The following is a 72,089-nucleotide window of genomic DNA, read 5'->3' on the forward strand; positions in this document are numbered from 1 at the left end:
ACTTACATTTAGGTAGTATTTTACTTTAAGGGAAAAGTTATCCACATAATCTTTGGAAAATTATATTATATGTTTAAATAAATCGATATATACAGACATATATAGACAGGGACAGAGATTTATGAATGAAAATAGTCCAGAACATTAGCAGAGTTTAAATCTGTGGTGGGAATGAGAATGTTATTATGGGTGAATTGTGTCTCACCAAAATTCCCGTATTCAAGTTGTAACCCCCAGTACCTAAGAATGTATTTGGAGACAGGGACTGTAAAGAGGTAATTAAGGTTAAATGAGGTCATATGAGTGGGCCCTAATCCATGACTGTATTTGGAGGTGGCCTTTCAAGTAGCGATTAAGTTGAAATAAGGCTGTGAAGGTGAAACCTAATCCAACCTGACTGGTGTCAAGAAGAGAAAAGAAAGAGAAGAAATTTTAGACACAAAATGAAACACCATAGATGTGCATACACAGATGAAATATCTGTGAAGTTCAGTGAGAAGGCAGCCATCCCACCTGTACACCAGAGAGAGAAGACTCAGGAGAAACCAAACCTGCCATCTTAATAGTCTTAATAATTTTATTGTCAAAGTGAATCTTCAAAGTGAATTCCTTGAAACAACAAACCAGGCACTGGGACTTGAAGCCTAGCTCACTTATGCCTGTCTCTCACCCTTCCCAGGAGGGTTTTTCTGCCACAGACTCCCCAACACCCTAGAGCCACATGTTCTGTTCCCAGACTGAACCGAGGGTGGGACTTCTTATTCTGGTGACCCAAAAATGAGATGCAGATGAACTGGGAAAGAAAAGAGTTTATTTCTGTAAGCCGGTACAGGGAGAAGACCAGGAAAATATCACTAGGCCAACTCAAAGTTACAAAGTTTTTCAGAGCTCATATAGCTTTTAAGCTGTATATCTACGTGTAAGTGTGCATTCATCTAAAGATGTAAGTGATTAACTTCTTATCTGTAACTAAGATCTGAGTCCTGAAGACCTTCCAATGGAGTCTTCGTAAATTGACTTAATCTAGATGGGTCCAGGTGCCAGGGGTGATTACCTTTATCTTGTGTCCTGCTAAATTATGGAGGTTTGGGGAGTTCCTTTAGATCCCCAATAAAAATTGTGGAGATCTGGGGAGTTTCTCCAGACCCCCAATAAAACTTGTTTAATTCTAAACAGGTCCTGTTAAGAATTCCTTCATTACCTTGTCATGCTTCAAGGCCAAGGAAAGGCCTGGGCAAAACTCTTGGTGGGCTTTTGTTCCATTCCAGCCTTTGCATATGGGCACTGGCTCTATCAGCTTTTAATGTTTAACTTCACCACTCAGTCAGTGCTGAAATAGTCATGCAGGCCTGCCCGTTCAGCTGTTAGTGAGACCTGGCCTGCCACAGTTCCACATAGCCTTCCCTTTCCCAGCTCAGTCCTCAGCCACCTCATGTTCCCATCCACCCTTGACAACGGTTCTGGGTATAGCTGAGGAGGTATTAGCATCAGGTGCACAGCATTGCATGATGTCGCTGGGCTGTGAGAGGGGTAAATCCCCAGCCCCCCTTCCATTTGGAGTTGAATTTTGCAGGGCTGGCTGAGCTTCTTATTCATCCACATGCAGGTACCAAGTGTGTCCCGCCACAGAGTTTGCTATCCTTTGGGGATTTTTCACCTGCAGTGGGTTGGGACAGCATGATCCACAAAGAGGAGGGTCTTGGCTTAATTTTGGCTCCTCCTAGCAGAAGCATGGTATATCAGTCTACTTGTTGAGTCTTAAAGACTAGCAAGACATTTCAGTTAGCACTACCACTCAGTTTGACCAAAACAACTTACATAGCATGCCTAATTTGAAATAAGGACAGAGAAATGTAAGCCTACTATATTCCTGGGCAAAAAAGAACCCCAGGTGTTTGTTGACCCTGTTACCAGAAAGGGGTCCCGATCCAGACCCCAAGAGAGGGTTGTTGGACTTCTGCAAGAAAGAATTTGGGGCTGGTCCATAAAATGAAAGAAAGTTATTAAGAAAGCAAAGGAATAAAATAATGGCCACTCCATAGGCAGAGCAATAGCATGGGCTGCTCGACCAAATATACTTATAGTTGTTTCTTGATTATATGCTAAACAAGGGGTGGATTATTCATGAGTTTTCCTGGAAAAGACTGGGCAATTCCTGCAACTCAGGGTTCCTCCCCCTTTTAGAACATATAGGGTAACGTCTGGACATTGCCATGGCATCTGTAAGCTGTTGGCGCTGGAGGAAACATCTGTTAGCATGTTACTGCATTATAATTAGTGTATCATGCTCAGGGAGGATGACCAGAGGTCACTTTCATCACCATCTTGGTTTTGGTAGGTTTTGGCTGGCTTCTTCACCACAACCTGTTTTATCAGCAAGGTCTTTCTGACCTGTATCTTGCACTGACCTCCTATCTCATCCTGTGACTAAGAATGCCTAAACTCATGGAAATGCAATCCGGTAGGTCTCATCTTTATTTTTTCCAGCCTCTACTCAAGATGGAGTCACTTTGGTTCCAACACCTCTGACAACACCAGTAAAAAGACAAACAAATTGTGTGGTGGTTATATTTCTTTCTGTGATTAAAGTATGTCATTCAGGTGCATATCCTGCTCTAGCAACCTGTGTAAGCCTGCTTCATATAAATGAGTTTGATTTTAATGCTACCAAGTGTCAGGATTCTAATCTTAGATGACTGAGAAACCCACCTTTATAAATTACTCAAGGTGTTGGTTCTCCAAGTACTGTTTACAAACCCCTAGGTGTCCCTGAAACTCTTTTAGGAGGTCTGCAGCAGGGGGTCAGAGTGATACTAAAACATTATCTGCTTTTTACCCTTTATGATATTTTCTGTAATGGTAAGAAAACAGCCATGGGTAAAACTACTGGTACCTTAACACGAATCAAGGTACTAGTACCAACTGTGGTAGTACCATTATATTCTTCGGCTCTGTACTCTGACAGAAAAAAGCGAGAGCATGATTGTGCCATAATATAAAACATATTTGTTTTTTTGTTGTTGTTGCTAGTTCCTATCACAGAGAACCCAAAACACTTGGAATTTACTGGGTGGTAGGAATGTCTTTTGTTCTTCATAATTAGCCCCTTTTGATCTAAATTTATACTAATGAAGTGACTTAGGATAAAGGCTCCACAAAGCCTCAGGATGGGGCCAGTCATCAGAAAGACCAAGTGATTAGAGAATTGAATGTTTGGAACTTGCTGCCCCACCCACCAACCTCCAGGAAAGGTGGGGTAGGATGCTGGATAATAAGATCTAAAGAACTCCTGAACAATAAGATTTGATGAGCTTCTGGGTTGCTGAACACATGGAGAAGAGGTGCTGGGTTGTGTCACACCCAGAGGGCATGGAAGCTCTGCACCACCCTAGACCTTGCCCCAACCATTTCTGGCTGTTCATCTGTATCCTTTGTAATTTCCCTTATAATAAAATGGTAAACATAAGTGTTTCCCTGAGTTTTGTGAGCCGTTCTAGAGAGCTAATCAAGCCCAAAGAAGGGGGTTACATGAACTCCAGTCTGATAAGTAGAAAGTCTTGAGGTTAGAAGGTGGTATCTGACACTACCTCCAGGTAGATGGTGTCAGAATTGAATTGAATTGAATTATGGGATAGTCTCAGAGCCAGGTAGAGACCTGCTGCAGGTATGGAGACACTGCAGAGAGTCTTCACTAGGGCAATGCCTAGAGGAACCACAGGAGTCAGGCCACTCCTCGGACCCCAGAACTATCGCACCACCAGCATGCAATGCCAGTTTGGGAAAGCTGCAGGCATACAACTTCAATGTGTGAGAGAAAGTGTGGACCACACATAGCAAAACCATGGGGGCAAGGCTGCTCAGGGTCCCAACTCCCACCCCAGTGTGTCTAAGTGGCAAGACATGCAATTAAATATATATATATACACACACACACGTGTGTGTGTATATATATGTATATTATATATATTATATATATAATATATATATGTGTGTGTATATATATATTCTCAAGCCTTAGGATTTAATATTGTTTGCCATGTTGGGTTTTGTACTTACTTGGGACCTGATACTTCTTTCTTTTTTTCCTATTTCTCCCTTTTGGAATGGGAATATCTACCCTAGACCTGTCCCGCAAATGTAGTTTGGAAGTACATAGCTCGTTTAATTTACAGACCACACCTGTGGGAAAATTTGAGCATGAAAAACATTAAGATTTTTGGGGCTACTGGGATAAAATAAAATAGGAGAATGAGAAGAACATGAGTTTTGGGGGCCAAATGGAATGCTATAATCTCAATGTGTCCTCCAAATTTCATTCATCAGAAACTTAATTTCCAATGCCACAGTGTTGGGAGGTGTTTAGGTTGGAAGGGCTTTGCCATCATATGGATTAATGCCTCTATTGAAAGGGCTTTGGGAAGTGGATTCATACTTGCCTGTCCACTTCCTTCCATATGAGGATGCAGAGGGAAAGCCCTCACTAGATGCCAGTGCCATGGATCTTGGACTTCTTAGCCTCCAGAACTGTAAGAAATAAATTTCTGATCTTTGTAAATTACCCAGTCTCAGGTATTCTGTTAGAGCAGCACAAAATGGACTAAAACAGCGTCTGCTAAGGAATTGCTTGGTCTGTGGTGAAAAACCCACACACATCTGGTTACAGAAGAGTTCTGTATTGAGCTTAAGGATAGAGGAAATAATTTTTTTCCTTTCAGAATGATGAAATAGCAACAATTTTTAATTTTATTACTTCTTGACCCTTGAGTACATATCTTTGTAGTATTTATTGTGATACAATAGGAAATATGCAAAACACTTTTATTTCATAATGATTGCTCTCAGGAGAATCACTGCCAATTGTTTGAATTGTAATCTGAAATATTTGCTTTTCTTCACTGAATACAATTTATACTTGAAAAAATGACAGATTGACAGACTGTGTTTATTAAGAATTGCGTATTTGTCAAGCATTTCTTCAAGATTAAATAATGTGAGGCTGTCACTTCATGAAAAACAGGTAACATTGGTTTTTGCTAATAATAAAAGTTGAGCATTCAACTGAAAATTAAAATTTTAGAAAACATGTATCCACTCCCATGAGTTTGAGAGTTTCACTATAAAGACATTTCTGATGAGATTGGATGTGATATTGATAAATATGCTTTTTAAATATTATATAATGAAACGTATAAACATTTGTAATATTTTAATAAGTCGATGAACAAATACATTTCAAATGACCAATAAATGATGTTACAAAATTATGTGAAGGTAAAATGTATTTTCACAGAAAATGTTGAATCCATTTGATTTCAATGCAACACAGTGTAAAGAGTTCATTGATAAAGTTTTGGATTCTACATTGCAACTAAGAAGCCATGCAAAGAAGCCATGATTTGACAAGTTTTGGTGTAGAACAAAAGAGGAGTACAAGTTTCTGAAAAGCAATTAACATACTTCTTTCTCTTAACTACATACTTGCATGAGGCTAAATTGTCTTCACATACTTCAACCAATACACCATATTCACAAAGGTTAAATGCAGAAGTGGATATGAGAATTCAGCTGTTATTTTATTTTATTAAGACAGATGTCAAAGAGAATTAAAAAAAATGCAAGACAATGTCACTCTGTTCACTAATTTATTTTTTATTCTGGAAAATAGTTATTTTTTACAAAAGTATTTATGTTTGCATGCAATAGACTTATTATTTTAACATGAATTAATACATGTGTTTTAGAATTCAGTGGTAATTTCCAATACAGTAAATACTGATATTTATAAACTACATACACCATAGCCACTCGTTTTTTTCAATATTTTCCATGAGTGTAAAGAGGCCCTGAGGCTAAACGTTTGAGAACTGCTGAAGGTAATGTATCCATCGGGAGGCATTTTAGAGAAACCTTGATAACCTTTGATAGTTGAGTATCTCAATATTTTTACTAGCCCTTAGTGTGTTTTACACTGAGAATTTTATTCACAGTCTAACTAGTTGTATTCTCTAATTCATTTCCTCATTCAGCCAACAAATACAGTCACTATTCTAGGTAATGAGAATATAGCAGAGAAAAAAAAGCAAACTAACAGCAGAACAAAATATACCTTGCTTTCACTGAGCCTGTGTCCTAACAGGCTAGACATAAGTATAAAATAAACATGTAGAATAATATATTTTCATATAGATGCACTCCCAAGTCAGTCAAAAGATCTTGAGTTTAAAAGTAATTATTTCATCCAACACACAAATTTTAAGCTACAAGTGGGAGAGTAGACTTTATCAGCTCTTTGTGACTAGTTGACTTCTCATTTGAATCAGTCATCTTGGCCCATTTTTACATGAATATCTGGATGCACACCAGAACTTCCATTGGCCAAAATGGTGCAAAAAAATGTCATTTAAGCTCATGAAATGTATTCCATATGGCCCACTTGGCTATTGAGTCAGCTGGTTTGATTTCATCAGCATTCTGGACTTAGCCACGTTATCACATATCCTGCTTTTTGAATAAGTTATTGCACAATATGGAGAACTTCCATCACAGTCTACTTGGATCACAACCAAACTGTTATATCTTTCAGGCTGAAGGAAGGAAATGAAGTCTCTTCAATGTTATGAACTAAGTAGGGTCACTTTTGCTCCATTTTATCTTCTCTTTTGTGTTTTTTCCTGCTGATCTCCTGAATTGCACTTATTTATTTATTTATTTATTTATGGTTTTGCACGTCACTAGTCTACCTCTAATTTTCACCTCAGAGATTCAAATCTTATGCCTCTACCTCCAGTCTTTGTGAATTTGGGAATATTTCAGTGTCCTCTCATAAAAATGCCAGTACGTACAATTGTCAAGTCAATTATTTTTATAAGTTTGGCAGCAGAATCTGTATATTAAAATCTATTTATGGGAGATTAAGCAATTATTGTTTAGTTGGGAGAAAAAAACAAATATACTCCATAGGTATTAAAAAAAGGACTTATCAAATGAATTAAAAGTGTTAAGACACACACACATACACATAAAAACCCATACACCCCACACACATTGAAAAGTTTGGGGTACAATGATCTGAGCTACTGTCCCCAATGGTTAGGAAATCAAGTAGTACAATAAATATCAAAAACCACTCTGGATAATCTTAGATTTCTATAGCAATAAGTGGGTAATTCTTTGTACAAAGCTCATGAGCTATAGGAAAACCTGTATCTACTATGTGCTAAAGATCATGAGAGACTCATAGCTGCTATTAGAACAATATTAGGCTTTGTTCTTCTTCTGCCTTGAAATTCTCATGTAAACTGGTGGAATTTAACCCATAATTGTGTATTAAAGTGATTCTGCGAAAAACAGTTCTCAGTCTTTCCTACCTGAAGAGCACAGAAGAGTTTGAGAATGAGGTTAGTTACTGGAAAAAAAAAAAAAATACTATCCAGCACGTCAAGATAGTAGATATGCCAAAATCTGAAAATAAAAATTTCATTTCTTATATGACTCCTGGTAATCAAAATGACTAGACACATTATAAAAATGTGTGGTGGCTTAATAAGTCAAATGTCTCAGAGAAAATATAAGATTTTAGTAAGAAAGAGAAAATATTGTCCCAAAAGGATAGCACAAAATATAGATTACCAGAAAGGATAGTAACAGATTAGCAGTTCAAGAAATAATGATTGTGTTGGCATTGTAGTAGGTGCTGTGAGCATATCACTGGAAATACAGCACCCTCCCTGCTCTCAAGGAACTTCCTCTTCAGAGATAGACAACAAGCAAGTCAACAAATAAATAAATAAGATAAATGTTATTTATGAGTAAATAATCAGAGTTATAGGAGAGAGAGTGAGAAGAGAGATGATTTAGACAGAGTGGTAAAGAAAAGGCTGTGTGAACATGTGACATTTGAGCTCATATCTGGAGTTTGAGAGAAAACAGACCACATAATGAGAAAAGGGGGAAGATGGTTTCAGGTAGAGAGATTGGTAAGCACAGGCCCTGAGAGCTGAGAAAATTCTTCACGTCTTCAAGGTATGGAATGGAAACCATTGTGGCTGAAAAATACTGAGTAGAGAACAGAATAAAATGATGTTGAAGAGAAACACAAGAAGTAGATTACATAAGGTCTTGGCATGTGCAGTGGAGTAGAAGAAAGGTTGTTGTGGTTTAGTGAAGTTGGTGAGTGAAGAGAAGAGTGATAGATTATGAGGATAACAGTAGGCAATGACGACCTCACGTAAGCACTCATAGTTCTCTTTAGGAGTTGGATACTTTTTAAAGAAGTATGAGAGGCCATTGAACAATTTTAAGTATTGTTACTAAGACCAATACTATCTAATTGGAAGTCCACTTAAGGTTTGCAGAGAGCAATTTCTGAAATGAAAACAAAAATTTGGTAGATTTTATGGATAAAAGAGTTTAGGAAAAAACATAAAACCATTATCAAAAAATTAAAAACAAGAAAGAAATAGAAAGTTTGTTATTTTATGAGATTTTATCTAAACTTTCAATAAAATAAATGAAAGAAGATGAAGTTTAACTAAAGTCTCACTTGCCCTTTATTAATTTAAAGTGTCACTTCTGATAAATTACTTACCATTGTTTTTGTATTTCCTTTTTGTAATTTTAAACATTGTATTATGTTTTTATGTTTTTTAAATAATTGATTGTACTCCTTCATGTAATCAGTTCTTAAATTCAATTTTCATTGTACCACATAATTTTATTGCTCTGTTTGTTGTCAACCATGTATAATTATTATTATTTTTTGTTCATTGTTTAGGTAATTTTCTCCCATGGAGCATATAAAAGAAAATAAGAAGTAAAGTGTTGAAAATAGCTGTAAACTATAAAGTGTATAAAGAAGAAAGATTTAAGTCAAAAATTTAAAGAGAAAACTCCTAGTATTTACTTAAGGAACATATGGTATGATAGAACCATAAAGTAATTATTTCATGATTTTGTATGCTCACCATAAATGTGATAATTTTCAGTGTTATTATTGTTAATAGTCATCATCACCTTACATTAATTTGGACCTCCTTTGTATAGGTCAATGTGCCAGGTCCAGGAAGAAAAAGTGATATTTCCTCTGAAATCAGGCTTGGAAGAAAATTCTCCTGTGGTGATGTAAGCTACGTTTATTTTGAAGGATGCAAGAATAAATGTCAAGTTTTTCAATTCAAAATATGAAAGGACCAATCTAAATTAAATCTGGATGGAGGACACATATAAACCCATGTTAAAGGAGGCTCAGGGTAGAGATAAATTTTGAGAATATATTAAAAATTTCACAATTGGTATTTGTTTATAACACAGATAAGGAGATGAGAAATCCCTCTTTAAGAAAGTAGTCTCTTATGTTTGCATAGCAGTTCATAGTTTCAAAGTCTTTATGCTTCTAATATTTTTTATGAGTCTCAGAGTAATCCTCTGAGGTGAACAAGACAGCCACTTTCCCCATAGATAATGTAGGGGCCAAAAAATGCAACTTGCTTATATCGTGTATGTGACAGAAATGAGACCAGGCACTCACCTTTGATTCTCTTCAAATACGTTTCTACTATATTATGCAGCCACATTATATTCTGTCTGGAAAAACAAGTGAAAAGTTGAACTATTTTACCTTTTAAGAGAAAGTAAGTGTGAGCCTTACATTTAAATATAAAATAAAACTAACCAGTATGATTTGGTGCTATATCGGTAGAAGAAAAACAAGAAATTCTGTTTTATGAAAACTTTTTAGAAAACATAAAGCATCAGAAGCTATCATTTATTAAGTGCCAACTATGAACCAGTTTCTCAATGTATATTATTTATTCTGTTTTAGAGATGAAGAAATATACTCAATGTTTCTACCGTATCAGTCAGGACTCTTAGTTTTAATCCTTGAAAATTACTCTGGCTAATTTAAAGAGATATTAGCAATTCTCCAACTCTCTGGGAGGGCCAGGGAAACTAGCTTAAAGGCTCAGCAGCCAGGACCTGTACCAGCATGGGAGCACACTTTGGAGACCCCACAGTATGGGATTCAAAGAGAGGCAATTCATATACCCAGGAAGCCACCAATGGGTTCATTGCCATCTGTCTTTCTGCCATATTCTGCCATCTTCACCAGGAAATGAATTATTCATAGTGCCTTCTCTACTCCAAGTCAAAATCTCACAAAGCCACATCTTATTTATTAAGTCTAGGTCACATAACAGACTTCCTTTTCTTTTCTTTTCTTTTCTTTTTTTTTTTTTTTTTTTTTTGGTAAAAGTGGTACTTACAACATGGTAAATTCCCTAAAAAAAAAAAACCCCCTCTGATTAAAAGTGGTTAAGTGCCATAAAGATAATACATGTTCACTATACAACTGTCGGAGATTTCCAAAACAGCTACAAATTCTTCCTTCCTTTACATATACTCGGGCCTTTACAATGTGAATGTTGCAGCTCTTCCCATCAAAATGTAGAGTCTCTCTTCCTGAACCATGAATTTGGCAGATGTTGTGACCTGTTTGAACAACTCAATGAGGTAGAAATGATACTGTGCTGGTTGCCAGCCTGCGCCTCAGAGGCCGTCTGCTCTTCTGCTGTTCCTCTGAGAGCCCTGCTGCACCAGTGAGAACAATTCCAGGCTAACATACTGAAGAATGCAGTTCAAGTGAAGGAGACAGTGTCGTCCCAGCCAAGGCACAAACACAGGGGAGCAAGCAAGACCCCCTCCAGGCAACCTGCAGTTGACCACAGATGCATGAGTAAGCTCCATCAAACATGCAACTGGGCTATGCCAGAAGAACAACTCCACCAACTTGCAAAACTTATCTGCTTAATGTTGTAAGCTACTAAAATGTGGGGTGGTTTGTATGCAGCAAATATCTGACAAATTTACAAAAAAGTCATTCTCACAAGCATTTCTGTGCATAACCAGCTTCACATACATGAAATTCTTTTGGAAGGTAGGTGTGGGTGAGGTGAACTTTTTAGACCACACTACAAGAAATTTGCGTGACTTCAAGTGCTCCAGTGGCACGAGGGGCTTACGGTTCCACTGTGCACATGATTGCCTTGAGGGATAGCCAAAAAGGGATTTTCTTCATATGGCTTCAAGTTACTCTAATGCCAATATAGCTTTTATCACAGCCTGCCAATGTAAATAGATATATTTATTTCCTATTCTCATTTAACTACACATATTGTGAATTGCAGTGTTCTTTTCTTATCTGAATAGCCCCTCAATAGCTGTTTATTATAATATTTGCCATATAGTCACCTCCCTCTGACAGCAGGGTAATACAGCTTAATGAAATATTTGTAAAGCCCAATGAACTGCACAGAAGAAATATGCTTTTAAATTCTAAATTATGTTTCTCACTAACACCATTAATAACATATTCTCCTCATATCTGTGTAGCTTGTGACTTTACTCAACCAACCACACACGTTGTAGTCACACCAAATGAAATGTTAGGTCTGTGAATGATTCTCATGCAGACAAATTGTTGAGGCATGACACGTTGTTGAAGCTGTGCTCAACCAGTTTGGGAATTAATAGAGAGAAGATTGCAAATTGCTGAAACCTTTTCTAGTAATATTTCTTGTCTCTATGATGATCATCATACTTCAACACCTTTTTTTCCCCTGGAAATGTTTAGACATTATTATTTAATTGCATCTCATTAATTAAAGTATCTCTAAATTTTCCTCAGACTCTGTCGTATCTGAGACCATGCTGTGCCAACGAATCACACATTGTTAAAGTTAAAAGGAACTTTTAAGGTAATACATAGGAAATGTTTAATATAATGCCTCATAAGTAGTAATTAGCTAATAAACATTAGTTGTTATTATTGTTGCTTTCTACTATTCATATTAAACCTCTCGATAGAAAAAGGAGAAAAATGAAGTTTCTACTAAAATGTTGCCAGTAACATGTTTAGTAGCTTACAACTTTAAGCCGATCAAACCTTGCCTTTTGTCATTTGAAAAATATGGTCAAGTGCCTCCTATATTTACATATAGGGAATATGGACAAAATCCGAGATGGAGTTCTTGCGCTTCACCTACTGACAGTTTATTGACACCAGCACCTATCCATGTGTAAATGTGTGCTGTGGCCTTCAACTTGCCTTCTCACGTAGATCAGCCCATATATGTCTAGTCTTGGTTATAATCAGTGTTCTGATTAGGAGGCATGGGATATACTAGAAAAGGCAGAAAATGGAAGAACTGAATTACTCTGTAAGATGAAGGAGGAAGGATTTTGAAGTCCCCTGTGGAAAATCTGGGAATAAGAAAGGGGATGAAAGAGGAAGGAAAGAGATCAGGAGAAAAATGAAGGAGACAGGAGGAAGGAAGAGAGGAGGAAGGGAGAAGTTAGTAGTGCTAAGTGCTTTCTGTGATAGGGTTGCTAGGTAAAATATAGGATGTCCAGGTAAATTGGAGTTTCAGATAAAACAATGAATATTTTTATATGTCTCTAATGGTGCATGGGTATCAAACAATCAGTTAATCAATCAATAAATTCCCTGTTTCTCTAAAATCAAATTTAACTGAGCATTCAGTATTTCTATTTGCTAAATCTTGCAGCCTTATATTGGGGATACAGACAGAAAGAAAAAGCATGTATACAAATTAAACCTATATATTATGGGATGTAAGAGGTTAATCTCCCCTTCTTCTCCTCTGCAGAGGTTGTAGATCTCTTCTCTGACTTTTTTGTCTCCTTTAGCTGCTCATCCTTGATTATTCCGTTAGTCTCTACTTGGGTTCCTCAAAGGTACCTTAAGCAGAAGACATCTAAAGCAAAACTCTTCACTTTGCCATTCCAGTCTCTGCTACATCATTCTGGAGAAATCACCTGCCAACCCCCTGCTTAAAATAGCTTCCTTGCCTCCACTGTTCCCTTTGTCATCATGGTGTTTTATTTCCTCTACAAAATGGTATAATCTAAACAATTTATTTGTTTGCATATTTATTTCTGGTCTGAGTGCTCTCACTAAAATGTAAGCTCTATGAAAACAGGGAACTTGAAAATTTGCTTTACTCTACTGTCTTAGTACTTAACACAGCTGTGCTTCACAAATCAAAATTTAGTAAATGTGGAGTAAATTGATGAATAAATAATCTACTCCCTAAACTTATTCTCTGGCACCATTTTATGTCTCAGAGAATGGCATTACCAAGTATCTAATTTTGCAATCGCCGTAAATGTAATAGTCCTTCATGAAATCTTTGAGGCCCCAAGGTCCATATCCAAACAGTCACATTCATTTCTAAATTGTATCTATTACCTTTTATGTGTTTTTAAAATCAGCCAGATTCTTTCTATTTCCACAACAATTACCTTGGCTCAGATACTATCAACTCTACCCAGAACTTTTCTACAGTCTCTTGTGAGTACATATTTGGTGAGTAAATACTTACTTTTGTCTCCTTCTGAAGAGTTTCCACACTACAGTGGAATAATTTTATGGAAAAGCCAACTTGGCCATGTCACTCCCACTCCACCCCATTCCCACCCTTCAATAAAGAGAATTCAAGGTGAATATTTTTAAATAAATAAATAAACAAAGAAACAAAGAAGTAAATAAAGACCTACGTTAGCCATTGAAAATTTGGCCTCAAAAATCCCCAACCTCAACAAGCACCATTTTGCTGCTCCATGTTTTAGTTTTTTCCTCTCTCTCTCTCTCTCTCTGCTCTCTTTTGTTGTTGTTGGATGTTGGATCTTAAATGCATGCAACTGAATTTTTTTATTTGAACTCTGGTTTTTAATACATCATCATTTTTGGTTCATGAGTAGTCCTCTGTTTTTATATTTTTTAATCTTTAACATAGTAAGCTTTTTCTAATCCATTATCTAACTCAGGATTTAGAACACAAATGCATCTTACATCTTAATGAGCTCATTCCCCATCCTGCCATTTATCAACTCCAGCAACCAGAGGTAGCCACTATCATAAAACTTAGTGTGTGTGTGTGTGTGTGTGTGTGTGTGTATGTTGTACTTGCTGGTCAAATCTGGCCTGAGGACTGTCCTTTTATAGCCAGTGAGCTAATCATGATTTTTACACTTTTAATGTGGTGTGAAAAGAAACAAAGAAGAATTTTCTGTATGGGAATAATTGTTTTTAACTAAATAATATATTAATAAAGCCCATTCACATTCCTGCAGATAGCTGTAGATCATTCATTTTGACTGCTGTATAACATTTCATTGAGAATTTATTACACTTTATTCATTTCCATTCACTGTCTTTAAGTCGTCTTTCAGTTTTTCAGTCAAACTATGGATTATTCCAACATATACATCAGCTCTTTCTTAAAATTGTTAAGTTGGACTCATTTCCTTGGATCTTAGCTAAATCTTCACTTCTCAAGGAAGCATTCTTTGCTTCCTCTGACCACATTAATTATCCTCATTGAAAATGTGTGTACTTCTCCATTACAGTAATTTTTTTATGGGTTTAACTTCTTGATTATTCCATTAGTCTTTCTCCTCCATTATAATTTCCATCAGGGCAAAGCTCATGACTTTTTTTGTTTGTTTGTTTTTATCCCCAGCATCTAAAGCAGTGGTTGGCACTTAGTGGATGCCAAGTAAATATTTGTTAACTGAATTAATGCAGTGAATATTGCTCACTAATATATTTTTGCATGTGTGGAGTAAATTATCCAAAGACAATTGAAAGCATTATGGAATGCTGTACCTAAGTAGAAGTGAGAAGAGAAACAGATGGAATAAATGAAAGAGTATGAAAATGAGAAAACAACTGACATCTGAGTTATGTCTAAAGCTAACTACAATACAAGAGACAAGGACCATAAAGCCCAATGGGGTCATAGATGGAACAGCAATTCTCTCTTGTTAGGTTGGCAAATGCTCATACATTTATTTGATCAGTCCAAATGTTGAGACTGAAAAAGTTAAGTAGAATTTACCTCCTCTGAATTTTTTATTTGAAATATGAGAGGACTAGATGAAATTATTTCTAAAGTGGTTTTTGGAGCTTATGTTTTATGCTTTTATGTTTTACACACATGTTAATTTATTTACAATAACACTGATTCTCCATCTTAATCAGTACCTTCTCATGGGTAACACAGTTCTATCAATGAACTTGTATGTGGTATGAGTGTACGCAACACCACCTAGACGCCAGTACCTGCCGTTCTGACTGTTTGCCAGCAGGAAGACGCTAACATAAGGCAATCTTGTTCTTAACAGTGTTTCCTGGCCAGGCGTGGTGGCTCACCCCTGTAATCTCAGCACTTTGGGAGGCCGAGGCAGGTGGATTGTGAGGTCAGGAGGTCCAGACCAGCCTGGCCAACATGGTGAAACTCCATCTCTACCAAAAATACAAAAAAAAAAAAAAAAAAAAATTAGCCGGACATGGTGGCATGCGCCTGTAATCCCAGCCACTCAGGAGGCTGAGGCAGGAGAATTGCTTGAATCCGGGAGGTGGAGGTTGCAGTGAGCCAAGATCACGGCACTGAACTCCAGCCTGGGCTACAGAAGAAGACTCGGTCTCGGAAAAATAAATAAATAAATAAAAATAAAAAGTGTTTCTTGTAGTATTTTATTATCACTGCCATTTCAGATTAATATTGACTTTTTTAATTTTAAGAACACGTATTCTATCTTAATTTTAATTTTTATTTTTAATGAATAGTATCCATAGGCATGTATTATGGAGCATCCTATGACTTCCTACCTGGTTGCATTGGCTAAAGATTCCTCTTAAAAACCACAGAACAATGTTTTCTTGGTTCTTAGTAGCAGAAGTCATTGACTTTGATTAACTGTTTTGCAAGCCAGTTGCGAACCTCTGCTTTGTCTTTGTTTTATTCTGCTTATTTATCACCAATCTATGTTGGGTCCCTTCACGATTTAGCCACAGTTAGAGTGAGATTTCTCTCTTCATCCCCTTCAAGAGAAAGAGACCTCCTGTGTTTAAAAAGAAGCAAACATAAAACAGCTTTATAGACACTCTTATTTCAGAAGATGTTTGAGAATATATATGTATCCTCAAAATACTGATTGTATATATAAAATCAGTATTAAACAAAATCAACTCCATTTATAAAATCCGCTTTGAGCCTCTCACTTATAAGGTTTATCACCATGTCTGCTTTTGTAAGGTACTAAGTTCCTGAAAGGTGTACTGACTGTCAGGCACATTGTCACAAAGGGGATGTGGTGTGAGTGCCTTCATCTGCCACTTACATTATGTTCAGTGAGTTTACATGCAGTTACCTTGTCTTACCACAAGATGGTGGTAAAAACAGTAAGGCATTCAATGTGCACCTGGGTGGGAAACCACAGAAAGAACACAAAGAAGTGAAGTTTAGGGGTTTATTGGACACAACATAATCAGTAAATTAGTAAAACAGGGAAACAGAAAATTCTTGAACTCAAAATTATGAGATATTTTCTCATTTTCATTTGAGTTCCTCTACTGAACGCTATAAATATTCTCACTTTCAAACTTAATTGCCAATTGGGCTTTCAAAAATTATATTGAAATGATACTTAATTTTTCTATTTTCTTGATTTGTATAATTGTATCATTACATCTGAAAAAATATTCTAGAATATAGGCTTTCTGCGTGTATTAGTCTGTTCTCACGCTGCTAATACCTGAGACTGGGTAATTTATAAAGAGTTTTAATTGACTCACACACAGTTCCACATGGCTAGGGAAGTCTCACAATCATGGCAGAAGGCGAATGAGGAGAAAATCAAGTCTTATATGGCAACAGGCGAGAGAGCTTGTGAAGAGGAACTTCCGCTTATAAAACCATCAGATCTCATGAGACTTATTCACTATGATGAGAACAGCGTGGGGAAAGACCCACCCCTGTGATTCAATTGCTTCCCACTAGGTCCCTCCCACGACACATGAGGATTATGGGAACTACAGTTCAACGTGAGATTTGGGTGGGGACACACACAGCCAAACCATATCAGTGGGTTATGTTATTTAATTGCTAATATGTCTGTATCCTATATTCCCAACTTAAAGTTTCCAGAAACTGAATTATTACTTTTTTGTATCCCCCACAAGAACTATTACTCACAGATAAACAGCCAGTGTTGCATAAATGCATAGTGCTCTGAATCTTATTCAAATCTTCAACAAATTATGCAGTCTGCTTTTAACAGGTCATCTGACTCTGAAGCATTTTGACTATTTTTATTCCAGGAAATCTACAGACCAGCACATTTAAGAAAATTAGCAGAACCAAATTTGGGAAGCAAAAACCTTATTGTTTCCTCAAAGACTCTTGAGGCACAGCATACGATAATCTGTTGAGTTTTCCCCTGGAGTATATCAAGGACTCTTCTCTCTTAACTGTTGTTTAACTCTAGGCCTCATTGTTGCTGTGTTTTGCAACTTCCTCACTTTTCAATCGTCAGTTTTGCTTTCTGCGGTGGGTGGTCTTAGCAGAGTATAATAATTATGAATTCCCTCTCACATCGTTTCTTCATGTCTTCTGATATATCTCTACCACAAGTTGTTATGAAAGTAGGAGGTGAGTGGGTGAGTTTATAATGAGTATCATCTGTAGCCCCATACGTTCCTGGATAACATGTAGGACAAAGACAGATCTTCTTTTGAGATTCCAAATAATTAAGAAAATAGCAACTTGCACTGTGATAAGCCACTTTTCACCCAGGATGTTTCAGAAAAAACGTCTTGCTTGTACATTTCCTTTCTTTGGTTAAACCTTCCTCCTTCCCAATTTCATAAAATAGCAGTTAAAACAATGAAATGTAAGCATATGTTTCCTTCATGAGGCTCTAAATCTTTAAAGGCAATTACTTTAAAATTCATATCCCTATTGCCTAGACCAGGAGTTGGCAAATTAAAGCCCCACAGGCCTACTTTCTCCTACTGCCAGTTTTTGTAAATAACACTTTATTGGAACACAGCCATGCCCATTTATTAATTATTGTCTATGATTTTTTTTGCACTACAATGGCAGAAGTGAGTAGTTGTGACAGAAATCATATGGGTTGCAGAGCTTAAATATATTTCTTCTTTAGCCCTTCACAGAAAAAGTTTGCCAATACAGATTTGGTGCTTGAAAAATTTTTGTTGAATAAATGGAATAATGGAGACTATCACCTATACTGATGTCTGACGCTAAATAAAAAAATGCTGTTTGTTAAGATTACATTCTTGCTTAAATTATGAGTCAAGAGATAATGAATGACTTATCTAGTGAGAATACACAATGAAATACTTTACTTGATTTAGTCAGTTTATTGAAACAACTGATTGTAGTACCTTTTTGTTTTTTTGTAGTTTGTTTTGGAAATTGAAATATCCGAGTCTTAATTATCTTATTAAATTATTGGTTCATTTCTGTATTATATGGACTAAGTGGTCCATCATATAGAAATGTGCTACACAGGCTATTAGTTGCAAGAAGAAATAGTAACAATTTCTTGACATAAAAATACCATAATCAAGTGAGATAGTTTTTTTTTAACAAATTTTAATTTTAGAGCATTTTTAAGTTCACAGCAAAATTGAGGGGCAGGCAGTACAGAGAGATCCTTGGTCCCCTGAACACACACAGAGCCTCCCCAACTGTCGACCACCCCCACCAGAGTGGTACAGTTGTCATAATTAATGAACCCAGATGGACACATCATTATCACCCAAAGTCCATAGTTTACATTAGGGTTTACTCTTACTGTACATTCTATGGATTTTGACAAATGTACAATAACATATCTTCACCATTGTAGTAGTATACAGAATAGTTTCACTGCCCCCCAAATCCTCTGCGCACTGCCTATTCATTCTTCTTTCCCTTCCGACCTCTGAAGAGCTCGGAACTTTTTACCATTTCCATAGTTTTGTCTTTCCCAGAATGTCATATATTTGGAATCACACAGTATGCAGACTTTTCAAATTGGTTTCTTTCACTGTGCAATATGCTTTGAAGTTTTCCACCATGTGTCTTTGTGCTTGAAAGCTCATTTCTTTTTGTCACTGAATAATATTTCATTGTCCAGATGTAGCACAGTTTGTCCATTCACCTACTGAAAGACATCTTGGTCGCCTTAAAGTTTTGGCAATTATGAACAAGTTGCTATAAACATCCACATGCAGGATTTTTTATGGACACAAATTTCAACTTATTTTTATAAATACCCAGGAGTGTGATGGCTGGATAGTAGAGTATATTTAATTTCATAAGAAACTGCCAAACCGTCTTCCAAAATGGCTATACTACTTTACATTTCATCCAGCAATGAATGAGCATTCCTGTTGCTCCACGTTATCACCAGCATTTAGTGTTGTCAGTGTTTTGCATTTTCACCATTCTACTAGGTGTGGTTACATTTTTAACCATAAGAATTTGCAATGCTTTCAAAGTTTTAAAAACAGGTTTTAATATTTGGGGATGTGGTAGCATATACAATATTTCTCAAAACAAATTGATCATTGAAACATTTTATTGGGGGAGAGCCTATGAAATAAATATTCCTGCGGAGTTGCTGACGGCATTTTTTTTTTTTTATCTCTGGTACCTAGCCTAGCATAATGCCTGACACACAGCAGCTGTCTGTGGAATAAATGAATGCTTGAGTCTGGAGCTCATAGAGAGATCTGGCTTGGCTGGAACCTGAATGAATTCAGACATAATAGGATAATCTTGGGCCTACTTACAGAAAAAGAAGCCAGCACTCACATGCAAGAAAGCCCCCAGGCTTAAGAAGCTATTATATGAATGTTCTATTTTAATGGGATAGGTTAATTAAATGGTTAATTCTAGCATTAAAATAGAAATAGATACATGAGACCAATTAATTGCTTTTTTATGAGCTTTTAAAATTTTATATATTTGGCCGATACCTCACAATAATTCAGTATTCTTTGGCAGCCAGTAGTTGCTGATGGCAATTTTCTTTGTCAGAACTGTTATCAAACTGTGCTATTAAAAGAGATTGATTTGGTGAGATCTGGGTAGATCTGTAACAAAAAAGCAAGCAGTCCAAGCTGTTGTCTAACATACAGGAATTTGGATAGATTTTTCTGTATCCTCTTGGCTTGAGCTGTGGTTTATCATATTTTAAATGTGGTCCGAGCAAGCTTCTCCAAATGTGTCTCATACAATTATACATTTAAGCCAACATTTTATTTTGAAAAGAATGTTTATATAACTTTGTGTTTGGCTTCATATATTTACTTAATATACAATTTCTGTTGACATTTTCTCAGTTCTTATTCTAAATAGCAAATTTATGTTATTCCATTTTACAAATGAAGAATCTAAATTCTGGAGCAGTTTTCAATGCAGTTTTAACAATAATAGTATGAAGTAGAATAGCATTTAAGAACTTGAATACTAACCTTTCATTTAGGTCAAATTTGTTTGATGATTCAATTTATTTTAAAAAGTTTGTATGTAGCTTTTTATACTTTATGATAAACATTATGATAATTTCCCTTTTTCGATGTTTAAACATTCTGAAATGATTTAGGCTTTTTTTCTTGCTCAGGTTAAGAGGGTTATGAAAGCACTTATTTCTACTTAAAAAAGTTCATAAATATGCCAAACATGGTAAAGAGTAAGCAAATTTTTGAAATTTAGCAACTGCTGCTGAAATGTAAATTTCTATGAATTCAATTTTAATTATCATGATTCTTATTATATTAATAAAGAATATTCAGACGTTTTCATGTGAATGGAAAAATTCTTAGAATCTGAAAACATAAAATAGTCACTGGATATAAGTTAAAGTTAAAAAGAGGTGGAAAAATTCTTAGAATCTGAAAACATAAAACATTCACTGGATATAAGTTAAAGTTAAAAAGAGCCTTAAAATTAATTTTTTTTTTTTCTTGAGTTGGAGTCTCGCTCTGTCGCCCAGGCTGGAGTGCAGTGGTGTGATCTTGGCTCACTGCAAGCTCCGCCTCCCAGGTTCACGCCATTCTCCTGCCTCAGCCTCCCGAGTAGCTAGGACTACAGGCGCCCGCCACCATGCTTGGCTAATTTTTTGTATTTTTAGTAGAGACGGGATTTCACCATCTTAGCCAGGATGGTCTTGATCTCCTGACCTCATGATCCACCCATCTTGGCTTCCCGAAGTGGTGGGATTACAGGCGTGAGCCACCGCGCCCGGCCGTGATTTGTTAATCTCTTTTTTTTAGAATACTTGATCTGTTTTTTTCAAGGGAAACGCTATAAATGATTGTTTTGGATTGAACTTGTTCCACTAACCTATAAATAACAAGTCACCCTGAAAAACGTGCCTGGGAATAAAGCAAAAGAGGTAGAGATAAGACTATTGGTAAAGGGCTCTCTGTGTCATGATACAATATGAAAAACATGTTGTAGGAAATGGGGATCACTAAAGGTTGCCAAGAGAACTGGACTAGTTTGGCTTGTGTTTTTAACATACATCTGTGTAAAGAATGTCTCGTGTATGCAAGGCTGAAGTTGTTAGGAATCTATCGCAGTTTAGGAAATTTCACAAGCGCTTGAACCAGATTATAATTCAAGGGATAAACAATGATGAGGGAGTTTCCCAATGGCTAGCAAGAAAGCAGGCAATAGGTGAGGAAGAGTAGTTTCTAAGGAAGAAGGTAGTAGAAGAGTGCAAGAAGAGTGAATAATTAAAGGAACTGGACTGTAAGTAGCCAAGACAGGGAAAATGGATATGGAAAGGAAAAACTGAGGTAGCACTCTGCAGTGAGGAAGAATAAAGGAAGTTGTGGGGAAGAAACACTGAATCAAGAAGTTCTCCCATCATGTTGGAGCAAACGACTATATAATTGAGTCATGATTACACATTGTGATGTATAGTTGCTAGCTCTATGATTGTGAGCTAGACATTTGAGTCAAAGGAGTGTCTGTACAAACGCTATATCATTAAGAAGAATTTAAAGTGATTCGGATATATAAGTATATGACTTTTATTCAGATACATAAGTATAATTATGGAAAAAACATCTAGCTCTATATAGAGAAGTTCTTTTAGTTCTTGCTATATGAACTTGCTTAATAATTTAATTATATGATTCTCATACACTGTATCTAAGAACTTAGTCAGTTTAGAAACACGACTTAACAAGAATCTGAAGAAATATGGCTCCATGCCCAATTTAGGACTCACTGTTAAGCCATGACATTGTTAATAAGATACCATATGGTGGGGTTTGGCTTTTCTCACATTTAAGTGAACTGATTAATACATTTTTTTGATGGTAAGTTAAGCTGAAGATAACCACTTATTTTCTCGTCTTCTTATTAAAAATAATGAAACAAAGGCAGATTTCAGTTACTTTTTACAGATAGTCTCAGTTTGAGTTCTTGTTCAGTTAACTTTTATTTACCTGGGCTCATGGGTTGGAGGGATTTGGGAAAATAATAAAAGAAGACAAACACAAAGACTTATGTACTGAGTCCCTTATCTGACCCAGCTGTGCATTCCTTTGAAGCTATGTATGCAAAGTACTTTCTGGGACCTGAGCTTAACTGAACAGCAAAAGAGACACAGTCCTTGATAATATACTCAGGGATGAATTGATTTGGTACTCATAGGCAACTGTTCACACACTGGCTCAGCTACAGTTAGTTTACATTCTCAAATGTCAGGCTAACTGGGACCCTAAGCCTTCTGGATCTACAGCAGGTCTAACTATGGTTCTCATGCCCAATAACAATCTAAAACCAAACAGTAATGATTATAAGAGCAACATGGAAAATTTATCTCTTGTGGAGGTATATTAAATCTTTTTGTACTATTACACATCTTTCTTCTGGGTTTTTCTAAATTAGTATTTTATTGCTGTGGTATTTCTGCCTCACTTTGGCAGTCATATTAATGATCTTTATGACACTATTTTACTAATATTCACTCAGAAAATTAGTCATTTACTACTATTTAAGAAATTATGACAATAAATTTAACATATATTAAAAGCATTCCTATTAAAAACTGTTTTACAGAAGTTAAACACAAATTTTAGGATAAAATTAAAATAATAAAATTCAGCACAGCAAAAGAGTGTAATTTTATTTTCTATATGAGTATTGTATATTTTAAATGAAGACACTGATTATAAAAATGTATGCCATGCATGGTAAAATGAAATGTATTAGAATTAAAGACAGAAACTTTAAAAATCTTTTTTCTATATAACTTTTTTCTATACAATTTTAATAACATTTTTAAATGCTTACAGTTAATGTTATTGAAAAAGAATTTCATAATCCAAATTTGTTGTTGAGTATACATGTCTATAAACTCACAGAAAAAACAGAAGAGCACTCAGCAAGATGTTGACAGTGCCATTTTTGTGCTATTTGAATTTTCTATGTTTTTTACAGTATGCATTTTATCATCTGATATGGTTTGGCTCTGTGTTCCCACCCATATCTCATCTTCTAGCTCCCATAATTCCCACATGATGTGGGAGGGACCCAGTGGAAGATAATTAAATCATGGGGTGGGTCTTTCCCATGCTATTCTTGTGGTACTGAAAAAGTTTCACGAGATCTGATGGTTTTAAAAATGGGAATTTCCCTGCACAAGCTCTCTCTCTTTATGTGGAACTGTAAGTCCATTAAACCTCTCTTTTGTAAGTTGCCAAGTAGGTATGTCTTTATCAGCGGTATGAAAACGGACTAGTACATCATCAGAAAAAACAATTCAAATTGTTTAATAAAATTCAAAACTCATCAAGAGCAAATATAACAGAGATTGGGTTCCTATATGAGTCAGAGTTCTTCAGAGAACAGAACTAATATGGAGAGAGAAATCTATATTTATTTTTTAAAATGTGAGGGAATTGCTCATTCCATTCTGGAGGCTGGCAAATCCAAACTCTGCAGAGAAGGCTGGCAAGCTAGAGATCTGGGGAAGAGTTGCCATTAAAGAGAAACTTTTAAGGGAAGATACTTCTGCTTCCCTCTGACAAATTACATAGGGAAGAAATAAATGCAGATATAGGATCTGAAAAAAAATTTAATAAAAGTGCACATGTGTGTCCCTGTGTGTGTCGGGGTGGAGATAGTGGGTTTGTGGGTGTGTAGCCCTGAAACTCTCCATCTTCCAGATAAGATAAATTCTTCCCTTACCTCTATGTTTCCTTTGCAGAACTTCACATGCCCTAAGAGTCAAGAGCTTATCTCTGATTTCCCATGCTTCATGTAAGATCAATCCTCCACCATCCTCCAGGCCCCAGATGCAGAAGCCAAGAGGTGGGGAATGGCAAAGTTGTGTGCTGTGAATTAGAAGCATTATTAATAAGAGGGAACCAGGATCTCAAGGGCTCTTCATATTTCTGCTAAGACTTAGAAACTTTCTCCCTCAGACTGTAGCCTCTGGACTAATCTAATCACATCATTTATCTCCATGTATTATAATCACTCTAGGTGCCCAAGACTCTATGGTTATCTCTCATGACCTGGACATTTATGCCTCAGTAATTTTCTTAATCCAATCCTATTTTACAACATTCCCTGATTCAAAAAGCTTTCCGTGTGCCCTCTGGGTCTTATGATCTGGCATCTGCAGAATCTCCTGTATCTTCAAACTCTTCTCTGAACATTTATTTTATTTGTTCTAATCCTAGCTGAGCACTCCTTTTTGGTCACTATGTTTTCCCTACAGTCCTCTTAAGTTACTTAAGCAACATGCTCACACCTTAGCACTAGCTCTGAAGGAAGAGCTGTTATATCTTCTACATCCCAAACATTGGCTTCTTCTGTTCTCATCGCCAGATTCAGACTAGTTTTTTCCCTCTGGCCTAAACTTCTCAAACTTTGAATAATATGACCTCTGTTTAATTGTACTTACTAGCGTTCCTTTTTGCATTGATCAGTAATTTCTCAGGCTGTTCTACCTTATTTCTTCATTGAAAGATTATAGCTTTTGACTCAATATCATTCTCTACAGCATTGCTTTAGTCACAAGCATTAAGAGTTGAACTTCCATAGACAATTCTTCTAAATGTTTTTTGACCTCCTTTCCTTCAAAGATTTCTTTTTCATGCTTTCACAAACACTCAATTCTGTATTATACTTTGACACTGTCATTTTGAATACCTGTGAACTCTCAATAATCTAAATTTGACATTTAGTACACAACCTTTGGTTCTAAACTTTGTGGTAATTCTTTGACCTGAGTAGAACATAATTTATTGATCCATTTTCACTTGCCCTTATCAACCTCAATTTAGACTCTATGCTAATAGAATTTCTTTTTTGCATATATGTTGCCAGTGACATCTATTAATATATTGTTCTCCAATAGTTAGTTGTCAGTATTCATCTTATTTGACCTTTATAAAACTTGTGTTAATTTATTATTCCATCATTCTTAATATTGATCACTCACCTGCCTCATTGGATTAACAATCTCTCTTGGTTTTCCTCTTACCTTGCTGAATGCTCCTTCTTGTATTATTTGCAGGCACATCTTCATCAACTAAACCTATAGGCTTTGAAGTGGACCAAGGCTCAATCATAACCCCTTTCTCCTTTTACTCTGTATCCTCAGTCCATGATGAACTTATCTTGTCTCATGGCTTTAATATTAATATATATTTTGTTCAGTCTCACTTGTGTAGCTCTATACTAAAGCTCTGTCTTGAACACTCATTTCTTAAGCCTACAGAACATTTCCATTGGGAAGATTAATAGGCATTTTCACTGTCACTAGTTCAAACCTGAATTCCATATATATATATAAATATATATGGAATATCTAAATATCTAAATATTTAAAACACGAAAAGCAATAGCAAGAGAAGTCAAAATTGACAAATGGGATCTAATTAAACTAAAGAGCTTCTGTACAGCAAAAGAAACTATGATCAGAGTGAACAGGCAACCAACAGAATGGGAGGAAATTTTTGCAATCTCTCCATCTGACAAAGGGCTAATATCCAGAATCTACAAAGAACTTTAACAAATTTACAAGAAAAAAGCAAACAACCTCATCAAAAAGTTGGCAAAGGATATGAACAGACACTTCTCAAAAGAAGACATTTATGCAGCCAACAAACATATGAAAGAAAGCTCATCATCACTGGTCATTAGAGAAATGCAAATCAAAACCACAGTGAGATACCATCTCACGCCAGTTAGAATGGCAATCATTAAAAAGTCAGGAGGGCATTCTTTAATGATTTAGTGGTAAGTTGATGATTGCTTGAATTAGGGATACTAGGATAATGTGGGGATAAAGAGAAGTGAATGTATTTAAGAGAAGTTGCGAATGTCAGAATGGCAGGACCTAGGCATTAGTTATGCATCAGAAAGGAGTGGAAAGGAAGAATTAACACATAATCTGAAACTTTGACTTGAATTTTTGGGTGATGAGCAACCAATTGCTGAAATAAAAAACATACAAAAATAAATAAGCTTTGAGATGTTGAAAAGGAAACAGGAATGATGATGGGTACAGTTTTATATATCAGATATCTTTAATTTATATAAGTAAAAATTTCTCCTAGACATATGGTTATATAGCTGTAGAAAAGTGAAAATTGAATAGTATATTTACAGTTGTAGAAGTGGATGAGTTCACCACAAAAAAAGAATCTATAAAGATAAAATAATACAGTTCAGAAATGGCCAAGGAAATTTTTAAGCTATGAATAAGTAAGAAGATACTGTAATAAATAAATGAGTAGACAAAATAAAGAATCAGAAACATAGAAATTGAGACAATTTGTTGGGCACTTTTTTTGCTTTATTATTTGTTCCATAAATTCATTGTTTAAATGAAATCGTATGGTGTTGTACTACATATATATGCAAAAGCTTGAAATATTTGGTTGAAACAATGCGGATAATCTTAAATGAACATTTTGGGTACATTTAACCTATTTTGACAACCAACAGTTTAAACAAATTGGACTCATAAAAAAAGCTAAATGAAGCTTCTAAATAACAAATATTAACCTTTAGGGAATCACTTAGTAAACATATTTAATTCCTTGAAGTTGCATCTGTTTTGAGAGTGCTAAATTATATTTTCTTGTTTTCACTGTGGAGATGACAAAAAGGACCAGATATAAATTGGAGAACAGTAAATTTAGGCCCATTACTAGGAAATCCAAAAACTACCAGATAGAAAAATAGACACTGCTGAATCTTACAAACACAACTAAATCAATCAGAATAAATAAAACCAATACCAAATAAAATATAAAGCACAAACCTTCCACATGATTTACAAAATTTATTTATTTGTTTATTTATTTATTATTTAGAGAATAGGTGTTGCTCTGTTGCCAGGTTGCAGTGCAGTGGTGCTATCATAGCTCACTGTCCCATCAATCTCCTGGGCTCAAGCAACCTTCCCACCCACCTCAGCATCCCAGCTAGCTAGCACTACAGGCACATGCCACCACACCCAGCTAATTGTTTATTTAAACATTTTTTTTGTAGAGAAAAGGTCTCACTATGTTGCCTAGGCTGGTCTCAATCTCCTGGCTTCAAGTGATCCTCTTGCCTTGGCCTCCCAAAGTGCTGTATTTACACTCATGAGCCCCCTGATTGGTAAAATTTAAACTATTTAATTCTACCACTTGAGTATTTGGATCCAGAGTGTTTGGAACATTAATTTGTAAGCATGGTAAGACATTTGTAAAACTATCATTTTTTTTTTTTTGAGCAGGAGTAAAACACAACTTACATTGTGTTGGCTTAGCATTCTCTAAGCCAACAATTATTTAGAAATCTGAAATAATATCTACCTGACAGCAGAAAGTCAATATGTGTAATTGGGCCATCCAGTGGAATCAAGAGAATGGTTAACAAAGCATCCCCTGAAGCAATGTGGATTGCACAGTTCACAATATGATGGACTGAACACAGCAAGAGTCCACTTTTGTTCAGCAAAACAGGCTGCCAAGGTGCTCAACACAAGCAAGAGGGCTATTTTATCGGTGACATTATTTTACAAAAATCATCAGTGTGCTCTTACGTGAGCTGAAAGCCCTTGTAAGCCTTCCTAGGGAACGTAAAGTTTAGCCAATTGAGAGATTGACATTCATCCAGCAGCATGAAGTAGATGGTGGATAGATGAGTCAGACCAGTGCCTTCAGCAAATCCCAGCTAACTATTCAGTTATAGTTAGTTATAATTATAATTTGGAACCGCTGTCCATGTTTGACTCTGACAAGGAGAGGTTTCAATGTTTTATTTTTTCTTGAAAAAAAAAAAAAGAAGATTGTCTTTTTGTCATAGTACTAAAATGTGTGTGCAAGAATCCTGTCACACACAAAATTTCTGGATCTGACTGTCAGAGGAACTTTGGGTATTTTCAGGATGTTAATAAACAGGCATCCACATCTGTATCTTGCACTTGAAGTCAGATCTCACAGTTAATGTGAACTGAGTATCATAGTACACTTCCACAGAATATACAAGATACTCCAATGGCATAACCCCGGTTCCTTCAGAGCCAATGAGTATCATGAATCTGTGATTTCTTATGTGATTCCAACTCAACTGACTGAGAAGTGAATAATTCAGTCGACCTAGTTTTGCATGACTTTTTATTATTATTATTATGCTTTAAGTTTTAGGGTACATGTGCACAAAATGCAGGCTTGTTGCATATGTGTACATGTGCCATGTTGGTGTGCTGCACCCATTAACTCATCATTTAGCATTAGGTATATCTCCTGATACTATCCCTCCGCCCTCCCCCCACCCCACAACAGTCCCCAGTGTGTGATGTTTCCCTTCCTGTGTCCATGTGTTCTCATTGTTCAAAGACATTTGTTTTAGCATTGTATAAACATGATCTTAAAATAAAAATTGAGGTAGATAGTAGAGAAATATCACCCAATTATTTTAATTTCTTAATTTTCTATTATTTATGCTTCTATATGTGCATATATAGATACACACATATACATATATAATTTTGAGTTAATTTTATTATTCTAATGCCAGAATTCGAAATAAATAAGAAAAAAGAATTCTATTTATTTCATTGAGCTAAGAATCTATTGTAAATGAAAATAATTTGAGGGAGGATTTTGGCAATATGGCAGAAGAGGAAGAACCAGGAATCTGTCTCCCGAATGAGAAAACGATTGCATTGGCAGAGTGGGTCTGATGATACTATTTTGGGACTCTGAAATCTATTAAAGGCATGGAACTTAAAATGAAAGGCTTAGATAGTAAATTGTGGCTAGTTTTAGTCAATTTCAGCTCCTAGTACAGTAGCAACTACCTATTTTCAACTCAGTCACATGGCAGCTGTGCATATGTTTCTGGAGCAAATTCCATACAGTTGGCACACTGCAGGATGGGCAAAAGGTATCTTTTCATCCAAATATCTGGAATTTTTTTCTGTGATTAGTAATTGCTACTTCTGACTCCACAAGTACAGAGAAAAGGATGGGTGGATATTGTTGCTTTACCTCCCCATGCTGTTGCAAGCCCTTTTCCTTTTGGCTGAAGTTACTTCTGGGAAATGTTAAAGGCTGGAACCCTTTTCCCTGTCCCTTTATTTTTTTCTCTTTCTCTTCGTGTTGCCAGACATTAAAAGGCAACTGCATATACATGGAAGATTAGAAAGTAACTACGCTTGCCCAGGAAAAGATACAGGCTCAGAAAAGACTTGAGAGGAACTTAAGTTTACATTCCAGACTGATTCTTGACACCGAGACAGAAAAACAAAACAAAAAAACAAAACAACCACCCAATAACAAACAACAGCAAATCCTGGGGAACAGAGAGTTTGATTTCCAGAGTCACCACATTATTAGATTCAAATGTTCAATGTTCTTTTTTAAAAAATAATTTTACTTTACTTTAAGTTCCGGATACATGTGCAGAATGTCCAGGTTTGTTACATAGGTATACATGTGCCGTGGTGGTTTGCTGCACCTATCAACCCATCATCCGGGTTTTAAGCCCCACATGCATTAGATATTTGTCCTAATGCTCTCCCTCCCCTTTCCCCCTACCCCCTAACAGGCCCCGATGTGTGTTGTTCCTCTCCCTGTGTCCATATGTTCTCATTGTTCAACTCCCACTTATGAGTAAGAACATGCAGTGTTTGGTTTTCTGTTCCTGTGTTAGCTTACTGAGAATGATGGCTGCCAGTTTCATCCATGTCCCTGCAAAAGACATGATCTCATTCTTTTTTAGGCTGCATAGCATTCCATGGTGTATATATGCCACATTTTCTTTATCCAGTCTATCATTGATGGACATTTGGGTTGGTTCCAAGTCTTTGCTATGGTAAATAGTTCTGCAATAAACATACGTGTGCATGTGTCTTTATAGTAGAATGATTTATAATCCTTTGGGTATATACCCAGTAATGGGATTCCTGGGTCAAATGGTATTTCTGGTTCTAGATCCTTGAGGAATCACCACACTATCTTCCACAATTGTTGAATTAATTTACAATTAATTCCCACCAACAGTGTAAAAACATTTCTAATTCTCCACAGCCTTGCCAGCATCAATTGTTGGACCCTACCTAACACTATAAATATAATAATTAACACAAAATGAATAAAATTTCTTAAACTATAAAACTCTTAGAAGAAAACATAACGTTAAACTTAAAACTATTAAATTTGGCAATAATTTTTTGGATATTAGACCAAAGGCACAAACAACAAAAGAAAAAAATAAATAAGACTTCATAAAAAATTTTTAAACATTGTGAATCAAAACACAGTGTCAATGGATATAAAGGGCAACCCACAGAATGGGAGAAGATATTTGCAAATTACAAATCTGATAAGAGAATAATATCTAGAATATACAGAGAATTTCTAAAATTCAGCAATAATAAAAACCATCAATTCAAAAATGGGCAAAGGACATTTCTTTAAAGGAAATATAAAAATGGCCAATAAACACACATACCCACCCTGTTGGTTATGTTTCTCTGGAGTATATCAATTAAAAGGTACAGTTCCTGAGTATTTTATATATGCCTATGTTTCTAAGCATTTTATGCAATGCAACCAGTGTTCATACCACTATAGAATTAAGGTAACAATAAATGTCAATGGCTCTAGAGTTGGTATTGAATAAGTGGAGGAGAAACAGAAATTGAAATAATCGTAACATATAAGTTTATAAGGAACACAGATGAAGACCAAGTTGCCTAAGTGTTCAGAGGAAGGGGTAAAAAGCAGCAAGAAGAATGGGGAAGAAAATGATTATTTGAACTCATTTTAGGCCCTGAGGACCAGTTTAGAGCTATGTTTCAAATTGTGTAGATATTTATTCAGAGCACAGTTCTATTTGAATCAAGGACAGTGTTCTGAGACTTAAAATAAAGGTACATGTTGTTCCCTATACTTTAGACTCAATATAGCAACAATTTTTCACAGGATACATAATATGATTCTCACAAAGCTCATTAGAGAATATCTAGAAAGAGAAAACATTAGGAAAATCCAATCATAATCATATTTTTGTTTTATAATGTGTTCTTTATATAAACTTTATGTATTGATAAACCACTACTTATATATAGTTTGGAGTTTGAATAAGTGACTACATAACATAAACTGTTTTCTTCTTTTAATGGTAAGGATAAAAATATCAGCATTAAAAAATAAATTTTTCTTGAACAATAACTGAAAAAAGGAGCATTAAAAGTTGCACAAATTAGCAGGTCTGGATTATCAGTTTGTCTTTAATATTGACTCTTAAGAACAGCAATTCACAGATCATTCTAATATAGGGATGATTAAATTACTTTGTACTTGTTATTTTCACTTGAAAAGTATAAGTAAATAAGACATTCATTGGTTATGGTGTTTCCATTACGCAACTGATTTTCAATTTGATGTGTGATTGTGTGATTAATTTATTTAATCTACTGTTTTTATTGTTGTCTTAAAGTGTATTCATAACCTACAGAGATATTCATGTTCTTATCATTATGGACCATAGGTGATAATGTGTATCTATCGAACTTCTAAAAACATATAGAAAAATCTCTATTTTTGGTCTGATATTTTTGAGAAAAGTTAAACCTCCTCCACAAAGAGAGGAAAAACAAACAAACAAAACACCCAAATACCCAGGCAATATAAGAGATGAATATACAAGTCAATGTGATGAATGGAGAAGCATTTTGTCTTGGCTGAGGTTTTACTAAAGTATAATTCACACATAGATTCAAAAAGAATACCAATACCCAATCTGGAAGCTATGAAGACATGTAATAGTACATAGGTGTTTGCGTTATTGCCAAATACACTTTAGACTCCAAGTTTTCTGACAGTTCTGTGCCTTTTAAGGTTGTCTCTGCTAAATACATATATTAATAATACATGTAATATATATAACATATTAATATTCTCTTAATGCAACCATAAAAAAGAATTTGCCTATAGCTTACAAAAAATAAAAACACTGGACTAAATAAAAACTGAGTAAAGAATCTAAAATAAAACTGTTATAAATCTTCATTTTTTCCAATATTTTTTCTAAGAAAAATATTACCTAGTACAGGACCCTATACATAGAGACACTCAAAAAATGTCTGCTGAATTTTGGATTGGATTGAATTGAAGAAAACCACTTCTATTTTTTCTAACTTTCATTTGGATTCTATTGAAAGAACTCCTGCTGGGACTAACAGACCCTCTTTCTAACCACATATTTGCTATTTACCAATTCTTTGTCTTCTTTTAAGCTTTGACAGTAAAAAAATTGATAAAGACAGATTGTCAGTGGAATTTACTCATTGAATGAATGTACTCCATTCATTCATTCTTTTATCATTACATTTTCAGTAAAGCACGATGATTCTTTGAAGAGCTTTTGTTTTCGAAAATGTCTCAGGTATTAATATGTCGTGCTTTTTTTGAGATGGAGTCTCGCTCTGTCACCCAGGCTGGAGTGCAGTGGGGCCATCACGGCTCACTGCAACCTCTGCCTCCCGAGTTCAAGCGATTCTTCTGCCTCAGCCTCCCAAGTAGCTGGGACTACAGGCATGCACCACCACACCTGGCTAATTTTTGTATTTTTAGTAGAGACGGGGTTTCACCATCTTGGCCAGTCTGGTCTTGAACTCCTGACCTTGTGATCGGCCTCCCAAAGTTCTGGGATTACAGGCGTGAGCCACCGTGCCCAGCCAATATCATGTATTTTTGAAATGATTTATCCTAAATCTTTTTTTATGATTTCGATTTGTTTCTATAATTATTGTGAAGGCAGGGTAAACGATTCCTATTAAGGCCAAATAATCGGGCCTTAATAGGAACTACAAATTGATAATTCCTGTTTGTATTAAGCATAAGGTGAGGATTCCACTCTGATTATAGGCAGGAGCTTTCCAATCATGAATGTTGTTTTTAAGAATTCTGACACTACCTTGCCACATCCTATGGCTAAAACATGAGCCTTTGACTTATCATGGGAGGGTTTGGTACTCCAAGCAACTATGTACATAACTGAGAAGACATGGCTGTTACTAGGGTACTTCCATGTTATATTTCTATGGTATCCTCAACATATCAGTTGAGCTATCAGAAAAGCTTTTACTTCTCTTACCATAAGTTTAAATAATGCTGCTCCAATGTGTGTTGCTTGCCCCAATTACACGTGTTTAAAAAACATACTTTTAAAGATTTTAGTTTAGTTTGTTACTAATTTCTTAAGTATATTTATCTATATTCATAGGTGATATTTTCATAATTAATCTTTCCAATTTTGTCATGTTTTGTATCAAGATTAAGATAGCCTAAAACAAAACAAAACAAAATCTTGTAGAGTTTTTTCTGTTTCTCTTCTCTTCAATAGTTCTGAAAAATCTTTTTTGTAAAAAACAGTTTTGTACAATTTCTTTCTGATGGTTTTTGTAGATTTTACTAGGGATTTGTCTAAGTTGGAAGTTTTCTACTGCTTATAGTTTTTCAATGTAAATTTCATTACTTAATAATTATAGGGCTATTCAGATTTAACTTTTTTTTAGCAATTTCTCCAGTTTATCTAAATTTTTCAACTTATTTACATAAAGCTCATCATGATATACATTTTTTGTCTTTAATGTGTGTCTGATTTGTAGTGATGGGCCCCCTTGCATTCCTACTTTTTGCCATGCTTCCCTGTCTCTCATTCTAAAATTTCAGTTGCAATTATGCTAGAATTTCTCACTCTTTCTTTTAGTTTTTTATTCTCTCTTATGGTTTTTTTGTGTACGTTTTTTCTCTTCATGCTATATTGAAGATATTTTCTTTTGACCTATGCTCCATTTCAGGAATCCTCACTTCAGATCTGTATAATCTGTTTTGAAATCTAACCAACAAGTATATGATTCTGTAATTTCTACTTATTTTATGTTAAAATCTTCAAACATGTCTTCTATTTTCTTGAAGATATTAAGCATGTTTAGTTAAAAGTCAGTTGCTAATAACTCCAATTTCTAATACTGTTGTTGATCTGCTCCAGTTGTCTTTTTTATCTTATATCTTGAGATTCTCAATAACATAGTCATTCTTTATTGCATGTTTGGTCCTTTTTTTATTGTGGACTGGAAATTATATTTGAAGAAATAAATGAAAGAACATTGTGGCAAAGATAATGTTATGTTTTTCAAATAGGATTTACAGTCTAGTCCTCCATATGGGGTAGAAGTCTTTGGGAAATCCAATTCAATTTTAACCATTGAAATGATTTGAAGTTGGGTTTCTTTCCCTAGGAAAGCTGAGCTATTGCTTGTTCACTCTTACATTATGGCAATCCCTTTGGATTCCTGTTTCAAACTATGAAGAGTTGATCAGCTCCCTCCCCACCTTGGCAGATCTTAGACTTCAAGTTACTCTCCCACCCTTGCAAGAACAGCAACAATTCTGCCTACCTTATCACTGTCAGCTTCTGAATTGGCAGCGGCCCTTCAGGAGAAAAATTAAACTGCCTCAAATGTGAGCCTCACGTTTTTAGTATTATTCTCAGTTCTTGGTCCCACAATTCTTCAATGGTAAGTTAGTTCTTTGATGTCTTAAGGCACATAAACTCTCTCTCTCCCTCTATGTTTTCCTGATTTTATAGTAGTTGTTAATTAGAAGATTGATTTGAATTTCCTTTTCTGCAATTACTGAAACTCACAGTCCCATATATACTTAAATACGTAGTAACTGTTCACCCTTAGGACATGGATTTATATAACATTTTGGTATTTTCAGTGTTTATATTAATGAAAAGTTGCATAAACTTAACAAGCAAAAAACCTAATTAAACAGAATAGTAGGTAATAATAATAACTACATTTAATATTTCTTGTGCACTTACTTGTGTCAAGCACTGTTGTAAGTTCTTTACAAAGAAATGAATTCTTTCATATTCTTACCTATCAGTTATACTGTTAATACCCTCATTATACTGATGAAAACCGTAGCCCAGAGAAGTAGAACTAGCATTTGAATTCATCGCTTTGGTTTCTGAGGTGTCACACATTATTGGTATACTCACAATTTCTGAAACCTATTGACATAAATACAGGTCATAGACACATATGATACACACATACGCACATGTACATATACATAGCACACACATTATTGTAGCTAAACTGTGCTACAGAGGAAGACTAGCTAGCATTGTACACGTTTTCCTGGATAAGATCAAAATAAGTTCTTCTAAATTATTCATTGTCAGGAAGAGTTAGCTAAACTAATAGTCAACAAATCCTAACTGTTTTCCCTTAAGTGGCACCTTCTTAAGGTTTATTCACATGGAATACTGCTCTCATCACCCTTTCTTGGCCCCGGGGCTATACTAACCTCCCTTAAAAATATCTGGGCATGGTGGTGTGCACCTATAGTCCTAGCTACTTTGGAGGCTGAAGTGAAAGGATAATTTGAGCCCAGGAGTTTGAGCTTACAGTGAACCGTGATTTTGTCACTGCACTTCATCCTGGGCAACAGAGCAAGACTCTAACTTAAAAAAAATATTGCAATACCAGTCTATTTATGAAAAAATGCTATTTTTCTTTGTCTCCCATCAGAGGCAAGCTGTCAGTTTCAAAAGAATCATGCTAAATATATAAAGGGGACAAGGAGAAATGAATAATGTACAAGAGGCATTAAAAATCACACGGGCTTAGAAAAAACAAGTTTCTGTTCCTGTAACATTTAAGTAACTTACCAGACCAAAAGCCCTTGTTCTATTCCCCAGGAATGTTACAATCCAGCCTCAAATGGCTGGAGCCACTTTGCAGGCAATTTACCTGGCTTCAGGCCCTTCTCCCTCCCAGGTTTTCTCCATAGGGGAGAGCCATCTTATCTGCAGGGAGCTGGTCAATTGCCCAACTTGTTCTCTCCATAATAACTGCAAAAAGAAAACATTCCAAACCTGCTGCTGACCTAGGATGCTCCTACTCAGTTCTAGTTTCACTATGATTGGCAGGCCTACAGCCTTCATAAAGGGAGTCACATACATACAATAATAAGAGGATTATTCTTTACTCTTTTATAAGTGAGAGGTTGGGGGTGAGCTATATGAGGCAGTCGACTCTGAATCTATATCACAGCTTCACAGCTACAGGAGAGTGACATTTTCCAATTCACTAGCAATAACTAGGTCCCGGAGAACTGCTATAACCAAATTAATTTTATGAGAAGCTAATTTATAAGCCTTAATGGCAATTGTATAATTTTAGCAGAGAAAAATAACTATGGGATCAAAATGACCATGCTGCCGCACTGTTCTCATCATCAACACATTCAAAAATCATCACAAAAATGCACGTTTTTTTAATCATGTCCTTGCATTTTCAGTATACACAGTTTGAAGCTTGTGACTTTCGTGCGCTGACAAAATCAATGTACTCTTAATATTCTAAGACATTCATTACATAGAATTAACAATTATAATATATGACCAGATTTAAACTATTTATATTTTCTTTCTACGAAATTAAAAACATTATGAGGTCTCCAATTGGTTTTTAGAAAAAAAGAAAAAAAACTTTTTTTTTTTTTCAATTAGCAGTATCATAGAAGTCCACTGATTTCACTATTACAAATCCATTCCAAGCTGCTGGCTGGTATGAAAGAAAGGAAAATTTGTCAATTATCCAACTAATTATCTGAGTATATGACAGCCAAACCAAATAATCCCTGTCCCCAGTGAATATTCTCAACTGAATCGTCTAGATAACTACCATGCAGATTTAATAAAATTTTTGAGAATATAAACATTTGTGTATTTCTTTCATTAATTCACGAATGAATATGCCTTCAATTTGTTCATCTCAGGCTTCTAGAATAATGACCACAATAAAAAAAAATGAGAGCTAGCATTTATTGACTGCTTAATATGAACCAGGCAGTGTGTTAAGTGTTTTCTATGCATTCTCATTTAATTTTACAACAAGCCTATGAAGGCACTGGCATGCATACCTGGCACAAAATGAAGCCTGCAGTTCCCAAGTATCTCTTTAACTTTATTTGTGTAAACAGCTTAGCACATATATTACTCAAATAAAGTTTCTGATGTGTAATATGTGACCTCTTTTTGATTTAATGTTTTCCCTTCTCTCAAAAGCAAATGGATTTCCTTTTAGTCATCTTTTGGGCATTTTTCTGATTCTCATATCCCTTTCTTTCCTTTGATTGCTGTCTTCAGTACAATGCGTGTCCCTATGTTCAGTGATGCTAAGAATTCATGAATTTACCTGTGATAATCAGAATGTTACATAAAATTTCATTCCTTTATGTGTCATGGAATTGTGATTTCTGTTACCATCTAAAAAAGGAAACAACAAATTATGTACAATAATATCTAGTTTTGATAGATTCTGCACACCAGGATAAAGGTATACAGTTATGGTAGGCAAATGGCTAGATGCTGAAGTAGTATTAAGTGTTGGCTAAAAATAAATCACTGAGGAATACAGTTTTCCTACAAGTTAAAAGACACCTAGGCACAGAATCTCAATTTATTAAAATTAATAAGTAACAGAAGACTCTTAAATGTCCAAGCAAGTTGTTAACAGAACACTTTTAGAAATGATGTAGTGGAAGTTACATGTCTACTTCAGCCTCTTGGACAGTGGTTATCTTTAAAGTGTTCCTTTAGTTTAATGGAAAGTTATGACATATTAAAAAATAAACAGAGCTTGAAATAAGACAACCCTGGATTCAAGTCCTAACTAATGATTATTGGCTTTGTGACCTTGAAAAAAGGGTTTAATCTCTCTCTAAGTACAAAATTAACATAATGTCTATCCTCTCCTTGCCATTCTTAATTAATTTCAGAGAAATCAGTTTGCTTCATGGAAAATATTTATTTCTTCTTCCTTAGGTACTGCATTGCTAGCAATAATCTGTTAGCCACATTCTTTCTCTGCCCTGGGCAGTCACTTGAATACCAAAGACTATGAATGTTGCCATACCACATCCCAATATTTACATCATATTCTCTTGTTAATCTGTGACTGCAGCATATATTAAAGTTGTTTGAGTTGAGAAGGGATGGAGAGGTTTATAGCATTTTTCGTTCTCAAGAAATACATTCTAGAACATTGAGAAATCGAATTTGTTGTGGAATGAAAGAGTGAGTGGAAGCTTTGAAGAAAGGAAAAACATGTAAGGATTAGCAAAAGAAATATGGTTCAAATATGGGGCTATGAAGTGTCTTCATCAATAATATTAATATTCAAATCAATGAGTGCTTTTTAAACAAATAGAACTTGGGAAGGGATTGTTTATATTATCTTCTGTGTTTGGTAAGGACAATTATTATCATTTTTAGAGAAAGACTCAAGTAATTGCTTTCTGTATGAATTCATATAATTTTTTGTTGCCTTTGCATCTATTTTGAATAAAGTTTAACTTTTTCATACCAGAAGCAGGGCTCAATCACTCTTGACACAGGTTCCAGTTTTACACCACACCCAAGTGGCTCAAGCCAGTGGACGGAAACGAGAACTTAGAGGCATCTCTCCTGCTTAGCCGACTTGACTCCCTGCTTTCCTGCTGCTTCCTGTAAGGCGAACATTCCTATTTGCTTACAAACTTAAAGTGACCCCCACCTTATTCCCTTATGTAGTTCTAACTATTATGTGCTTTTCTCTCTCTCTGCATGACTCTTCGTTTCTGTCTGTGTGGCCCGAGGATGAAGACAAAGGGCTGCCCTCTTGACGTGTGATTCCCTCCTTGCCCAGGATCTGTAAGTAAAAACTTTGAACTTATTTCCTATGGTGATGTGTATTGAATTTGCGCCTTCCATCTGAAGAACCAGGGACTACCTGAGGCAGGATTTTCTCTGGGATGCCAGGGAGAACCCAAGGTTTTACTCTCAGCCCCACAACAATGTCCAGGCATAAACTGGACACTGGTGAGACAGGAGCCATGAGGCTTTTGGCCAGTATAAGCAGATTTCCTATGTGAGGAACCTCCTGATTGTGGGTTGGAAAACTTGGTATTAGGCCATTCTCCAGGTGAAAGATGTGTCCTGTGAAAGGCATATTCTAAACACCTATCCAGCTCCCCTTCACAATTTCCATTAGGGCAGGGCTGCTAGCTGTTGTAGTACTTGAATCCTAATTTAGCTGGAGGCTCCCAAAACACTCTTGTACTTTTTTTAAACAAAGATTTTTAAGGATGTATTTCAAGGAAAGTATGTACAAAACAAAGTGAAGAAAGTCAACTAATCTAATGACCAGCAGAATCAACCATGCTCCATAAACATCTAAGGAGATAGATGTACATATGCCCAGTCAGAATTAAAATAGGAGGCCAGTGTTAACATGTCATAGAGAAAGAATGTTTTCGAGATCAAAGTAGAATGAGAGTAAATCATAAAATTAAAGTATAAGTAAGTGAGGAGGAAAACATGCACAATTTCTCCTAAAAATGAAAACAAAGAAGGCAACCGAAATTCTGGGTAAAACAACAATATTGAAAGAAGTACAATTTTTATTTTATTTTATTTTATTTTTTCGAGACAGAGTCTCGCTCTGTCACCCAGGCTGGAGTGCAGTCGTGCAATCTTGGCTCACTGCAACCTCTGCCTCCCGGGTTCAAGCGATTCTCCTGCCTCAGCCTCCTGAGTAGCTGGGATTACAGGCACTCACCACCACGCCCGGCTAATTTTTGTATTTTTAGTAGAGACAGGGTTTCACCATGTTGGGCAGGCTGGTCTTGAACTCCTGACCTTGTGATCTGCCCGCCTAGGCCTCCCAAAGTGCTGAGATTACAGGCGTGAGCCACCGTGCCCAGCCCCGAAGTACAAAAATTTTACAGTCTGAATATGAAGCAAACTAATATCGTGTGATTTAAAAACATTAGATAATGGAGACAGTATTCATCACACACTATGTATTCAATATATATCTAATTAATAGAAGAATTAATTTATAACATAATAAAGAAAAATGTACTCTACCTAAACTTAAAGATCATCCTCTTTGAGTAGCACAGGGATTGCAAAATTAGAACCACAGGAAACCATGTATACCCATACATATAATTGGTTCTGCAATAACAATATTTACATGATAAAAACAATACTAATAATGTTCAATGTAAACATTTGAACAACAATTTACACATAGCATGGAATATAAACTTTACCTTTAGTTATTGATGAGATTGTAAATGTAATTTGTCTTGAAAATATTATACTTTAGGCAAAGACTCAATTATTTTCCCTAGCTACTGTTTGTGTTTGTACAAATGCATATGTAACTGGTGTTTAGAACTGGAAGCAGGGAATGTGAAAAACTGTAGGAAATAAATAGGCATGGGAATGTTCAGGTTACAAAATTCTTATTGATTAATGCTCCATATTCATGAACATAAGAAATAGACCAAAGAGTAGACTATTAACATTTTAACAGTAATTTACAGAAGAACTAAAATGTCGAGATTTTTTAGGCTGGGCATGGTGGCTCACACCTGTAATCCCAGCACTTTGGGAGGCCGTGGCAGGATGATCACTTGAGGCCAGGAGTTGGAGACCAGCCTGGCCAACATGGTGAAAACCTGCCTGTACTAATAATACAAAAATTAGCTGGGCATGGTGGCTGCACCTGTAATTCCAGCTACTCGGGAGGCTGAGGTGAAAGAATTGCTTGAACCTGGGAGGCAGAGGTTGCAGTGAGCTGAGATTGTGCCCCTACACTCCAGCCTGGCCAACAGAGTGAGACTCAAAAACAAACAAACAACACAAAAATGATTTTTTAAAAAATTCACTCTACAGTTGATGATTATTTTACCAATGAGATGTATTTATTTAAAAACATTTAAATAAATGTAATAAAATAAAGGCTAATTGTGGAAATTTTAAAACATATAGAAGAATTTACAGAAAAAAAATCAAAAAATCATTTTGTAAATCCATTAGTCAAAGATTACTATTGGTAATCTTTGGGTGTATTTTCTGATAGTTAAACATAAAAATACATTTTGGCTTTACAAGCTTATGATTGCACTACATATAGTTTTTTTAACATCAAAATTACATCAAATTATCTTTCTCCTTTTCACATGTTCTGTTCTGCATTTTAATGGCAACTTAATCACATATTTGTATCAATGATTACTGTCTTTACTTAAAATTATACAAAATGTTCTCTTATATGTACCATAACTTATTGAATTATCGACAAAATAGTATGATAGTTTGGTTTTCTATCCATGTGGAAGGTTTTCTTTTCTGTAATATGTATAATTAAAAAACAAGAACATGGCCGGTCGTGGTGGCTCACGCCTGTAATCTCAGCACTTGGGGAGGCCGAAGTGGGCAGATCACAAGCTCAGGAGATCAACACCATCCTGGCTAACATGGTGAAACCCCACCTCTACTAAAAATACAAAAAATTAGCCGGGCATGGTGGCGGGCGCCTGTAGTCCCAGCTACTCGGCAGGCTGAGGCAGGAGAATGGCGTGAACCCGGGAGGCGGAGCTGGCAGTGAGCCCAGATCTCGCCACTGCACTCCAGCCCGGGTGACAGAGCGAGACTCAGTCGCAAAACACACACACACACACACACACACACACACGCGTACTTTTGAGATACCACCTAGCCACGAAGAATTTCATACGGACTTTAGCTGAAATAAATTAATTTACATACTTTTTGAGTAGCTACCTTGTTCTTTCAATGTATTGGATGATTAGGTGAGTAAAATTTAAATATTGTGGTGACACAGGAAACTTATGCATCACATTGACAGACAATACACTTCGTACATGGAAGGGGAACATATTTTTACACCAAACCATCAATGTCCTTTTTGAACACTATGACACTTATAAACACCACAAATGTTAGATTATACTATGACAACTTATCAGATATTTTTTCCCTCCTGCATAAACCCTAGCCCTTACACACAATATTATGAGTTATATAATTTGTACTTCTTGTACACAATGTCTATCATAGTCTGAGATGCAAACGAAGTAATTAAAAAACACAGGTGGCCTCAACATGAGAGTTTTTCAATAAACAAGGAGCGGTGGTTTCACTACTGAGCTGACAAATGCCTAGATCTTTTACCCATTCCATTATTTTCTCAAGTATTTAAGTGGCTTGAGTGTTTGGCTTTTTAAAAATGCAAAAATGGAGTAAAACTCTTCAGATATTAGAAGTATTCTGTTTTACAGTCAATAAAAGGTCAGGGGGGCTTTTGTACTAAACAAGTCTCATCAGGGTAGTTCATTAACACAATTAGACAAAATGCGTTCTCCAGCTTCAGCAATCTATTCATTTTAAGGCACTTTCTGCCTTGCTTAATCAAATTTAACACGGGAGATATTTCCTGGCTACATCATCAACATGTAAATTAAAATGCACAGGGATCTCCAAAGAAAAAAAGAAGTTAATTATTTAATCGTTTTTTTTTTCCTATGTATTGGGTTGGGGGGTTTTAATTAAAAAGAGTAAATGAATCTTTAACATATGTTTATTTCTTTTGTATAAAAATGTGACTATAATTAATAGTAAAATGACAACATGGAATGTTGAATTTATTGCCCAGTTACAATAATGAGGCTTTATATTAATCAAAGGTTGTCATTTTAATTGGAAAACCTCATTGATGGTGATAAATAGAATTTGTAATGGTTTTTTTCATCCTTAAAGATAAACATCTATACTACTTATTTTTGAGAATATGAAATAACATATGTTTTCATAAAATATGATAGTTCTAAGTGATATTTCCTTTTATTTAAAGCAGCCATGCATTTGGCAAGTAGTTTACCTTTGTGAAAACTAAAAATATTGCTGAGGATTAAAGAGACAAATGAAGAATTCATTTGACATTTTATTAAGAAAGTTTAGGAACACTCCATTTGGAGTTTAATGTGCCATCCATTGAAGTTTATGATGGAGTGAGCAAAAGGCATGACTATTGATTCTAGGTCTATGCACTTTCTATCTACACAGGATTATTGTAAATGAATAAGTCCATTTCTAGCCTGATTTTTCCGACTTCCCAATGCCTTTTTTATATTCTGAAAATGTTAAAATGTTGAGTTTAGACAAATGCTAGTAATCTTTGGTTTTCATTTTTAGTTTGCATAATCCTGCATAAAACAGACCTTTTTTTTTTAATATAGGAAGCTCTCAGGCCACTTATTTTCCTCTTGAGTATGACTGCTTTGATTTAAGCCAGGGAAAATTTATTTCACATTGCAGTCATTTATTTACTTAGTGATGCATTTTTGTTATTTACTCTTAGAAATAATATTGTTAACTTTAGAGATGTCAACTAGTAGGTATTTTACCCAACTTTTAAGAAATAAGCGCTATGCTAATGATTCAGAATGTTTTCAGAGATCCCTAGGTTTTCCTATCATAAAAATACTCTTACATATTACTTCTCAGAAGATCAATATATGTGTTATATACATATAAATTTTATGAGAAGTTAACTTTTCTACACGCTGTATGTATTTTTTTAATGGTCTGAAACAAATACAACATTTATTTTGTTCATGGAACTACAATTTAGGCAGGGTTTAGTGGGGCAGATTGTCTACTATGTCCTACTCAGTATTAGCTAGGATGGCTCCAAGGCTTGCTAACTTCTCTGTTTGGTAGTTGATGCTAGCTCTTGGCTGGAACCTCCATGGCACTATGTCCAGAATACCAAAATGTGGTCTTTCTATGTGGCTCCTTTGCTTGGGAGGGTGGCTAGGTTCCAAGGTTGGGTGCCAGGATGAAGAGCCAGGTGGAAGAAGCTATATCTCTTTTTCTAACCTATCCTCAGAAGTCATACAGTGTCACCTTCATCATATCCTACTGGCTAAAAGCAAGTCACTGAAGACATCCATATTTAAGGGGAATGAAATTAAGACTCTACCTGTTGATGAGAAGAATGTCAAATAATGTATGGACATGCTTTAAAAGCACAGAGTTTCAACAAATTTCAAAGAATTGTTTTCAGATCAAATTCTCTGACAACAATGCAATTCAGTTACAAATCATTATAAAAATGGTGATATTTTCCTACATTTTCTCCTGGAAGCTTTATATTTTTAACTTTCACATCTAAATCCACAGTCTTCTTGAATGGATTTTTATGTATGATGTGAGACTGGGAGTCAAATGTTCTTTCTTTTTTTTTTGTAGTCCCAGCTACTCGGGAGGCTGAGGCGGGAGAATGGCGTGAACCGGGGGAGGTGGATCTTGCAGTGAGCTGAGATCACGGCACTGCACTCCAGCTTGGGCGACAGAGCGAGACTCCGTCTCAAAAAAATAAATAAATAATTTTTTCTTTTAAAACTTGTGGATATACTATTTTTTTATTATACTTTAAGTTCTGGGATACATGTGCAGAACGTGCAGTTTTGTTACATAGATATACACGTGCCAATGTGGTTTGCTGCACCCATCAACCTGTCACCTACATTACGTATTTCTCCTAACGCTATCCCTCCTCTAGATCCTCACCTCCTGACAGGTCCCAGTGTGTGATGTTCCCCTCCCCATGTCCATGTGTTCATTGTTCACCTTCCACTTAGGAGTCAGAACATGTGTTGTTTAGTTTTCTATGTTAGTTTGCTGAGAAGGATGGTTTCCAGCTTCATCCATGTGCCTGCAAAGGACATGAACTCATCTTTTTTTATGGCAGCATAGTATTCCATGGTGTATATGTGTCACAGTTTCCTTACCCAGTCTAACATTGATGGGCATTTGGGTTGGTTCCAAGTCTTTGCTATTGTGAATAGTGCTACAGTAAACATACTTGTGCATGTGTTTTTATAGTAGAATGATTTATAATCCTTTGGGTATATATCCAATAATGACATTGCTGAGTTAAGTGGCATTTCTGGTTCTAGATCCTTGAGGAATTGCCACACTGTCTTACACAGTGGTTGAACTGATTTACACTCTCAACAACAGTGTAAAAGCATTCCTATTTCTCCACATCCTCTCCAGCATCTGTTGTTTCCTGACATTTTAATGATCACCATTCTAACTGGTGGTATCAATAAGATGGTATCTTATTGTGGCTTTGATTTGAATTTCTCTAATGAGCAGTGATTATGAGCTTTTTTTCATATGTTTGTTGGCTGCATAAATGTCTTCTTTTGAGAAGTGTCTGTTCATATCCTTTGCCCACTTTTGAGGGGGTTGTTTGTTTTTTTCTTTTAAATTTGTTTAAGTTCTTTGTAGATTCTGGATATTAGCCCTTTGTCATTTGGATAGATTGCAAAAATTTTCTCTCATTCTCTAGGTTGCCTGCTCACTCTGATGTTAGTTTCTTTTTCTGTGCAGAAGCTCTTTAGTTTAATTAGATCCCATTTGTCAATTTTGGCTTTTGTTGCCACTGCTTTTGGCGTTTCAGTGATGAAGTCTTTGCCCATGCCTATGTCCTGAATGGCATTGCCTAGGTTTTCTTCTAGGGTTTTTACAGTTTTAAGTTTTATGTTTAACTCTTTAATCTATCTTTTGAGTTAATTTTTGTATAAGGTGTAAGGAAGGGGTCCAGTTTCAGTTTTCTGCATATGGCTAGCCAGTTTTCCCAACACCATTTATTAAATAGGGAGTCCTTTCCCCGTTTCTTGTTTGTGTCAGGTTTGCCAAAGATCAGATGGTTGTAGATGTGTGGTGTTATTTCCGAGGCCTCTGTTCTGTTCCATTTGTCTATGTATCTGTTTTGGTACCAGTACCATGCTGTTTTGGTTACTGTATCTTCGTAGTATAGTTTGAAGTCAGGTAGTGTGATGCCTCCAGCTTTGTTCTTTTTGCTTAGGATTGTCTTCACTACATGGGCTCTTTTTTGGTTCCATATGAAATTTAATGTAGTTTTTTTTCTAATTTTGTGAAGAAAGTCAACGGTAGCTTGATGGGGATAGCATTGAATCTATAAATTACTTTGGACAGTATGGCCATTTTAACAATATTGATTTTTCCTATCCATGAGCATGGAATGTTTTTCCATTTGTTTACATCCTCTCTTATATTTCCTTGAGCAATGGTTTGTAGTTCTCCTTGAAGTGGTCCTCCACATCCCTTGTAAGTTGTATTCCTAGCTATTTTATTCTCTTTGTAGCAATTGTGCACGGGAGTTCACTCATGATTTGGCTCTCTATTATTGGTGTATAGGAATGCTCATGATTTTTGCACATTGATTTTGTATCCTGAGACTTCGCTGAAGTTGCTTATCAGCTTAAGAAGATTTTGGGCTGAGATGATGGGGTTTTGTTAATATACAATTATGTTGACTGCAAACAGAGACATTCTAACTACCTGTCTTCCTATTTGAATACCCTGTATTTCTTTCTCTTGCCTGACTGCCCTGGCCAGAACTACCAATACTATGTTTAATAGGAGTGGTGAGAGAGGGCATCCTTATGTTGTGCCTTGTTTTCAAACAGAATGCTTCCAGCTTTTGCCCACTCAGTATGATATTGGCTGTAGGTTAAAACCTGATCTTGCTCTTAAATAACTTGAGATTAAGAGAGAGAAACAAAATCAAATTACTACAAGGAAACCGCCTTCTGGTATGATAAGGATTGAAAAAGCTTCAGCATGTTTTGAAATTAATAACATTGGTTACCTAAGAAAAATATTAACATAAATTTTATGGCCATGGCATACAAATTTTAGGTATTCCTAAAAGATAAAAAGATGCAATTGCACAGTTAAAATGCATGTATGTGTTTATATTTACGTGTGTATACATATATATACTTGTTTGTTTATATTTAATACATGTAATAAGAACAAATCCTAGGCTGTGATGTTCCTAGAAGGTAACATAGCACACCTATGTAACTGAAATAAATATATATATATAAGATAAACATATATATAAACACAAATTATATATATATACACTTATATATATACATGTATACATATATGTATATATACACGTTATATGTGTATATATGTGTAGATATATAAGTGTATATCTACATATATGTAGACATATAAATGTATATATCTACATATATACATATATGTAGATATCTACATATATGTATATAAGTGCATAATATATAAGTGTACATATACATATATACATGTATATAAGTCTATATATATAAGTGTATATATACATGTATATAGATACACATATAATATATATTTTATATATATATAAAATATGGAACTTACTATGTGATATATCAGATTATTTACCCATAATAACAGTCCTACATAAAATGTGATTTTCATTTTTACTGTACAGGTAATAAAGCAGAAGTACAGAGAGGTTAAGTACCTTAAGTTACTTGTTTGTGGTCATACAGTTAATAAACAGAAGAGCTGGTTTGAAACTCAGCAGTCTGGCTCCAGATTTTGTGTTTTAACCTCCTAGGCTAAACTGGCTAATCATTAGTGTAGTTGTCATCCAAGTTGGGATAAATTTGGGGGCATGAATAAAAGAATAAGTGCATAGGAAATACCTGGAAATAGACTTTACTAGGGAAGAAAGTGATGGTCATGCATTCAGAGGAAATAATATTCACTGATTAGTTATTTTGTGTCCTGTACTCTATATGGTAATTAATATTTCTCTAATTATCTAATTTAGAATTTAAGTATACATGTATACTTTTCTTGTGATATTTTGGTATTTTTCTCTTATTTATTTATTTTTAAATAATATAGCTGATGATATCTAAGTTTTCATTTGCATACCAAGAAAACGATATGTTTAACTTCTTCCCTGAACCAAAGAAATTAACTGTTTATGTCACTTCCAATAAACTTACTCAAGAAGTCTGGAACTATGAGGACCTACAACATTATAACCTTAACTTGCCCAGATTACATTTGGAAATGTCAAAGCACAGTTATTGTTTAGAGAGTAGACTCGGAAAACCAGGCAGCATGGTTTGAGGCCTTATTCTGCTTGCCTGGCAACCATGAATACATTATTAACATCTCTGTCCTTCAATTTACTCATCTGTAAAATGGGAATGCAAATAATATTTGACACTTTAGATCCATGGTTTGTAAATGGGGGTGATTTTTCTCCCCAGAAGACATGTGGGAATATCTGGGGACATTTTTCATTGTCACAGCTTGGAGGAGGGTGTTATTGGCATTTATCAGGTAGATGCTGCTAATTACCTACAGTGCACAGGGCAGCTCATTACAACATAAAACTAACTTACTCAAAGTGTCAATAGTACCAAGGTTGGGAAACCCTTGCATAGTGTATCATAAGAATAGATGAGGTAATATGCACAAATTAATGAAAAATGTCTGGCATGGAGTAAGTTCTCAATAATTATTAGCCACTATTTTTACTATTATGGAAAGAAATATCAAGAAATAAGACTAAAATGTAGACTAGGGACAAATGAATAAAAGGTCTATATGACAGACTGGGGGATAAAATTCTATCTTGCAGGAGAGGGGAGTCATTTACTGCTTCTAAGCAAAACAGTGATAAATACCAGTGGATATTTTAAAACTTAAGGGCAACTGTTATGAAAAGGTGAGTTTTTTTCAGTCCCATAAACATATCGTCATAATGACCTTATTTTAAAACATTCGATTATTTTTACTGGGGAGTGGTGTATGGAGTGGGAAATCAATTTTTATTATAAAACATCAAAAAACTAAAGAAAAAATAGACATATAATGACATTTTTGGTTTTAGCAGACCATTTGTGAATACTCCCAGAGGAAGGAAAGTAAGCAGACGAGCAAATGCCATAGAAAGTATTATGGAATTTCAGATTAACATTGAAGTATTGTAGCTTTTTGTGTTGTTATTCATCATTTGTATTTATAAATATTCATGAGTTTCTCCAGTTACATACAGAGCAAGCGCCATGAAAAAATACTTCTTACTTGGTGATTGACCACTTTAAAAAGTGCGAGAATAGACTGAGGCTATCTTAATGAGGTATTTGTGTAGTCCATGCTAACAAACGTATCTATACAAAATATTAACTAACAGCAACTTTCCTTTGTTTTTTCATTTTTAACAATTATTAATTGTTTTTTATTAATTTTAACAATTAATTAATTTTGGGAGAAGGAAGGATGCTTATGTGGGCCTTTATATTTTCAGATCCCGTGTCTAAGGAGTTAATTACTAAAACTTTCCAATTGTACAGTAATCATATGAAAGCCATGGCTTTGTATTATTTATCCAAATAAACAACATTCTTTAGAAGAAAACAGGCAGTTTAACTAATGAGAAATGTAAATTCCAGCTTCATGTGTTATTCATGAATGCTTTGATACCACAATTGTTATTTTCAAGCGTTTAGCTACTGTGAAAAACATCTTCGGCAATGAAGTTGGATGTTGACTGCTGAATGTCAAAAATAATGATCTAGCTGCACTGTAATCTTTGCTGAATGAGGTCTATTATGTATCATATTTAGAAGAATATTTGTGTTGTTGAATGTCTTAAACTAATTATCTATTACAGCTTGTATTTCATAAAATATAGTAATAAGCATATACAAAGTTTACTATTAATACTGCTAAATCCAATTTTGTACATCACATTTGAGAAGTAAACTTAAATTGGCATATTTATCAGAACCCATAAAAATTTTTATTGGGATATGGGTACAACATATAAATGTTTTCCTTGCTTTCAAGAGTACTCAATTCAGATTTCCTAGTAAACCGTATTTTCTTTTATGCTGTTACAATGATTACACTATTTTCATATGAAAACTTAAGTGTAACTAATATACAGTAGCAGAGTTTCTTTAGAACAAGTTACTACTACATTGCCTCTCTCTTCCAGACAAATGACCTATTTAAATTGTGGTCCATTCAGAGACACATAGACACATACCCATCAGCAAATAATCTTAATAGCTCAATTAAGCCTTCATAAAAGCTTCTTATATTTGCTTAAAATTTTTATCATGGCAGCAAATAAGTATTCAAAAAATTATTTTCTTCTACGTTTCTGTTAAAATAAACCAGTTATATGCCCTAATATATTTGATATTTCAAAAATTATTAATAGACATTTACTATTTTCTTGGTTATTTGACATTTGAGATGGCAAAATAATGAAGGAAAAAAATTAAGTTTTGAGATATGCTTTTCTAGAAAAAGGGAATGTGTTTGGGAATGAGTGCTTTCTCTTTTCTTGAAAAGGGAATGTGTTTGGGAATGAGTACATTCTTTCTTTTACCTTCCTATGAAGCTAGTATGTGGTATTAGTAGAGGACAAAACAGTGTTAGTTAACGGGGAACAGATGTTATTGTTGTACCTTGGAGAATTGGGGATATGAAAATGTGAAAGATGTAAATGCTTTGGTTTGGACTTGGCCAACATGAAATTGTAAGTTGATGATTATAAAAATAAGAGGTCTAGGTACATTGTGCATGTTCTGTGTAACAGGAAATGTTCTTTGATGCAATGCAAGTGTCACTCAGTGGTCTTTTCACACTGGAGCCTCTGCTGCCTCTTTTGAAAATGCCTTTCATTTACCTCTAAGAATCCAACAGTGATATTTTATAAGTAATCACACATTAATCCATTGCAAAGTCATCCCATTTCTTCTTTCCATTTAGAGTTCCACTGCCCCAGCTCATTTTCCATAACACTTGAAGAAACCTTAGTGTTGATACTGACAGTCAGGAGAAGGGCAATGCCATGTCAAGGGTTCCATCTCTGGACATGTGCAAATACACTCAGTAGTATCAGAGTAGTGGGGATGAGCAGGGAGAGACATATGACATGTGCACAGGACTGGGAAAGGGCCATACACTCTTCATTATCACCTCAGCTTCTGGGGCAGCTCTACTTGTTTTGAGACTCACAAATTCTCTTTTGTGCAGTATTATCAGTTTTGGTCCTATAAGACATAGAGAAAGATAAATAGCTAAAAGTGTGTGTATGTCTGTGCGTTTGTGAGTGAAAGAGCAAGAATGGCAATGATAGAGAGTGTGTGTGTTTGTGTATATTCTGGGTAATGAGACGGAGGGTAGAGTTCAAAACAAGAAAGAAGACATGTTGTTTACTTCATTAGTAACTAACACAATTATTAGATGAGCCAAAATTTTCACTTATCAACAGATCATCTTGTTACCTGAGAGGGGGTATCACAAGGAGTCCATTTGTAAAAGCAAATAGAAACAAAAGATGATCTATATTAAGGTTCAGGCAATAATGAAATTATACTTTTATAACCCATTGCCCGATGCCTACATACTATGCAAACAAATACAACATTGCTGTTCTGAGGCCAAGTTATCCACTTTGCATGATTCCATGGATTATGATTATATGCACTGTATTTTTGACTTTTGGAAGAAGCATGAATGTAATCACCTCAGTAAACCATAGATTCCCCCAACGCGCGCGCGAACGCGCGCACACACACACACACACGACTTTTCTTGTTTACTTGCTACATTCAACACTACTCAACAATTCCCCTTAATTATTGTCTGACAACTTTTGGTTTCTAATCTGCATTTAGGGTGAAACAAAACAGTCTATGTAAAATGCAAATTATGTATAATGTACTTATTGTCGTATTCATTCAATAATTCTTGAACCTGCATAAACTCCCAACACAGATGTCATAAATGTAAACTAGCTATTCATAGTTAGTTACAACCCTCACTGAATATTAGAAAAGAGACACATCTGAAAGACACAATTTTAGGGAATGCCTACTAACATAGGGTCAACCATGAAAATACAGATATTTTTACAGATTGTTCTTTAAAAGACCATGCCAATAAACAATTATCATTGAACCCTAAGATGTCAGCTTTTTAGTCATACAATGACCAACTCATTGATCCAAACAGTAAAATCATGTATTTACCTCATTGTTAGGCCCTTGGAGAACCGACCACTTAATTGGCCAAATTATTTACTGTTAAACAGATGTTTGTTGTTCTAGAAATACAAAATAGCCTGAAATTATTCTTTAGTTTATGCAGCAATGTACCCAAGAAGACTTTTTAGACTTCTAATTAGTTATTAGTTATATAACTATTTTATCTCTGAAGCTGGTAATTAAAAAAAATACATCCCACTAAGCTTCTTATGCTGTATGAAATCTAACTCATGAAAATAACAGAACAAAATTTTCAAATATTTTCCAGCTTTGTATACTTTAGAAATAGCAGAGGTTGGCCAATTAAGGCTGAAATGTGGAAAATTTAAATTTTATTCTATTTTGCCCTCTATTTTACCGTGTTAGAATATTTCCCACAGATGTAATGGACTGTAATTTATTTAAAGTAAAACTTGCCACATTCACAGTAGCTCTTGTGATGATTAAATTACAATAAATAATAAGCTCAGACTGGAAATATTTTAAGAGTACTATCAATTATGGATTATGTTAAAATCACAGGATAAGACATACTTTTGTCTCAATGAAAGCATGAGAGCTAAGAAGAATGTCAGTTTTTTTTTTCCTCAGTGAAAAATCTCAAGAGCTCAGAGGATGATATATAAAATTTATAGTTAGAAAAAAATTCCCAAATGGAAAATACAAGAGAACAATAAAGGAAGAAAAGCTATTATACAATGATTATTTATGTAAAGAAAAATGCCATAATGAGAAAAACTGGATTCATATTTAAAAACCTTCACCCAAACTGGAAGGGAGCCAAGAGACCAATGAATGACTCCGACAAGTCCAGCTTGGTCAGTAGATGAGTTTATGGTACTTACTTATGAGGCAGCAGGACAGCTTTAGAGATCCGTGCTGCCTCCCATCCCTAAGCTGCTTTTCAGCTAATTTTCTGGCTCTTGGCCTGCTGTGTGTATGCAATGGGACTGTTTTCCTTGGTAGGTTCTCAGATACTCTCAGAGATGTTTGTGTTCTTAGGGACACCTGCTCCTCAGCTGGGTACCATGGCCTTGGCTCATTGCCTGGTCTTCAGGGCTCAGGCAGTAGACATTATGCCGTTAAGTAGCCTAGTGGGGGACCAGTCACACCACAAATGCATATAAGATTGTCACAAATTTCCATTAAAAGTCCAGCGGTTTAAATTTCTTTTCATCTAACTTTAGAAAATGCATGATAGCTACAACAAAGAGTAAATATACTCGTTAATATATATTAATAGAAAATTAATTTAGCTATATTCAGTGGCACCCATTATTGAAACATTCACACATACGTGCATGGCATGCACACACGCACACAGACACAATGGTACCCATTATTGAAACATGCACACATATGTACATTGTGTACACACGCAGACACACACACACAGAGAGACACCCCTACACACACCATATCACTAAACTTAAGAGTTGGTAGTTCATTAACTCAACAAGCAACTCAAGGACATATTGGTCATCCATTCTATACCAGAAATCCTTTCAAGTCCTAGAAATAGATAGGATTAAATTATATTCCCTACTCTGCAGTGACTGCCATTGGCGTCAAGAAGAAAGGCACACAAAATCAACTAGGTAGTGTAACAAGTGCTAGAGAAGAATTAAGTACAAACCATTATGAGGACACAGGAGCATGAGCAATTAATTCCACCTGGTCCTTGTCATCACCCTTGAGTGTATCACATCTGAGTTTATACATATTGCAGGCCACAATATGACCATAGCCTCAGATAATTTTCACTTTCTTACTCAAATCCTCTCAAAATGCCTGGTCTGTGAAGTTATTGATATCTCTACAGTAAATCCTCACATAAGGTCATTGATAGATTCTTAGAAACTGTGACTTTAAGCAAAATGATCTACAACAAGACCAATGGTTACTGTAGGCTAATTGACATAAACAAGACGTATGTCCCTATGGCATACTTCTGGTCATTAAAACATATCCAAACTTCCAAATAAATACCAAAGTACCAGGGCAACACACACACACACACACACACACACACCCTAACTCAGACTGGGAGTATATAGACATGCCAATGAACCAAATGTGCATATCTTTGAGACGTGGGAGGAAACCAGAGTGCCTGGAGAAACCCACACATATGTGGGGAGAACTTGTACCCTCCACACAGATGCTGGCCCTGGCCAGGAATTGCTTTTTTTATTTTCATCCTCAACCATTATAACAAAATAACATTTAACAAAATGATGTTGAAGGAGAGGACATTATTCAAGGTCCTGCTGCACTTTCCTGTTCTAACAAGTCCATTTTCACCTTGTTCTTTAAAAAGCTAAATAGCTCAGCCGGGCGCAGTTGCTCACATCTGTAATCCCAGCACTTTGGGAGGCTGAGGTGGACGGATTACGAGGTCAGGAGGTAGAGACCATCCTAGCCAACATGGTGAAACCCCAGCTCTACTAAAAATACAAAAACTAACTGGACTTGGTGGTGCCTGTCTGTAATCCCAGCTACTCGGGAGGCTGAGGCAGGAGAGTCGCTTGAACTAGGGAGGTGGAGGTAGCAGTGAGCTGAGATCCCACCACTGCACTGCAGACTGGGTGACAGAACAAGACTCGGTCTCAAAAAAAAAAAAAAAAAGTGAAATACCTCAATATCACTATCACTCCTCTCTCTGTATTGATTCTTTGCATCATTTTCACAGGAACTACCTGGGAAAAATCTAACTCTAGCTTAAACTCTAGCTTAATCCATCTGTTTAATTTGTTGACTGTAGGCTACGAAGTATTACTAAAGAAATGGATGAGTGAAACATAAATCCATGGTCTTTATGCTCAACTTAGTCCCCAATATAAGCCTGGACATTTTATCCATTCTAAGAACTTCAATTGTTATGGACATGTTTATGATTCTGAGAACTGTATTTCTAAATGAGATTATTTTATTTGGCCCTTTAGTTATTTACTGGACATCTCCACTTATATCTTCCATAGCCACCTCATAGTATTGTATTCAAAATAGATGTCACCCTTTACTTAAATGTCTAATCAATTGTTAGTGGTCAGGTCAGTTAGGGGAGTGGTACCAGCATGTTTATTGAATATGTTAGCCTTTCTTTACAATAAAGCTTCTATAAGAAAGCACATTTGGAAATATCGCCTCTAGAGACCCAACTTTCAAACTGTTAGTGGAAAAAAAATCCCATGGAAAATGAATAAAATTTTGATTTATAATCCAGTGAACATATATCTTTAACATTTCCAAGATTGTCTCACTTAAGTCTTAAGAAATTTGAAATTCAAATGTCAGAAGCATTCTCTAGATTGGGTATATTCTCTTAATCAAAGGATTATTAATCAAATTGATTAGCAGTTTGGACAGGAGGAAATTTCAGTTTACTAGACAGAGATTGACCCATCTTGCTTTTTGTGTCATAATGATTTGGAAACTATTACCAATAGTTAATTTTTGATTTGACATTTATTTAAAACTCTTAATCATTCAAACCATGTGTAGGAGTGTATTTTGTGTGTGTGCAGTGATTAACAAGAATTATAAGCATCTGTTCAAATCAGAGTTTGACAAGAAACTGGAAGCAAAATGATGGTGGAGTGTGGTTAGTATTCTCATACTGATTGATCTTATTCATCAGAATGTCAGAATATGAGGTCATAAAAATGCATGATCTATTCATAGTAACAAAAATCATAATTATGTGTATTTTTATAAGATTGTTGTTTTTTCTTATTATCTCCAAAACTACATTGGGTAGGACAATGCTTAATTTTCTGTACTGTTGGAGTGAAGTCACTTTATCTAATTTGTTAAGTAATGGATATCTTTTGAAGGTAACAAAAGAAAGATAATATTTTTAAAAATCTAAAAATTCCAGTGATATCACTATACAGGAACAAATTCCTTAGGCTTTCAACTCAATACTTAGTTCTTATTGAGTTGCTTGAATTTAGTAATAATGTCTGAAGATGAAAGGAGAGACATTCTCTTAACTTTGCCTTTGGAAGAGGAAAACAGATTTTGTCATTATGGAAAGGCCCCATTGTAATGTAGTGTTGTCTTAGCATGGCCTAAATTAAGTAGTAGCTTTGCTACAGGTAGTAGAGTTTATTGCTAGTTTATTATGTGTATTGCCACTTAAGAAAAGAAGATGTGCTTTAGAAAAATCTAATTACATGTACTTTAGGTTAAGAATTGTATAAGGTCAGAAGCACAATTGTTCAATATTTAATATGTGATCAGAATAAATATAGTTTAAACATAGCAGGGTCAGCAGGGATTGTGCACACATTAAAAGGACCAGTCATTGGGAGAGTATCAAGTGCTTTATGTAAGCAATAGGAAAACCTTATAATTCAGCCACAATCAAAGCCACAAGTGAGTTATAAAGGTCTTTGCTTTCAAGTGAAATAAATTACAACATAGCTACACATGCTTGCTATGTACTGGCTTTATTCCAGTAAGAAGGCAAAAAGGTTTTATTTTCTTTCATAGTGGACAGTGTAAATAGTTTATTTGTTCTGGGTTCATTGTGTATCAGCTATTTTGTAATCTTTCAACTAATCTAAAAATTGCTACGAAAAACTCTCTCCATACTACTCCCTTTATCCTTTAAGTAAATATTAAATTTGAAAACAGCATAAAATTTTATATATTGCTATTTTGCCCAACCTGAGTTTACTTAGAGGTTTAAAGAGTCCAAAGTTCAGAGGTTTTTTTGAAGTGGGTGAAATACTCTAGTAAACAATCCACATGTTTTTCATGATACTTGACTCAAAATGTGAAAACAAAAACAAAATGAAGAATACCACAAAAGAACTTTTGAAAAATAATGGTCCAGAAATGAAATATTTACTTTAGAATGTCATGAAGACAACAAAGATATAAACTCTTTAAAGACAGAGAATTTTAATGTTTTGTTCACTATTTTTTTTTGAAATGGAGTCTCGCTCTGTTGCCCAGGCTGGAGTGCAGTGGCACAATCTCAGCTCACTGCAACCTCCGCCTCCTGAGTTCAAGGGATTCTCCCTGCCTCAGCCTCCTGAGTAGCTGGGACTACAGGCGCCTGCCATAATGCCCAGCTACTTTTCGTATTTTTTAGTAGAGATGGAGTTTTGCTATGTTGGCCAGGTTGGTTTTGAACTCCTGACCCCAGATGATTCGCCCGCCTCGGCTTCCCAGAGTGCTGGGATTACAGGCGTGAACCACCACACTCAGCCCAGTAACGTATTCTGAGGGCCTAGAGTTGTGCTGGCCACAGTTTAGATAATTTTTAAAAGACTGATGAAGAGATGAAACCATGTTCTGAATTAAATGGAATTGTGAATTATTTCAATTTTTCTATTTCCTGTGAAATGCATTTGATTTCATCAAATTACCAGCCTGATATCACTCTTAAAGAAAAATAAATCTGGGTAGAATAAAAACACATATAGTACCTATAGTAGTTTGAAATTCTCTTGATTAGTAGACTAGGGAAGGGAATCAGAATTAATATGTTGTTCTGGTGATTATTGCATCCTCAAGGACTCATTAGAGTTTAAAGAAAATCCTCAGACTCACTGTTATATGAATACAAAATATTAGAATAATGTTTCAAGTTTTTGATTAGCTCACGTATTTAATATAGGAGAGAAAAATCCAAGTATTAAATATGACTATAGGAAGGTAATCATCAAAAAGTGGTGAGAAACTCTTAACTGTATTTGTGTGGATCACAGAACCCTTAGAATTGGAATTAGAAAGTTAGAGGTCATTTACTCTAATCTTATATCAGAGGAAATGGTTTTTACTTCATTGCAATACACACAATTACAGTACCTTTTCATTTATCTGGAGTCTGAGTTACTGGAAAGCTCAACTCACTAATTTATTTTCCCCCTGGACTTTTATGAGAAAGAAAGAAATGACAAATCATAAGAAAGGTAATTAATACATTTCAAGATGACTCTGTGGTGCTTCGAGACCATGAAGTATCTTTTCAGTCATCAGAAAAAGACACAATTATCATCGGTATCCTTTCTGTGCTCACTCTGGCTTTGTGAACAGGCATGAAACCTTTACCTCATATGGGTACTCTCCACTCTGGGATTTGCGAGTGTTAGATAAATAGGGAAAGACACAGAACTAAAATATTGCTGACGTCAAGAGAGGAGAGGCACCACAGAGAAGGCAGTAAGCAGAAGCATGGAGGTTGTGAGGAATACAGGAGAGCAGCAAAAGTAAAACAACAACAGCTACAAAAAGCAAATCTGAGGGCCGGGTGCGGTGGCTCACACTTGTAATCCCAGCACTTTGGGAGGCCAAGGCGGGAGGATCACGAGGTCAGGAGATCAAGACCATCCTGGCCAACATGGTGAAACCTCATCTCTACTAAAAATACAAAAATTAGCCAGGCATGGTGGCGGGTGCCTGTAGTCCCAGCTACTCGGGAGGCTGAGGCAGGAGAATTGCTTGAACCCAGGAGGCAGAGGTTGCAGTAAACCGAGATCGTGCCACTGCACTCCAGCCTGGCGACAGAGTGAGACTCCGCCTCAAACAAACAAACAAACAATACAGAAACAAACAAACAAACAAACAAAAAATTTGAAGAAGCAGATAAGGTAAGAGACAAAAGAAGGGACTCACAAATTCCTGTTTCTGTCAAATTGTCTTCCCGTCTCTGAGACACTGCATTGTACAAGTACTAAGACCCTTCCTTCTAACAATACAACCTAGTCCCCAACATAATCTTAAAAGCATCCCTGTGACTCAAAATCTAAGTTATTTAATGAAAAGCATGCTGAGTAAATAGCTGGCTATCAGAGAATTGTTAGAGAACATCTCTTGATCTGAGAATCACATCACTGCTGACCTGTGAGATTATTAGCTTCTGCTTTAATTCATTCCAGTGATAAAAGTGCCATCATGATCCAGAACTTTTTAAAAAAGTGCTCATAAATGTTTTGTTCTTTAAAGGATTAAGAGGTTTAGAACATTTCCTATCTCTCTTTCTCTCCTGCTTTCCCTTTCTTTTTCACCAGTGCCTGGCCCATCCACCTTCTCAACCCTTCCTGCCTGTTCTTGCTGTCCATCTTTTTCTTCTTACTGCTTCTTCCTGCCAACCCTCTACCTCCTTCCTCTCTCACTTTCTCAATTTATAATTTGTTTAAATACAACGCAAAAGTATATACTAGAATAGACTGTGCCGATGTGTTAAATGTTAGTTGTAGAGGTTCCCTACGTGTCACAATAATTATTCAGTACATGTAGTTAATGCATTCTTAAACAGTAATTATTACTACTTGCTAAGAACAGGTAAAGCTATTAAAAGAGTCTCAAAACACAATAACCTTTAACACATCTGAGCAATGAAAGTGTTTGTAGTAGACTTTATGAGGTTTCCAACCCCAAACGCTCATTTTGGAAAAGAGCCATTTGGGTAGTATTTTCTACCCTCAAAGGACTGACTATCGCTACTGCCATATTTCACTGTTACTTGAATTGCTGCTATAAAATGGTTAGTTCAAATGAACTGCAGTAGCATAGCGAATATGTTTTCTAAATTTTCTTGACTGAAGTCATGCGTATGAGCCAAAGTGCTTTTTATAAGTCATTTCTAAATGTGACATAGTAGAAAACTGTGTGGGCTTTGATCGCAGCTCAAACTCTGATTTGACACCCTATGTTGTCCCTATGTTGTCACTTATAATCAGCTGACTTCATCTCCTTGACTATAATTTTCTCATCTGTAAAATTGAATAGTGAAACTTATCTTGCATGGTTATGGGTATGTAAAGAGGGATATATTTTAAATGCAGTATATATGTTCAATAATATGAGATTTAATTAAAAATACCTCATTTTATTCCACCCATAACCATGTAGACAACCAGGTGTCATCATTATTTATCCTCTGATAAAACTGTGCTGCTTTTTTTCTTCTTATTGCCTGAACTTGTCTTATTTGCATTCAATTTTATTTTCAAATTTCTCAGTTTGAAAATATTGAAGGCCTCCAAGAAATATAAAAATGTTTACAGATAAACTAAATCATACAGAATGCTTATTAATTAATAATTAGTCCAGGATGCACCTCTCCGATCCTCTCCTTCCTCAGATTCCACAAATTCTATTGGTTCAGTAGGAAGAATTTTTCTTGATATCACAAATGGGCCCTTACTCTCACCACACACTGATTCAACTTGGCATCGAATGCCCTTATATTTTCATTTGTGTGGTATATTTTGCAAGATAGGTATGCTGGGACCAAGGAGGCATATAAATATACACATAAAAAAACTGGATAGCAAGATTTCTTCGTCCTTTAAGACTTGCAGTCATTCATTCAAACACCATTTATTGACCATCTATGGTCAAAATACATCGGGCGTTACAGAGAAGAGAGCTTTTCTACTCCCAAAGAGCTCAAGATTAAAGTACCTAAGCCTGCTTCACAATGGACTGAGTTTAACAAGTATTTGTTGAAGGGCCAGTGTGTACAAAGAAACATATTGAGTATTGTAGTAAAGATATAACGATTAAAACAATAGAATGCTTCCTTCTAAGAGCCTTGTATAATTGCTGGGTACATTACCTATAAGTAAACAATACATCCAAGACAGTACATTCCAATAACAGTGACAGTGCTAACCTTGTAGAGCACTTAGATTGCACCAAACATGCTTCTAGGTATGTATGTGTATTATCAACTTAATTATCTTATGTATTGTCTGTATGAGATATTGTTATCCTGATTTACACATGAGGAAATGAAGTACAGATGTTAGATATCTTTTCAAAATCATATAGCTACTAAGTTTAGCATCCTTGATTTGAATGCCTATGGTTGAATTAAGTTGGTTAAGACCCCAACTTAACCATAGTGATATATTGCCTCTTTTAACTGATATGTATGTGAAAAAAAGACATCTAATATATATGATATATCTAAAACAATTAGAATTAGTTGTAGGCTCCTCATAGTTTTTTCTTTTTTTTTTTTAAGGTGGCTTATGGATTACATTTTGAATAAGATTTCAGTGGGCTGAGATGGAGGGTGGATTTGGAATGCAATGGAACTGTTCCAATCTGAGGAGACAATGTGAACAGGGGTGCTGCAGTAATATGCTGTGGAAGTGATCTACAAACAGTCACAAACTCTGGATGAGAAAAAGGCATAAGATGAGAGGAGTGGGAATTAAAGCTAGAAGTTGTGAGGGGAGCAGTGCTACAGCAATGAGAACACTTTAAATCTTTGAAAAGGATAAAACCCTAAAAGCTTAGACCACCTGACAATGTGTGACAGCCTAATCTTTGTGAGGTATTTGAAGAGGTCACCATAGCTGTCTGAACTCGAAGAACTGTGACTCTCTCCCGTCCCTGAAACAATCCCTGCTGAGTTCCAGGCAGCCAAGGGAGGTTCTGCTTAAATGACTGCATAAAATCATCCTTAGCATATGGGGCTTGAAAGTAATGCTGCGTGTTGTCAGATACCACCAGTTATAACTGTCTCCAAGAGCAGAGGTAAGAGCGTGAGCTACGCCATATATCGTGGCTTCTTTCTGGTCCTGTCGCCATCAAGATCCATTCAGAAGCTCCTGGACAAAATGGTTGACTTGAGTACCTTCATCCTTGAGAATGTGAAGCAGATGAAAATCATTTCTTAATTTGTGGTGGAGAAAGGGAGAGGCAAGGTCGGAGTGTCCATTTAAACAAGACAGTCACGTATGCCCTTCTGAGAGATCAGCAATCAAATGGCTGTATTAAAACTGACACACACTGTATCCAAAAAGTAAAATGATACTTTTTAAGAAGAAAAACCATCCCAAAAGTTAGGCAGAATTATGTCCTTGGCCTTCAGAAAAACACCGCAGCCAGGACAGAATCGCTTCATGTTCCTCTGCTCTTTTCTTCCCTGTGTTCTGCATTATTACTTGCTAAATCAATTGCAGCTGCTTACCTCGGTCCAGTGCATTTAAGCCCTTTCTTGGGGCCTCCTTAGTGCCCTTTGAGAATTTCACCCATAACTCCTTCTCAGTTCCCTAAGCTGTCTTGACTTCTCTACCAGAAAATTGTGATTATATTTATAACAGCATTTTGAGAATATTTCACCAAACTGCTAACAAACCCTGTTTTATACAACCAATACATTATGCCTTCAATGCCTTTTTCTCTGCATGATGTCCTAGATTAATGCACTATATAATGTGTGTAAATATAGCCATGTTTCTTCTTTAAAAGTCATTAAGAGGGTTTTAATAAACATTGAAATGATCAATGTGTTAATTGGCTCCTGATAATGTTTATCAAATATTTAGGAAAAGAAAATAAAGTACTGTATGGCAAATAATCCAATTCAAGAAAGTAGTTTTAGTGGAAGAGATTTGTTTAATAGGGATAGAATTTCAACAAGAAAAGCTTTTTTAAATACAAATGGGAAAAAGAGGTAAGAATTAGCTTAAGTAGAATTTAATGCAACATTAGGTTTGCAAATTTAATTGAACAAAGTTAGAAAAGTTGAAGTTTACATTACAAGAACAAGTCCAAATTCCGTTTGTTGGTTATGTGTCATGGAACACATAGATTTTACACTTATTTGTACTATTTGTCAATAATAATGTTCTACACTGCAAAACTAATGACCTACAAAAATACTTTATCCATTTCCATATCTGAGGGCCCGTCTAGTCAAAGGGAGGAAACAGCTATGCAATACAGGTAAAATTCGATGTAATTATCCTTTATACTTCTATCACTTCTTTAAATTGTGGAATACAAATAAAGATATAAATATAGAGATAATTTATCTATACCTCTATCTATCATCTCTCTATCTGTATGTAGGTATTTTTGTCCTTTTACATTGTCTAGCTAAGGTATTTCAAATTGTTATTATAAATTTAAATTTCATGCAATAAAAATTAATGAGTAAAAGAAAGACACATTTAATTTTTCCCTTGAAGCTTACCCTAAAAACAGCACAAAGAATAAGCTTGTTGAAGGATGACAGGGGCACAGATGTTGACTGTGCTAAAAATCTAAAAGAGAAGAAAAGCAAAATCCAAGGGCTAGGGAATAATAAAAGGTCCAGGATCTCCTTTTACTTACCTACAAGTGCCACAAGACTTTTCATGCTAAGAAAAATGCTTATGCTGCCAAGAAAACGGTGACATCTCCTAGTCTCTACTTGCTTCATGGCAAACAAATAGCTATTCCAGTTTATTAGAAAAACTGGGCTTAATCTCTGCTGAACATTTATTTCCAACTTTCTGGCATTGTTTTTCATTATGGGTTAATGGAGGCAGAGAATCTTACTACTTTCTGCCCTGGGACTTAAAGCTTTTCTATTGTATGCACACTTTTTCTTTCACATTTTTATAAAGTAATTAAACTGATACCCCAACATTGATCTTAAACAAAATTTAGAATGGGGAATTTTTTTTCAGGAAGTCTATTATTGTTACTGAAGAATTTCAAATTAAAGAGACATAGGCAGCAGGATACGCAACAAAAAATAAGATTTATATAAGGTAAGTCATAATTTTTTAAAATGTGAAATTAACGGAATAACATGAAGAGGAATTCTACATTTAAGACTTGAAGATTTATGGAATTTTAAGGAAAGACATGTTCTGAGGGATGCAAGAAAATAAAAATGAGAAAAACTAAATGAGTCAGAAATAGATATCACAGAAATTCTATGTCTTGTTATATAAATTCTTACTGAATTTTCTGGGATAAGATATTATATTCAGAAAAATACGTAATATTCGGTTCATATAAATTTGTGATGATTCTTTTAAGTGAAAAATTATTGTTTAAGGTTATACTTATTTTCAACATTATGATACATTTAAAAAATAATTTGAGTTTATGATGCAAATGAAAGTTGTTGGTATAACTTATTCACTGAGTAATAGACAGTCTATTTATTTGGGTTATTAGATATGTTTTTTATTTATATTGTACTAAAAACACCTGCAATGCTAAGCAATACCCTGCTTCTCTAATCTATTATAATTCATTCAGCATGACATTGAACAGCTTCAACAAAATGAGTAAAGAATTTAAGAAAATCTCACTTTTGTTAGAGAGCTAGCTACATAATTGTACTGTTACGTTATTATTATTATTATTTTATTTCTTTATTTTTATTTTTATTTTTTGAGATGGAGTCTTGCTCTGTCGCCCAGGCTGGAGTGCCGTTCCACCATCTGGGCTCACTGCAAGCTCCGCCTCCTGGATTCACGCCATTCTCCTGCCTCAGCCTCCGGAGTCGCTGGGATTATAGGCGCCCGCCACCACGCCTGGCTAATTTTTTTTGTATTTTTAGTAGAGACGGGGTTTCACCGTGTTAGTCAGGATGGTATCCATCTCCTGACCTCGTGATCCGCCCACCTCGGCCTCCCAAAGTGCTGAGATTACAGGCGTAATCTCAGCCTAATTTACTCTCAGCCTAATTTAAACTTATAGTATTCAATTATTAGCTATATTCACCATACTATGTAATTGACCTCAAAAGATGTTTTTTAAACCATCCTTATTCCTTCTACCTGAGGTTTTTACCCTTTGACTATCATCTCCCCTATTTCCCCCACACTCCTAGCCTCTGGTAACTACCTTTGTACTCCTTGGTTCCATCAGTTCAAGAATTTTAGATGCCAAATTTAAATGAGAACATGTGGTATTTGTCTGTCTTTGGTTTATTTTACTGAGCATAAAGTTCTTCAATTCCATTCATGTTTTCAATAATGATAGATTTTTTTTCTGTTTAAAAGGTAAATAGTATTCCATTGTGTATATATACCACTTTTCTTTATTCATTTCTCCCTTGATGGACAGACACCTAGGCTGATTCCATAACTTGGCTATTGTGAATAGTACTACAATGAACATGAGAGTACAGATATCTCTTCAACATAAAGATTTTTAATCTTTTGGGCAAATACCCAAAGGTGGAACTGCTGGGACATATGGTACTTCTATTTGTAGTTTTGTGAGGAACCTTCATACTGTTTTCATAATGGTTGTGGTAATTTACATTCTTAACAACAGTGTATAAGGGCCCCCTTTTCTCCACATCCTCGCCAGCACTCGCTATCCTTTGCCTTTTTGATGCCATTCTAACAGGTGTGAGATGTTACCTCATTGTGGTTTTCTTTTACATCTCTCTAATGACTAGTGATAATAAGTGGTTTTTCATGTATCTGTTAGTCATTAATGTCTTCTTTTGACAGATGTCTATCCAGATACCTTGCCCATTTCTTAAACAGATTATTTATTTTCCTTCTATAGAGTTTGACTTAATTATATAATATTGTGGATATTAATCCTTTATTATATATATGGCTTGCAAATATTTTCTCCAAATTGGTAGGTTGGCCTTTTCACTCTTTTAGTTGTTTCCTGTGTAGTGTAGAAACTTTTAATTTCATTGTAATTCTATTTGTCTATTTTTGCTTTTATTGACATGCTTTTGGGGTCAAAGCTAAAACATCATTGTCCATGTAGATTTTCCCCTATATTTTCTTCCAGTAGTTTTACAGTTTCAAGTCTTTAAGTCCTTCTTTAATCCATTTTCAGTTGATTTTTGTACATAATAAAAGAGTCCAATTTCATTCTTTTCCATCTGGATATATAGATTTCCCAACCATTGAAGAGAATATTATTTTTCTATTGTATATTCTTTGTAGCTTTGTCAAAGATCAATTGACCATAGATGTGTGGGTTCTTTTTAAGGGTCTCTATTCGGCTCTATTGGTTAATGTATCTATATTTATGCCAGTACCATGCTATTTTAATTACTATAATTTTGTCAAATAGTTTAAAAATAGGTTGGGATATCTCCATCTTTGTTCCCCTTGCTCATGATTGCATAAACTTTAGGCTTTTTTTGTGGGTCCATAAGAATTTTGGAATTTTTTCTATATCTATGAGAAATGACATTAAAATTTTTATAGGTATGTCATCAAATCTGTAGATTGCTTTGTATAGAATGGACATTTTAACAATATTAATTCATCCAGTCCATGAACATGGGATGTCGTTCCATTTATTTGTGTCTTCTTCAATGTCTTTCATTAACTTTGTATAGTTTTCAGTGTACAATCTTTCACAGCCTTGAATAAATTTATTCCTAAATATTTTTATAGCTATTGTATATAAAATTGTTCTTCATATTGAGAGAGAAAGTGTGTGTATATACATATAATATATATATATATACACACACATATATATATATAAGTTTTATATTTAGGCCTATTTAAGAGAGCACAAACAGACTATAGTGTTGTTATTATTATATTGTTACAGTTATGGTTTTTATTTGTATGTAGGCCAATAGCAGAGACAAATTGCCTAATAGGTCCCTGCATGTAAAAGAGTTTGTTAAAATTTAACTCAAATGTAACCAAAAGGGTTATTTTTTCTTATATAGCCTGCTAAGCTTCCTTAGTTACCCAATGATGACTGCAAGCCTACTGTAAAGTCCACAAAGAGATGGACTTTCATAATTACTATAACTGCCACTCACAGAGCACATCACTTAATCCTCACAATAGCTAATAAATACATTGTCAACATCAAACCAGAATTGGCAGAGTGAGGACCAGAACTCAGGTCCTAGGTTTCTGTTTTTTTCACTCAAAAACACTCCTCATTGCTTTATATTGCTGGGACTCACTAATGTCTTATGTATGAATGGATATCTTTTGTAAAGACAGTGAAAGTGATATGCTAGTCTCTGAATTGTAACTATATTATAAGTAGAGACAACAGATGCCTCTATATGAGCAGATTATCACTGGCAACACTGGTCTTAAAGCTAAGACTAGCTGACTCAGATCAGAATACAAGATGAATTGTGGTACAATTCATACAAAATGAATTGTGGTGTGTGATGAATTCAATGCACACTGTTCAAGACTCCGGAAGGAACAGTCAAATTGGAATCCACAGGATATAACCTTGACCCATGTCCTAGAGATGTGCATTGATTTGGAATTTCATGGAGGCTATTGGTGCCACAAATCTGCTTATTTCGAAAAACACTGTGAGTGAGAATTAATTATTATAAGGCAGTGTTTGCAATCCTAAAAGTAAAGGTAAAACTCTGTTTATAATAAAGTCAATTTCCCTTCAGTATCTGCAACAGAAAATAGCAACATTATGTGTTATTGTTGAAAGTTTAGGCAGCAGTTGTTAATTGTTTTAACTGAAAAGCTTTTTAATATTAGTGACATTTCACAAATATAATGGCATTCAAGTTTATAAGCCTTTGAAATATTTTCAATAGTTAAACTTCATACTGTAAATGCTTATTAATTACATATGTGTACATTAGTGGATTGATACATATATACAATGTTTACCAAATTTATTATAAAAATAAATGTGGAATTACTTTGGAACTTTAATAAATTATCCATCTAAACTTTATTTGAAATGAAAACACAAAACAACAAAATTCCATCTACCACCAAATGATGAAATAATGTATGTGTGTGTGTATATATAATGTATAAATATTTAATATTATAGGACATCAAAAAAGTATATATATATATTTGACTCCCTTCAAACCATATGGAAAAGTTTCTAACAGGGAGAGCAAAATCAATTGTTTTTAACTATTGTGAGAAAATGTCTCAAGAAATCACTTTTTTGCTGGAAATGTCTGTTGCTATTGTTATCTCACTACTTTTAATACTATTTCATCCAACAAACCGACAGCTGTTCACTTTATTCCACAGTAGCAAATTGCAGTTGCCACCAATTAGGGAATGTACAGCATACTTTCTTTCAGTTTTTTAGTTTTTCTTTATTTTTATGGTAGTTTTAGTACAAACTTCAGCCTGTTCTGCAACAGTAGAATGTTTTTGTTTAGAATTGTAAAGTTTCTTCATAACCTTTTTATATCTGAAAAATAATTTAATTATAACTAAAATAATCAAGATTTCAATTTAATCATGAATTGCAATGTATGTAGGTATCACTGTAATCATGATGTTTCCAAAAATATTTTTAAAACACATTACAGTGTTATATCTGTGCATTAAAAAATAGAGCTGAATTAATTTGTTGACATTTACCGAATTGGTAGCATATTTATGTGTAATAATAGAAACAATGCTTGTGCTCAGCTTGCGGCCTACAGTAGAATAATGCTATCCTATACGATAATGATTAAAGTGAAATGTAATCCTATCAAAACAGCAAAGTTTATGGAATGCAAACATATTTACAGTGCTTCAGTTTTTAACCTTAGATGAAAAGAAAATTAATTAAATTAAAAATTTCAGTTCCTTAGTTGCACTTGCCACACTAACAGTGCTCAATAGCTGCATAAATCAACCTAGTTCTAAGTGGTCCTGTTCTATTCTTTAAGGTTGGTAATTTCAGTGTAATACAAAAGTTGCTAAAATGACAAAAATACCCACATGTATTTGCTGCATATATAGGTTCAATTCAACCGTTGTTGCTAACCTCAAATCAAAAGAAACTATAAAATAAATTGCTTGTTCAAGGACTTCAAGTAAATGGAAAATTTTAAATTACTTTCTTCCACACCTTGGTTCTTCTTTCTTTGTCATTTTATTTCACTTTTATATTAATTGTTAGTGCTTATTTTATGCATTCTGAAATCCATCTTACCCTTGACTTCTGTTTCCCTTTTTTTTTCTGTAAGTATAAATTTATTTTTTTCCACTTTTTATATGTCATATTCCCCTGCTTTGGTTTTTTCCTTTCTTAGTTCCTTTGGAAACTGCAAACATTTGAGTATTAGAATCACATCTACTTCAGTGTAGCATCTTGCATAAAATGTCTTACCCAGAGTGATCAAAAAGTATTATGACGCGCATCTACAGGAAGCTCTCAACATCCATCAACAGACTTCTCTTCTGGCTGCCTTTGTCATTGAAATGTGAATTTTGCATAAGGACATCACAGAAGGCTATAAGGTCAAAAGTGAAATATATTATTTTTCAGATGAAACACTGTAATGTGTGTACTGATTATAATTAGCCTTCCAAATAAGGATACTTCAGAATGCCACAGAAATATGTTCTTTATCCTGTTCTCTTTAAAAATCTTTCCTCTAGTTTCTGTGGTGAAAACACTAAAAGCAATTAAGACCTTTGCCTTCTTTTCTATAGAAGTAATGTAAACAATTCTATGTTGGTTAAAATATCTCAGAGTAAAGCAGTCTTTTAATTGCAAGCTAGTGTAGGCATTTTTGCTATATTCAATTTAAGCCATGCCAAATAAGTCTCTACGGAAAATAACAAATAAAAATCACATCCTAACTACCAATTTTTATCTTAATCTGTTTTGGTAAATAGGATAGAAGGAAATATAGTTATCTCTGTCAAAAAATAAACCATTTTTATCTATAGAAGAGAAATGAGGAAGAATGCAAAAGATAGAACAAAAGCCTGAAATCAAATGTTTCAGCTAGTATGTGGAAATGAATGTACAGTATGGATTGCATTTACATATGATAGTCCAATCAGGCAAGTTTCTCATTTACAGGTGTTTCATTTCTCCTTAAAACATATGGACCAGGCGTGGTGGCTCACACCTGTAATCCCAGCACTTTGGGAGGCCAAGGTGGGCGGATCACCTGAGGTCAGGAGTTCAAGACCAGCCTGGCCAACACGGTAAAACCCTGTCTCTACAAAAATACAAAAATTAGCTGGGCATGGTGGCAGGTTCCTGTAATTCCAGCTACTCAGGAGACTGAGGTGGGAGAATTGCTTGAGCCTGGGAGGCAGAGGTTGTAGTGAGCCTCCATTGCGCCACTGCACTCCAGCCTGGGTGACAGAGCAAGGCTCCATCTCATTAAAAAAAAAAAAAAAAAAAAAAGTAATATTCTAGAATCTGGTGATTGGGTTTTCTGTTCTTTTGGACTCATTTGGACTAACTATCTTATCAAGAGACTTCATTTGTCCTGTCTTACATCTTACCGGCTGCATCATCCTGTGTAGGGTATAGACATATTTATTTCAAGAATACAAATTAGGAGTAGGCAAACTACAATTTTTTGGACAAGTAAGACCCTTGGTCTATTTTTGTATGCTGTACACCCAGCTAGGAAACATTTTTAAACTGAAAAATTCTTTTAAAAAAAAAAAAAGAAAAGAAAAGAAATAGTGTGGAGTGGAGACCAAATGTGGCCTGTAACCCTAAATTATTTGCTCTCTGACCATCTACAGAAAAGTTTGCCAACCCCTGTGTTATGGGAAAAAAGTGCTTCTATGTTATTGACATTATTTTGGGGTATAGTGCTCATGTTAGCCCTCTTAGCAAATGCACTTATTGTTTTATTATGAATTTCCAAATTTTTTAAATAAAAACACTAATTTATTTTTTTAATCATTATTTCTGCTTATTTTCTTAAATTTCTCAATTTCTTGTGTGTGCATATGTAGGAAGGTCATGTTATTCACCAATTTTTCAGAAATTGGCTCCTTATTCCCCTTTATTCCATCAGGATTGATTTCCCTCAATATTCAAAATAATTTATTTATTAAATCTGTTAAAATAACATGCATTTGCTCACATAGCATCACTGCTTGTGTATCATTCTTCAGACTATAATTAGAAATATGTCTGTTAAATAATTTATGTTTGGCCATTTTCCTTTCAGTCTACAAAGTGCTATTTCCATTTGTGAACTATTTTATCTTCTTGCACCAATAATCTATAAAACGGCATCTTGTTTTAAACTCCTTATCAAAGTGTGGATAAGCTCTGATACTTAAAAAATATCAGATTGGTTCTTGAAGCATTAACTCACTATCTGAATAAATATGATTTATTATTTTCTTATCACTGACCTGCAGTAGCACCTGATCTTCAGGAAAGTCACGTTATATGAAATGACAGCCTTGACCTTATAACCTCCCTTCTGTCATGCATGTCACTGTGCTTAAACAAGAAGGCTGTTGCATATTTAATATATCTTATTCTTAACATATATATGACTAATAATTTATAATAATTAGGTTCATTTTTGCATCAAATATTGAAGTTGTATATAGCCTTGGTTCTGCTTTAATAATTGAACAAAATTTAACTTGATGAATTATTTCACGCAGCAATGTTTTGTAGAATAACATTTTCTCCCAAACACCTGTAGTCCTCTTTAATTCTCTTTCCACTACATTTAAATGTTGTAAAGATTCTGTATCTCTGTATATTTATTTTCATTTGTTTTAATTACATTGACAATTAACCAACCTAAGGACACAGCACTAATTACCTCAAATAATCATGCCTTAGGAAAAGGGCTATTTAGAAATAAGAAGTTCATTTCTATAATCCCTCAAGTACAAACAAATAAAAAAATTGTTGAAGTTTAAATTTCAGAATTTCAGATTCCAAAGGTCTTCAGAGGTCCTAATGCTATTTTTTTCATGAGATTATGACGTTGTTATTAAAAAAAGAGACATAGTGAAATCTCTGAGAGCTTGTCAGGACTTCAGCTACCCAAAGTTTTCTAGAAAGTTTTAGCTCCAGAGCAGTGATTCCAGGATATCCCACCAACTAGGTCAATCTTTCTTCCTCTTTATTCAAACTGACATTTCCCTGCTACCAAAGAGAAATATAAAAATTCTATTTTATTATTATTATTTTTTTGAGATGGAGTCTTGCTCTGTTGTCCAGGCTGGAGTGCAGTGGTGCGACCTCGGCTCACTGCAATCTCCACCTCCCAGGTTCAAGCAATTCTCTTGTCTCACCCTCCTGAAAAATTATATTTTTATGCTCATTCTTTCAGGTTTTCAATATGAATTTCTTTAAGACTTCTGAGTCTTTATCCCTGACTTTTAAAGTTATCACCTAATGATATTTGCTATGTCAGAATCCTCCTCCACACAATAACCCAACATGAGATAAT

The sequence above is a fragment of the Pan troglodytes genome, chromosome 3 (assembly GCF_028858775.2).
Source record: "Pan troglodytes isolate AG18354 chromosome 3, NHGRI_mPanTro3-v2.0_pri, whole genome shotgun sequence".
Lineage (NCBI taxonomy): Eukaryota > Metazoa > Chordata > Mammalia > Primates > Hominidae > Pan > Pan troglodytes.